The sequence below is a fragment of the Eleutherodactylus coqui genome, chromosome 2 (genome assembly GCF_035609145.1).
Source record: "Eleutherodactylus coqui strain aEleCoq1 chromosome 2, aEleCoq1.hap1, whole genome shotgun sequence".
In the NCBI taxonomy this organism is placed as follows: domain Eukaryota; kingdom Metazoa; phylum Chordata; class Amphibia; order Anura; family Eleutherodactylidae; genus Eleutherodactylus; species Eleutherodactylus coqui.
Window position 1 is genome coordinate 237,237,828 of NC_089838.1, and position 72,089 is coordinate 237,309,916.

General features: G+C 43.9%; 1 protein-coding gene across 2 annotated transcripts; it reads right to left on the reverse strand.

The window, feature by feature from the left end:
• Positions 1-1,581: 1,581 nt before the first annotated feature.
• On the reverse strand, positions 1,582-48,587 carry HDGFL3 (HDGF like 3). 2 transcript variants are annotated; one of them, XM_066592675.1, is made up of 8 exons: positions 48,141-48,587; positions 28,952-29,028; positions 27,252-27,390; positions 25,884-25,895; positions 24,145-24,303; positions 19,051-19,194; positions 12,654-12,740; positions 1,582-8,546 (listed from the first exon to the last, which is right to left on the reverse strand). In XM_066592675.1, exons 1-7 carry the CDS (start codon positions 48,222-48,224, stop codon positions 12,681-12,683), a joined length of 675 nt encoding a protein of 224 aa, XP_066448772.1. In that variant the 5' UTR covers positions 48,225-48,587; the 3' UTR covers positions 1,582-8,546; positions 12,654-12,680. The 2 variants fall into 2 exon arrangements, with proteins under 2 accessions (XP_066448772.1, XP_066448773.1); XM_066592676.1 differs by lacking the exon at positions 48,141-48,587 and adding an exon at positions 30,437-30,515.
• Between the last annotated feature and the right edge of the window lie 23,502 nt (positions 48,588-72,089).

Below are 72,089 nucleotides of genomic sequence, written 5' to 3' on the forward strand. Positions count from 1 at the left end.
AACTTGTGAGGGTCCCAAGACTTCTCTTGATCACCATGGGTAACTTTGCAATATGCAAAATAGGTTTGCTTAACAAATATCGATGTTCATCCTTTTACTGGAAATGGAACCAGGGCTGTGTAGGCATTTATTACAAGAAATAGCAGATGCAGACGGATCTAAAGGAAATAAGTGTGTGAATAAAAAATAAATTTTGCTAATTCACTATATGGAGTGGCACACAACTCCTCCCCACACCGTCGCACATGTAACTGAATAGCCTGGACAAATAACCTGTCGCTGGTCGCCAAGGTCCTCCTTCACCCCTCCCCACTCGAGGGGGTTTCACTCTCTGCCTATAGGAGAACACTAGTGCTTGAGTAATCGACCAAGCCTTGAGTAATCGCATTAAGATAAGCTGTATAAAAAAAAACTGATGTGATAGAAGAAACCTAACTGCATTTTTGAAATCAGCATGCTTCTTTTAATCTAAATCACCAGAAAAAACGGTTAACAAAAATCTTGTTTAAAATTTTTCCCTAGTGTTATCGTTTGGAATTGTTCAAATTCCCGCGCTCCCATGAAAATTTGAAAGATGATTATCGCATGTAAATGGATGCAGCAACTGAACGAGAGTTGTTCAGTCATTCAATTTCTGCATGCAGAAAAGTTCAAAGACATGCCGAACTACTGCCTACTGTGAATGGAGGAAGAACACTCCCCAGCCCGCTCTGCCTCCATGCCGGTAGCACTTTCAGCTATACTCCCTCCTGTGTACAACACAAGAGCGAGCATCACTGGGATGAGCTGTTGGGCATGAAAACACATTGATTAAAGAGATGGTCCATTTGCAAACTATTGATTGCGTATTCTCAGGACTGGTCATCAATAGTAGATCAGTGGGGTTCCGTCATCCAGACACCCCACCGATCAGCTGTTCAACAGGCCTGTGCACTCATTTACTGACGTAATTTCTGCACAAAGCAGACAGATCTGTTCCCAATGCAGTGGCCAAGCTCAGTATTGCAGGCTAAGTTCCCATTGAAAGGAATGGGTACTTGGTCTGCAAATACCAAGCCTGGCCACTGCAGTAAGACTGGAGCTGTCTGCTTACTGCAGAAATCAGCTTAGTAAATGAATGACCAAGCCCAGTGAACAGCTGATCGTAGGAGGTTCTGGGCAACGGACCACCGCTGATCTGCTATTGATGACCAGTCTTAAGAATAGGCCATTAACAGTTTACAACTGGACAGCCCCTTTAATCACAGCTGTTCTATCCAAAGGATAGGCCAAAAATTAAGTCCCAGAACACCTTTTTAAAGCTAGACTTACATTCTCCAGAATTCTTTGCATACATAAAAAAACCCTATATGTGCCAATCACATTAATGTAAACTACCAGAGAGAAATAACGACTATTGCATATTATGTCAGTAATAAGTAACTGGTTCCAGTATCATACAACATAAAACCTTTGACAAGTTAGTAACTTTTTTTTAGTCTTTATTACTGAACCATAATGGACCTTCTCCTGCTGTTAACATTTCCATCAATATAATATGCTTCAATAACAATTATCTGTAAATATAAGCAACGCCAAATGTTTACATAAGTTTTTTCTTTTAATAACTGTGTTACATATACATATTGTAAATTAACTTGTGTGACCTGTTACCATCTTTACACTCTGTAACCATAATTTCTGACCTACATCAGGAGTGTTCATTTTGTAAAAACAGCAATACAACGGTATACAAGATGTGTTCTCAACTACAAACACTGGAAATGCCAAAGATGCGTTAGAGAAGAACAAATGTAAAGAAAATGTTTTCACAAAAAATTGCAATAAAATAAATAAAATCTATTATCACAATAGCAACATTATTGTTCACAAGAAAATACATTCTGGAATGGCTAATTATTAGTAAATATAACTGTTAGCTTGGTAGAAAATAATTCTGTCTTCTACTGTAACGTCTAGATTGCCAGGTAAGTGGAATATGTAATGAGGCGTACTCCTCTAGTAAGGCTATACCTTCCAGTATAGCCTTAAATCCGCATCACACAAACGCCTTGTGGAATCCTTAGCTTATGAGAGGACTGGTAAGAGCAGGAACAGAAAGGACAGCATTCTGAGTTAATGAAATAACGTGAAGCAAACTGAGCGGCTGTCAGAAATCCCAATATGTTCTAATATAGTAGACCAGACAGAGCACAGGACTTATTAGAGCCATCATTAACATCTTAAAAGGGTTGTCCCAAGTTAACAACCTTTTATTAGCCTTTATTGCAGGGAGGGGACATAATGAAAACAATACATTGTATCATACTCACTAAAAGCTATGGCTGTATATTACAGTCAGGTAGAGCAAGGTTTGTTAAATCTAATCCTCAAGTACTCCCAACAGTTCTGTATTAAGAATTTCCCATAGAGAACATTCCAATGCACTGACAGTAATGTAAGGGGTAGTGCAAAAAGAAATCCTGACCTCTAGCGGGTACTCGAGAGATATAGTTGATAAATAATGCTAAAAAGGCGGAGAGGGATGCAGCTTTCAGGGGCCATTCACATCTCGTTATTTACTATGTCCGGGGTTCCGTCAGGATTTACTTCTAAATCCCTAAAAACAGAACCTCCTGGACAGAAACCAGGCTATTTGTTTAAATGAAAACCGATAGGTCTCCATATCATCATGCTTCTGGCATTTTATACCAGAAAGAATAGCATGGTCGGAGACGTTATTCTTTACGGCACATTGGTCCCCATTTCAGCATATTTCAACAATGGGAGACAATACTTCATCCAGTTTCTGCCCAGGGGTTCCATTTTCCAGAAGTTAGATGTAAACTGTGACAAATACAATTGAATATAATAAAGAGAAGTGAACGGCCCCTCATCTTTACACATAAAATAGAGTTCTAGCCTTAAAGTGCATTTGAAAAGGTGCTGATGCCGAAGAGCTCGTTTAGAGTTACGAAACATCCAGATTATGCAGATTTTTGCATCTCTAGATACAATATTTTTTTTTAAGTAATCTTTTTGAAAGTCACGGGTTTGGTCTAAGAATGTGTAGTACTTGCTTTTGCTTTTAATGTTTTTTTTTAGGCACAAAAACTCATCTCATTCATATATGAATATCACTGGTCTACAAAACAGAACTTTATCTTTCACAAGAATAGTTAATGGTGATTCTAGTAGTATTTAACCTCCTGAATTCAAATCTGTTTTTGAAGTTTTCCATCAGGCAGGTTTTTTGTGCCACACATTTCAGGATTTATAAAATTAGTAGTTATGTAAGTCAACATTATGTCAAATACAGTTTACCTAGAATGTTTCTGGTGATGGTTGATGGGAATATTTGGCTTTTGAGATGTCTACATGGTCCAGCAATAGTCTGCCAGCATACTGGGACTCCACTTGCCTCGGTATCTCTGGTCCATCCTAGAAATCTGCGGATGGAAATGCTCGCCATGCTGGTCACTGACAGCCCCAAGATCTTCTGGGAAGAAGTCCAGGTGAAAGAAGTGAAGTTTTAAGGACATATTGCATCCTGTAGCTTAGTATGATTTCACAAGATCGCTCACTTGATCACTCTAGTTCTCTGATTTATGATTTCCAAGAAAAGAGGAGGCATTTGTGAATGACGACCAGGCAGCTTTTTGCAATGGATTTAACAGTTTCCTGAAATGTTTCCTCATCCATCACTGATCTTATTTGTGGTCCTATAAAAAGTCCTCTTTCAGTTTCACATCACTAACTTTGGGAAATTTCGATTTCAAATGCATAATTGCTGCAGAATTTCTATCAATTGCTTTTACAAATTTTTCCATCGGTCCCAGTTTATATGCAGGGGAGGCAAATACACTTTTACAGGATTCACTAAAGGTACATTTTTTGTCCAGTAATAAGAGATGCCATTGTTCTTGAATATAATGAGCCTTTCTATTCCTGCTGTCTGTTACGTTAAGCTGCTGGGATCTGTAGTACTAAGGTTCCTAGCAGCACATCTTCCCAGGTGGTGAGTAATTGAGCTGGCTGCACGTGGTATTCCCCAGCAGCCAATTTCTTTTAGTCTGCAGCACATATAAACCCAGCTCCTGTCAGTAGTTGATGCTGGTGTTTGTACTGTTTGGATATCTCTATTTTTGTTTCCACTCAGAGCTGTTTGCAAGTAGGTCTGTTGTGTCTCTCTGCTTCTCAAAGACAGTTTGGACACCTGTAGTCCTTGTGTGTATCTATGCAGAACCCCTTTTCCCTTCCCCTGGCAGGTGCGGCCTCCAAACATCTTATGTCCCGTCTGTGTGTCAGTTGGTGGATCCCTGACACAGTACCCTATGTCAGCATGGTGGCTGACTGTCTATTCTCCTGGTATGAGGACACTTTTAGACTTGCTGTGAGTTTCATCTGTGTGCATGTGAGCTCTGGGTGGTGTCCGTGTGGTTCGCACTAAATGTTGTAGTCTGCTGTAAACCAGTGCCTGTAAGTATCCTGTTGTCTGTCCTGTACAGCTTGTTGAGTGACCTGTATCCTGTTGTCTGTCCTGTACAGTTGGCAGTGTGACCTGTGTCCTGTTGTTTGTTCTGCTGCAGCTTGCTGTGTGACTTGTCCTGTTGTCTGCCCTGTTGCAGCTTGTGGTGTGAACTGTGTCCGTTGCCACTGGACTTCTTGTTAGTGTAGGGACTAGCGGTATAGCCAAGAGCCGTGAAGTGGCCCGCTAGTTTTCACGTTTTGATCAAAATGTCAACTACCTGGTATTTATATTCAGCTTTAATATCTGCTATTAGTGTTTGCATTTTGGCTGCCTTATGCTGTGTTTTCTGGCTCTGTGTGTCTTCTTGTTCTGTCCAGTTGTCCCTGTCATGTGTATGTATCCTGTTCTGGTGCGTGGTTCCTAAGATCAGCTAGGGCCCAGATATAAAGACCGCTGGGCCGCCCTTTATCAGGGCGATGTCCCCGCTCAGGTAGGGCCATGTCATCCTCCCTGTAGTTGAGGGCCAGTTGTCTGAAAACCTGTGTGTATCCTTTGGTCACGATCGTGTGGGCCCCGTGCTTAGTTTGCCCACACGATCGTAACACTGTCTCTTTCACATAAGAATCAGCAGAATTTAGTGTACTCAAGTTGCATTCCAAGCAATAACGCAATGACCTTCAAATCTCCAGATATTCCAGTTATAATTTTCATACTGGATTTTTTCTCTAACAGTTTCATATTTTCCTAGGGTCTCTTTCATATTAGCAGCCTATGCTACAGGTATTTATGGGAAGGAGTTACCATAATGCAAAAGCACAGCCTTCAAACTAACAATTACCAATCATCTGCGTGGTGTTGATTTCCAGGGGCCTCCATAACAGAGGAAACATTATTACAAAAAAACTACACCTTTTTTCTTTAAAAAAATACTGTTTATATCAGTCTTGCAGCTACAATATCTGTACACGTTTGTGGAGTGGATTCCATCCTTTGAGCCTGGAACTTAGAAGTTCTGTCTGTTTAGAAAAGGTGAAATCCTGCATAAGATCATTAAGATCTTCTTGAGATAAGGTGGGAGGTTGTGATGAACAACTAACTCCAAATCTAGGATCACTTCTCGAATTGCTGTATGTTTCCTCTTCAATGTGAGTAAGCTCAAAGTCAGCGCTGTCACATATTTTGGACACTTTGGTACTGGATACTCTTCACTATGTACGACAGGCCTCATTGCAGATTGAAAATTGGGATACGTAACTGTATATTTTGCTTTCAGATGTGGTTTCTCTAAATGTTAAGCAGAAATAACACCTTTTTAAATGGTTCTTCGGTTCCCTCCAAATCATCAAAATGGCAAATGGCATATTATGTGAATCGCTTTTCCAACCAGTCAGACACCTAACACATGGTAAACAGCATATATGTGGGGTCCAGTTCTTATCAGGATCACCAACTTTACACAAGCAAAATATTTCCGTCAACCATCATCTAAAACTTTCTAGGTAACCTGTGTTTCACATAAGGTTGACTTACATAAATACTAATTTTATAAAACTTTAAAATTTTGTCACAAAAAACCTGCCTGATGGAAAACTTCTAATAACATATCTGAATTCAGGTGGTGAAACGCTACTAGAATCACCATTCCATATTCTTGTGAATAGAATCCTGTTGACCAGTGTAATGAATGAAGAGGCCGACGCTAGTGTATTGGACATTTAAATGAACTCTGAACGGCATTCATTCAATCATAGTATATTGTACATGATCGTTTCACGTACGTCTACATTATATATTTTTTTAATTAGCTATTCATACACAGGCTGGATAACCTGGATGATATCTGTGCCACTTTAAAACTGAAGCGAAAGGAAAATACCAGCGATATACACAAGTGTCATAGGGACCCATAGCAAAGACGTAAATAACCCCCACACAGTGTCCATTTAGCCATCCAGTACAGGAGGGCTATGCGCTTCTTTCCCATTTCATACCCTTTAAAAGGTCTCTTAGGTCAATTCTAAAAACCTCCTCGCTTTGTAGACACTGCAGTTCCTATGTGTGTAAGGGGAGGTGGTGGGTGACCTGCACATGTTCTCACTAACCAGTATCAAAAAGGACACTACAATCAGAGTTGAGGTCCCCCTTTCTCAAGCTGCCCCATAACTATGACATGGTCTGCCTCTGTATGTAGATACTAGTCTGATCCTCTGGTGACGCTGCAGTAGCAATGAAACATGTCAGAGGGGGGCTGTGTAGATGACATTGTAATAGCAGCTATAGCGCCACATTATGACCCATCTGCAGTATTAGCCTGTATAGCTTAGTAATTGTCCATGGACAATTGTTATATGGAATAGATAGGTGCACTAGCTTTGTTTTTAATAGTCTGTGGAATATTTAATCCCATGTGAAGACATCCTTACATTGATGCATTTTGGATGTAGCAATCAGAAAGCACAGAAGCTGCCTCTCACATTGCATTCTCACCCATATTTTTTTTTTACTTGGGATTTTTTAAACAAACTTTTATTAAATTTTTTATTTTTTACCATTTTTTGCCCACAAGGGGACATGTACATACATTCATCCAGTCACTTACATAGTCACTGTACTACTAATTTAGTGCAGTGTACTATGCCTGTGACAACTAACTTATTACACCCTGTTTTTGTTAGGCCTCCAGTAGCCATGGCAACATATCAGCAAACTGCCATTGCATCAAGAGGGGAGTGTGGGGTTGGTGGAAGGAAGGGGGCAATATATGGTCTGGGGAGCTCCTTCTCTCTGAGACCACTTAGATGCCACAGTAACTACTGACCTCGACATTAAAGCGTTAATGAGCTGGAATTGGTCGGTTCTCCGATTCTGGCAATTAAAGCAGGAGACTGCCTAAAGTCCTTTAGAGACTACTGCAGAAACACATATCAGTGGTCACTTATGAATAGATAGTGGACGGTGTCACACGGGCGTAAGCACATTTATGCGCGCATTTGGCATTGCTTATCTGCGCATGCATGTGCATCTTTTACTGTACTTTTAGCGCACATAGCCATGCTTCTATTCATTAAAATGGGCAATTAATGTAATTCTTTTTAATATGTGCACTTTCCCAGTGCAAATGTGCAGGAAAATAGAGCGTGTCGCATATTTTTTGTGCGAACAAATACGTACGCTAAATCCGGTTATATGAGCGAACCCATTGAAATCAATGGGTTATATTCATCGCATATCGCACACCTAGATTTTTGTGCGTAATATGCTTTGTGTGAATTCGGCCTGACAGTACAACGTTACAATGAACAGGTCTGGCAATCCCTTGAAGACAGTTGTTTGCGTTTGCTTCAGTTTACTGCGCAGCCTCAGAATGCTTCTGGATTTCATTAACACAATGACATAGCTAGCACGTTGTTTTCTTCTACGTAGTGCTGACTGAATATCAAAACATTCGGTTTATTTAAATTCCCTTTATCAGCTTTTACCTTTTCGTCTTGAATATAAAGGCTTTTTTATACAGTTAATGTGAATAGTTCTTCTGTCAACGATGCCTAAAGCTGCCATAATATCAGTACTACGAACATACAAAGAGGTTTCACATGGGACTTTAAATGGCATCTAACATTTATAGTGGTGAACAAGGATACATCGATCTACCCATTATGCCTTGGCAAAACTACTACTACCTGCAGGCCTCACCCTTAGACTTGCCTAGAATGAATGACAAATTATTAACTACAACTATCTTATTGGAATCTGGAGATTTATCAATGTGGTTTTCCTCGCTGTATTGTAATACATCTAAGTCAATTCACATTTTTCTTTTAATTAGAAATGATTACACGTTAAAATCTGTGAAAAGATCATTTTAGCTAGTTTAAAGGGCAACATCATGCAACAAATAATGGAAAATGAAAAGCTGCCCCCTGGAGGAGAAACACTTCTGATGCCAGCAAACACAACAAACAGGAACGTGATATTATGCATACAAACTGACAAATTCTTGGCGGCAACAATTAAATGTGTTGAGCCATATCAAATCCAAGAATACTAATCTGCGAAATATGGACCTCTTCTCACAGTATGCTGCACTTAATTAAGTCTGCAAAAAATAAAAATAAACATGTCAATCTCATGCAGTTTACAACCAAAAACTATTTAGAGGTTTCTTAAATTCCCAAGGAACAAATAAAAGATCTTCCATAACTAGATAGAAGTGGTACAGCATTTTCTCTCCTACATACTGAAGCATTTGTAGCGGTTTATGGGCCTGTTAACACCTAGTGTCTTCTATTACATGTTTCCATTTCGATCACTGAAAACGACATCCAAAAGAAAAGCTGGACGGAATCATTGGCTTCCATTGCTCACATAGAGACCAAATAAGGTCTTGGTTTGAGCAGGGTTCTGTTAGTTTTTGTCACTTGTGCCAGAGGGAATATTGTAATCGGCCACAATATTCTCTCCGGTAAATGCTGGAAAGGAGCGGAGACCTGATCAAACCTTACTAGTCTTGGTGTGAGCAATGGAAGTATATGGTTCCCCCCGAGTTTACATCTGGATGCTGTTTTTGGCGATCCCAGTGCCAGAACCCGGGATCGGAAGAAGAAACAAGGTGTGAACAGAACAGAAATGAACAATAATGCTCTGTAGGTAAACTTATGAACAGTTTGAAAGTTTGTTAGGAATATAAATAATATAAACACTATTAATATGATATAAAACAGGTTTCCAAGCTTTCTCTAGTTTAAATGGTCACTGTACTTTGAGACAACTTGTGTTAATTTGATAGTTAAACTGATAACTAGCAAATGTGCAAATTACTTGATTTACCTTAAAGGGGTTGTCTCGCGAAAGCAAGTGGGGTTAAGTACTTCTGTATGGCCATATTAATGCACTTTGTAATATACATCGTGCATTAAATATGAGCCATACAGAAGTTATTCACTTACCTGCTCCGTTGCTAGCGTCCCCGTCGCCATGGCGCCGTCTAATTTTGGTGTCTTCTTGCTTTTTTAGACGCGCTTGCGCAGATGGGTCTTCTCCCTTCGTCTCGAAGGCAGCGGCGTTTTGGCTCCGCCCCCTTGCACGCGTCATCGCGTAGCTCCGCCCCCGTCACATGTGCCGATTCCAGCCAATCAGGAGGCTGGAATTGGCACATGTGACGGGGGCGGAGCTACGTGATGACGCGTGCAAGGGAGTGGAGCCAAAACGCCGCTGCCTTCGAGACGAAGGGAGAAGACCCATCTGCGCAAGCGCGTCTAAAAAAGCAAGAAAACACCAAAATTAGACGGAGCCATGGCGACGGGGACGCTAGCAACGGAGCAGGTAAGTGAATAACTTCTATATGGCTCATATTTAATGCACGATGTATATTACAAAGTGCATTAATATGGCCATACAGAAGTGCTTAACCCCACTTGCTTTCGCGAGACAACCCCTTTAAATGTTTTTGTGCTGAAAAATCCCTCCAAAGTTCTGACCACTAGGGATCTCCCTTCTTTCTAATGTGATGTCTACTGCCTGTTGTTAACGAGAGCCTGTCATCTGCCTAATGCACTAGAAACTAACTTATGCTGCTATAAGGGCAGGCGACAGGAAGCCGATGCTTTACCACGGTGCCTGCCTGTAAAGTCCGTGCGCCAGCCGAAAATACAACTCTTTTTAGAGTCCTGTGTGTGCGCTCTCTCATAGACTTGTGTAGGACTATGAAAAGGGTCAGATTTTTGACTGGCACACAGACTTTACAAGTGGGGATTAGGAAGTGGGCGAGTATAAGAAATACAGCACCTGGCTCCCTGTCATCTGCCTAACAGCACCATACGTTAGTTTATGGTGCTTTATGTAGCTGACAGGTTCCCTTTAAGTGAACTCAGTTTTAAGTAAAACAGACACAGAGCCTGAGATGGGTTACAGAAAATGGGAGTGGGGGTGTTGTCTCAGGCGTCCCACAGAAGTCTATGGAGAGGAGAGTAAGAAGCTACTACAAAGAAGAGAAGCTCACACTGACGTGGCTGCTGCTTATAGTAAGTGATGTATTGTGTTAGAGCTACTGAAATTACATCTACACTGCTCAATACTATCCTCCATGTTGCTGTTATTTATGTGTGCCACAGAGAGTTACTGAGAAGAATATACTGTTTTCTCCATGTGCGATGTATCATAGTAGCTAGAGGTAACTGAATATCAGAGATACAGCTTTCCAGGAATACTGTTATTCCTCATGTACACACACAGCAGCTTATTCTTAAAGCAGGTGAAAATTGACAGTACACATTTAGGTCCCGTTCCATTTTTTTGGACATTGATTTCGCAAGAGAAGTCTATAGTTGTGCAAATTGGAATTCCATGTTGACAACTAATTACTAATAAATACAGTGGCACTGATAGTGTGCTGGTACTGTCTAGTAAAACAATGCTGCCTCAAGTGCAAAGTGCTTATTATAGAATATAGTGGCACAGTAACAAAGTGCCAGAAAAATGGATTCTGGGTGCCAATATTTAGTAATACTATGACTGATAGATATCACTGATGCACAATAATATTTTTAAGTACCCACTCTTGGGGAGCAATGTTCACGGACTAATGAGTAATACCTGACTGCCAACCCACTGGTTGGGATTACGGCATTAGGAGCAGACAAACATCTTATGCCACAAGTAATGTAGCTACCCAATAACTGTATAGAAGTCCCAGTTAGTAAAAGTAGAAGTAAAGCACGAGGCACAGCAAATATATAAGATATTGTAAATTGGTTAATTGTCTTTCTTAGGCCTTAGTCAGACGGGCGTTTTGTCGCGCGATTTGCGGATCGCATGACGGATGCGCATCCGCAAATCGCGTGACCGGTGCGCGCAAGTCGCCCGCAAATCTGCTCCTAGCCGCGTTTCATTAGAAACGGGCCGGAGCTGTCCAGCGCATTGCATTCAATGGAGACGGCAATACAGCCGTCTCCATTGAAAGCAATGCGCTGCGGGCGAGCCCGGGATGAATTGTCGGTAAGGGCTTAAATATATAAGCCCTTCCCTGCAATTCATCCTAAAATGTGTTAAAATAAAAAAAAATTGTATACTCACCTTCTGCCGGCAGCCGGAGCTCCGCGCGGTCGTCCTGCAGTGGGTGTGAAGGGGGTGTGAGTCAGACCTGCCCCCTGATTGGCTCAGCGCTGAGCCAATCAGAGGCATGCCTCACTCACACCCATTCATGAATTCATGAATGGATGTGAGTCAGACCTGCCCCTGATTGGCTCAGCGCTGAGAGGCAGCAGTCACTCACCCATTCATGAATGGGTGTGTGAGTGTTTTCAGCCTCTGATTGGTCAGGGCTGTGACCAATCAGAGACAGATCATTCAGCAGGCGGGGATTTTAAAGCCCCGCCGGCTGAATAGTGCCAAGAAGCAGTTCGGGAGAACTGACAGTGGCCGCGGCTGGACTCCGGCTGCAGCGGAAAGGTGAGTATACAATTTTTTTATTTTAACACATTTTAGGATGAATTGGAGGGAAGGGCTTATATATTTAACCCCTTCCCGACAATTCACCCCGCGCACGCCGGCAGCCCATTGCTTTCAATGGAGCGGCTGTATTGCCGCTCCATTGAATTCAATGGGCAAACATCGTTCTTCTCTGCCACAGCTGCTACAGCTGTGGCAGAGAAGAATGATTTGTCTTCTATATGTTCTCAATGGGGTCGGTGCTGCTGCCGCCGGCCCCATTGAGCGCATATACAGAAGAGAACAGGAATCGCAGATCGCAGATAGGTGCGATCTGCGATTTTTTGTTCTATAATTTATCGGACGAGCGCATAAAAAGCGCTCATGTGTCCGATACCATTGCAAAGCAATGGTTTTAAAAAATCGCCGGACGCATGCGCAAATCGCCCGTCTGACTAAGGCCTCACAGACTAATCTCCAAATATAAATACTTGATGCACAGACTGTGGAAATATTAAATGCACACATGTATATTCAAGTCAAAGGATATTTACTTGTAATACATCTAAATCATGATAATTAACATACCTACAGTAAAATACAGTAACTGGTGTCACAAATAATATAGGGATAGATCGAAAAATTTAAAAAAATTTCTTTTTTTTTTTAGAGCTAGATAATGCAGGGTATAGGCTTGCTTACAAGATTACAACATTATATAGATGAATGTGTGCAATGCCTCACTTCATGCCACACGAGTATTTGACTGTATGCTCACCAAATCTTGCCTGTGTGCCACTAAGATTTATAATTTCTCTTTAGCATCTGTGCATTTCTTACGGGACCCAACTCTTGCATATACATTCTGCAGGAAAATCACAGAACACCTTGTGTTAAACCTTTTGTTCAGGCAGATGTTTTGGTGTACTTTTCATGCTGCATAGAGTATGAAGCTGGACAGTAAGTACCGCATCACGATCATACACTGCCGAAAACACATTACATGTACACTGAGTAAAAACCTAAGCAGCCAGGTTCACACAGCAAGGTTTCAGTACGATTCTTACTTCTTAATTTGTGTTTTATTTTCTTAATGTACAATACTGTGCAAAACGTTTAGGCAGGTGTGGAAAAAATACTGCAAATAAAGAATGCTTTTCATAGAAGTGTTAATAGTTTATTTTTGTTAATTAACAAAATGCAAAGTGACTGAACAAAAGAGAAATCTAAATCAATATTTGGTGTGACCGTCCTTTGCCTTCTAAACAGCATCAATTCTTCTAGGTATAGCTGCACATATTTTTTGAAATAAGTCAACAGTAAGGTTGTTCCAAACATCATGGAGAACTAACTGCAGATCTTCTATGGATGTAGCTTGCTCTAATCCTTCTGTCTCAGACACACTCGACGATGTTGAGATCAGGGCTCTGTGGGAGCCATATCATCGCTTCCAGGCCCCTTAGTTCTTCTTTAGGGCTCACACCCACTGGCCTTCTTTTTTCTTCTTGCGCTGCGAGAGCGAGTGAAAACACTCGCCTCGCAGCTCAAGAAAAATGCTGCGATATCGCCAATGCTTTCAATGGGGCCAGCGGCAGCAGCGCTAGCCCCATTGAAAACATAGGGAGAATACCGCGGACTTCTGCCACAGCTGTGGCAAGAGTTCCCTTTATCCCCATGGGCACCGCTGTGGCAGAAGTCCAGGATGCTATGATCACTGCTTTCAATGGGGTCAGCGCTGCTGCCGCCCAATTGAAAGCAGTGGTTTTGTGGCAACCCCCGCAGCATAATTTTCAGGGAAGGGCTTGAAATATAAGCCCTTCCCTGATAATCATTCCTAGCTGGTTAAAAAAACAAACAAAAAAATCTTTACTCCTCTCTCTGCTGCTCAGACGCTTCCTCCGGCTGGCTCCCCTGCACTGCTGTCCAGCACTTTCAGCAGACAGGGACTTAAAAATTCCTGCCTCCTGAAAGGGCTGTGCTGATTGGCTGAGCGCTCATCATCACCTGCTTGGTATAATCAGTTAATCATACACCTGACTATAATCCTACAAAATCTCTGACTTTGTGCAAGAAGAATTGATTCTGTTTTGAAGACAACGGGTAGTCACACCAAATATTGATTTGAGATTTCTCCACTTTGTTAATTGACAAAAATTAATACTTCTATTTTTGAAAGCATTCTTATTTTGCAGAATTCTTTCCATACGGGCAAAAACTTTTACACAGTATTGTACGGTTCATAGAAAGAGAAAGCAGACGCGACAGATCTCATATACAGAAGTTTTGTGAACAAGTTTATAGATCCATTTTTGTTATTACCTTGAAAATAAAAGCATGTAAATAATTCAAGAAAACATTTTGTTACTAGCCATAAAAATGACCTCGGACCCCCCCACCCCACAAAACAAATGGTCTGGTATGTTAAACTCCATTACTCCTGCTCCTTCATTTCGCTGACTACTGCTTCTGACAACGGGCCCTATGCACATTAGATTATAGGCATGTCCCTCCTAAAATTGGCAGGATCCGTTGACATCGGGCAAGAACATTGTCCCGATCATTGAGCTATGTAAAAGTGCAAACAATAAGCTGACAAACTCGTTAATGCTAGCATAAATATGCTCATTATCTGTTTGTACAGCTCGCTGTGTAAACTGGGGGGCGTTCAGCCAACCAATGACAGTTCTGTGAGCATTAACAATCGTAGTAATGATTGTTTATTCCCTAACAGAGTTTGAATCGGCCTGTGTAAACGGCCCAGTAAATGAGTGCCAACCTTATTGATCACTGCTCATCTACCAAAGCGAATTGCTCCATAAAAAAGGGCCCTTAGTTTTATAAAAGATTGCTGGAACTAGCTGGTTGCTAAAAAACTAAATTGGAGGCAGTTTGTAAAGATTTCCTTGATGCAACATAACAGTATGTTGTGGCTTTCTAGAATGTGATGCAAGACCTAAATGATGCATTTGCTTGCCATAAGTCTTGTAAAGTAGTAAAAAGTCTTTCGTTTTCAATAACTGCATACAATTGTAGCATAATTTTGACATATCAGTGTTCTGTTTATATAGCTGAACATTTCACAGGCACTTCTGAAAAATACTTCAGAATTAGTTGGCTGGTGTTTTCCATAAATAATGCAGCCCCAGGTAATCATGTCAAGAAAATGAAGTGTGTGCTAGTAAATGATGGTGCATGAAAATAGTTATGTATGATAGAGAATTAGAATGTTTAAAAAAAAGATTGTAGAATGCAGAACTAATATTACGAGTGCAAAGCTGATTACACTGTAAACACTTGCTGAGGCACGGCTCGTTACTCTGTATCGTGTTTACAGTCAACGATTATTAACCAAAATCTTACATTATACGGAAAATAAGACTACAAAACTTGTTCCTTAGTTAATAGACTAAACATTGCTGCCTAAATGTTCAGCGCTGAATTCCTGATGAACAATGACTTCATTTTTGTTTAATGTAGCGGTCACCGGGCATCCAGCAAGTACTGGTTTCATACATAGCGCACTGGCTTATGTGTAGGTATAACCGAACACATGTAATACTTGGGGATGGAGAAAATACCCTGGAGACATTGGGCTTTAGAGCAGTCATGGCTTCCCATTATCTCACACTACAGTTAGTGCTCACACGGGACTAAGTACCTTGTTCACCAAATAGAGCGGATTTAGAGGAATAAAAATGGTGAAACTTTGTTGGAACAATTTCCTGCAATACAAGTGAAGACAAAGCCGACCGCTTTACACTTTTCAGGTGTGAAAGATGCCTTTAATCTGAGCACTGCTGTTATCAGAGACGTCTGAAATTTGTAAGTAGTTGACTTTGTCTTCAGATGTATTGCAAGAAATCGTTCCAATCAAGTTTCCCTATTTTTATTACTCTGGATACCACATCCTCGTTGTTTGTTCATCTATGGCGAAGGCTGGTCTACTTCCATGCATCCATTGTGTTCTGGGGAGCTGGTGTACAATACTATCATACGTACACCAAATAACAACAATATTGTTGGGAAAATATCACTAGTTGTCCCCAGTGTTTCCTTTTCTTGCACTCTTACTTAACCCCTTACCGCTGCAGCCCTTTTTGGTTTTTTTCATTTTTTCTTCCCTACTTTCAATTTTTTTAATTTTTTGGGTGACATAGCTACATGTAGGCTTGTTTATTGTGGGACGAGTTGTATCTTTCAGTGGTACCTTTTAATGTACCATATAATGTACTGAAAAACATGTAAAAATTCCTAAGTGATGTGAAATTGACGTTATCATCATTCTGTGGGTAAGTACAATTACAGAAACACCAAATTTATATAGTATTTTATGTAGTACTACGTAGAAAAAAACCTTTAAAAAATTGCTTTCGGTCACCATTTTGACACCTATGACTTTTTACATTTTTTGTTGACGGAGATGTGTGAGGGCTGTGTGAGCTATATACAACTTTTCGATCACTTTTTATTCATTTTCTTTCTTGGAGACCAGTAACCAGAAAAGCAAAATTCTGGCATTGCTTTTTTTCAGATGGCATTCAACATGTGAAATTAATAATGTGATAATTTAATAAGTTGGACTTTTATGGATACAGTGATACCAATTTTTAATTAAATTTTTTTGATGCAACAACTAGGAAAAGATAGGGTTTAAAACTTTTAACATTTTTCATACTAATTAATTAATACAACTTTATTTCACTTAAATTTCCATTTTTTTCAATTCCCAATAGGGGATTTAAACTTGGGATCGTTTGATTGCCCATACAATATAATGAAACACTGTAGTACTGCAACATACAGTATTTTGACAGCCATTTTTTTAATATGTGCCATAGGCATGCTGCATCCCCTTTTAAGTTTTTCCCGCACGGCAGCACTCCCTGACGTATCCCAATGATGTGCCACGGACAGGACATAGAAGATATGAAAGTTGGGATACTCAAAGGCAATTTCAAGTCACAAAGCCATAAAATTTGGGAATATAAATTTATAACAACTTTTGACACTTTTTAATAGAAGGCTAAATTCTTCACGAGGATTCTTGCGTGAATGAGAAGTATGAGAAATCTATAGCACAGATAACACTGCTGGTCTGGTGACCCCCACAACACTAATTCAGGGACCATTAAACCTTCCCTCCCTTATCAGTGACTAGTTAAAGCTGTTTGTATTTCTGTTGTAGTATTCTTTTAAGTGCAAATTATTCACATCCATGTCTGTACCGTATTATAAGTACCTGTGCTTGACAAAGACAACACATGTAGTCGAAACGTCACATGTTCTGTCAGTGGAAATAAAAGATGCAGCTTTGATGCTGAGAAGTTCTATTAAAGATTCCTGTGTGCTGCTCTTTCCATCTTTATTCTATCGTGAATCTGTGGATTTGGGAAGCTGAGATACATTTAAAAGCATGTACATCTACGGCTCCCCTGAGTGATTGGGTTATTGGTTGTGCAGTACAATGAGAGCAATAACGAACTTATATAGTTTTTTATGTAGTACTATGTAAAAGAAATCTTCAACAAAAAATGTAAAAGGTTATAGGGGTCAAAAATGGTGACAGAAAGCAAATTTTTTAACAGGGAAAGGAAAAAAAAGAAAGAAAACCAAAATAAGAAGGGTATTACCAAGACGACTGCAATAATGCCAATGCTAATCCCCTTTGGTTTTCACCACGATACGTTAGAGTATCGTTTTTCTATATACGTTTCTATATCTATGTACTTACATTCTACTGAAAATGTTGGTGGAACATTACTGTTGAAGGTTATACTATTGTTTTTCAAGAAAAAATGTGCTTAAACAGCAGACATTCTAATTAAATGTAGCAATTTATACAAAAAAACGATGTCCTTTGAAACACAGGGTTAGCGAAATGAAACTTCCCCTACTCAGAAGCTTCTGTAGGCTTCTGCTGCTCCACATGAGAGGAGATTTGGACAACTGCTAATTCGGATGATGCGCTTGCCCTTTATGAAAAGTCACTGATAGATGGTGCTGTAGCGGACCAGGTCTATCATGACAGACCTGCATCAGGGTCAGATCAGAGCTTTTGTTGGCATGTTGTAGTGATTAAAGCTGACTCACTACATGCAGCGGTGGAAAACATGGTTTTGCTAATGGAGAGCGCTGTTGAAAACTAAGGGGGACTCGCTGAACATTTGGTAGCTTGCTTTGGATAGCTACACTGCCACCTATTGGTGACTGTTTTACTAAAAAAAAAAATCATAATGGCAAGTGAATCATCTGACGTGTCCGTTGTCTGCATTTCGTCTCATTTGGAGCAGCAGAACATCCGCCAGAGGCCTCTGACTTGGGGAAGTTTAATTTTGCTAACAGCACGTATTCAGAAATCTACAAGGCTGATTGCATTTTTCTACCTGTGATTGCACAAAAGTTGGTTAGGTAAGCAAAATGTGTGGTAGAGATCAGTTTGCTTTAAAATTGTATGTTAGAAAGATCAACAAGAAGTACTCTAATTTATCCCTATAATGAACTAGGATATTCTACAGTCAGGCAAACTCTATATGACTTTTCAATTAATTCAAAAACATTTTATATTCAAGCCTTACCTTTATGATAATGTGAATACTAGATAAATTAAACTTTTCTGCACCTTAAAAGGTTTTTTCATTAGTACTGATGACCGATTCTCAGGATAGGTCATTAATATAGTTGATCGGCTCCAGATCCCCGCCGATCAGCTAAGTGAAATGACAGAGGCACTCTGGTGAGCACAGCTGTCAATTTAGTCCATACTAGACATGGTGTTGTGCATTGTATAGTGGCTGTGCCTGCTACTACAGCTTGGTCCCATTCACTTGAATGTGAATAGGCTGCTCTCAGGCCATGTGACTGATGTATGTAACGTCACTGGCTGGAGAAGTGGCTATGGCGCTCTCTCAAGTGCCGTGGCCTCTTCAATCAGCTGATCGGTGGGAATCCTGAATGGCAGACCCTGTTGATCAACTACTGATAACCTATCCTGAGGATAGGTCATCAATAATATAGTGTAGGAAAACCCCTTTAGCAGTAAAAAAATGTTTTATTCTAAAAAATGCAGCCCGCCACTTCCTTGTGCTTACACTTAGTATTCTTCTGAAATCATTCCTGAGATCTGCTATAATATGTTGCCATACTCTGCTGCTAAACCATAAAACATGCAGTCATACCCCTGCACTGCTTTTCTGCACTTCTGATGCATTTCTTGTGTCGTTATCCGCATCACCAGCCTCTGAACCACTCTTGTTTTCTTCATCTTTGTTATCTTTTTCTCCCTCGTCTCCTGAAGATTTCCGAGAAAGCTTTGATGGTTTCTGAAGTGTTTATAAAAAGTGAAACAAACACACATGGTTAAACAAGAGTATACTCAATATACGTATACCCACAGGTGGACTGAAGATTGGCTACACCAAGATAATGCTGGTAGGCCGGTTGGGGTGTGAGGCCAGCAGGTTAACTGAAGATCTCCACCAGTTGTAGTGGCTGGGAGGTACACGTCCATGTAAGTGATACAGTAGCCTCAGTAATATTCTTTAGTCCCTCCCAGCTCTGTGGTGCTGCGCAGGGAGAGTGACGTAGTGACATCTAGTTTGGTACTAGGCAGCCAGCAAACCAGTTTAAGGGTAGGTTCACATGTAGTGAATTTTGGCGCAGATCCGTTCCAAAATCTGTAGCGTATTTTGCACTGCGGATTTTGGTGTGTGTCTGCAGCCAATCTGCACCATTAAGTGTGGATTTTGAGATGGATAATCAGTAGATTTCCCTCTTTCAGTTGAAGGAGGTGAAGTCTACTGTGGATCAGCATCAAAATCCGCTCCCATAGTGTGGATTTTGAAGTTTTTTATGCAGATTTTGCACTGCAGAAAGTCTGCACCAATTTCACTATGTGTGAACGCACCCTAAGAGGGCAACGTACAGATCGGCTGAAAGTGGTTTTATTCCATTCGCGATCTATACACACCGGATCGCACATGCAGTACTTCTACTGAACTGTATGTAGTGCCAGCACTGTACAACAATGAGTGAGGGAGGACAGCCAGGACAGCACTGTGCCTCATACTTCTGAAGTAAGACTGCTCTTACTGTGAGCTGATAGGTCACCTATAACCATAGTACTAGTGGTATAATGTGACTTGTAGTTCTTCAACTGCATCTCAGAGGGTACAAGCTGTCCCCTTTATCATTGGTACCATTGTAGGCTACATATGACTTTTTGATCACTTGTTGTGTTTTTAAGTATGCAAATAACCCAAAAAGCAGCAGTTCTGGCATGTTATTTTTCCCCACAACATGCACCTTGCGGTGTAAATAATATATAACATATATAAAATATATTAACTTTATTATTTAGATCAATATGATTATCACAATACCAAATTTATTTTTTTTACTTATTTTTATGGCAATTTTTGCACAATTAAAACCCTTAAAAAAAAAATTTGTATTTGCATTATCACATTCAATGACCCATAACATTTATATTTTTCCACCAGCTGAGCTGAGGTCTGGCTCTACACTACACTCCTGTATACTGAGCTATACTGTCATGTCTGTTGCATCGGCACAATCCTCTTCATCTGCACTACTGTGCTCTTTTCCCTGAGCACATGTGCAGGAAACTAGAGCCTGCTGTGTATTTTTTTGCGCAAAGGAAATGTGTGCACAAAATACATGCATGTGAACGAATTTATTGAAATCAATGGGTTCTATTGACTGCGTGTTGCATGCACAAAACACTGCGCAAATGTGTTCATGTGACACAAGCCTGACTCTCAAATCCAAATGTTTCACAATCTTCTTTTTCTACAGTGACTATTTTCTTGTGATGCCCCGATACCTGGCTTATATTCTTCCAACCCATGGCACCAGTCTCTCTTGCCCAGCATAGAACCGTCTCCCTGTGTCTCTCTTCTTCTTAGATACAGATTCTTTTCAATCAGACTTGCAGCCCTTTAAATTTCTCAGCAAACTTTCTGCAATACCAAAGCCTTTTGGAAAACAGCCATCTGGTTCTTTAAATTGCATGAAGCCAAACTTCATACCCCATTTTGTGGCATAGCATACCTCTACCATATATGACAACTTGGGGAATGCTAGCTCGATGGCTCTTTCTGGGCAAGGCAGTTGGCACACGTCTGAAATGTAGTCAAACAAAATGGATTCAAGTCTAAACTGGCTGGCAGCAGCAGCAATACAGTGTAAAAGAAAACCCTGGCCATAAGGCCACTGAATCTACAGTTAGTGTTCCTTGCTAATCAGGTATACTGCCTATATTATATACATTTTTTAAAGCCCATTTACTATTGAACTAAGTTACTGCAAGGTGAATTCACCTCAGTGACTAAAAATACTCTCTGGACAATCTTTGGAGTATATTCACACCTAGCAGAAATGCAGCAGGGAGGAACATTGGTTCACCGTACCAACAATGTGGATGCGATTTAAAAAAAAATCTCATCCACTTGTTGTAGAAAAAAAATCTACAGTGTAAATTGACCTGCAGTGCAGATTTTTAAATTTATGCTGCAGATTTTTAGGGCAGCTTTAACGTCAATCTGCACCATAATGCACATGAGAATCCGCAGAGGGGAACGTAGCCTAGAGGAGTATTTTCACTGTGCTGTAAAATATTTAGTATGACCTCAGCTACCAGTATTTGTACGTTGTTACCATTAGCTACGTCCTCCAGTAGTCCAGTTTCAGGCAAGACCAGTGTTTATAGTTTTTCCCCAGTCAATATATGCAATACTCTCTTTATGTAGTTAAGCATAGTAGAGTATTGAACTTGTGATGCAGAGTAAAGCGTGCCGGTGTATGAGAAAATGTCAGTGCATGCACTACAGTCACTTGTTCTGCGACCAGCACTGTTCAGCTAGGCACATCAGTTACCAAGCATATGCTGTTTAGTTAGCCACAAGGACCACCATTGCTAAAATGTATTCCTCTATGCAGCATTGTCACTGAACTGTTAACCCTTTCCAATCCAATGTCGGGCCTGCCCCGACATCATCATTTTTCTCCACAGCTTCGATGTCGGGACAGGCCCGACACTGCAGTACAGGAGTGCATCTGCACCCGATCATCAGACACATCGGGTGAAGATACACTCCTGCACTGAACCTCATCAAGGACCCCCGAGGAGAAGGCAGAAAGGGTTTTTAACCTTTTCTGCCTTCTCCTTTACACATTACATAGCGGTCAATTAGCACTATGTAATGCAGGAGATTCTGCCTGGCGATCATGTGACCTCCAGTTGTCACCTGCCCCCAGCTGTTACATGATCGCCGGGGTTGAAATACAATATATGCGGCTGGCAGGCTGAACGGTCACATGATCGCCGGGCGGAATGTGGAAGTAATACTTCCGCATTCCGCCCAGCGATCGTGTGACCGCTGGGTGCCACCTGACCCCAGCTGTCACGTGATTGCCGAGCCGGGAGGCTCAAGGGAGAATGCGGAAGTAATACTTCCACATTCCCCCGACGGTGATGTGACCACTGGCAGCCTCCTAAACTCTGTCAGATCAGGAGGGTGAAGGAAGAATTTATTTTTTCTCATCCATTCTCCCCAGTTCCAATTTATTTGAAAGAATGGATGAGAAAAAATAAATGGATTGGAAAGGGTAAACAATATTAGAAACAAGTCAGTGTCAACTGTAGGAAGTGTGCAAGGATCACATGGGAAATGTAATTTCTCTGCTTATTGTTAGTAAATGAAAGTTGTGTTAATATTCAGAGGTTCCAATTGGTACAGACTTAAGGTACCTTATATTTACACAGGACAACTGTTGGATGCATAAGCACCTGACAGCCGTCCCAGCGATAGTCTGTCAAAGAATGGAGCCGGTGTGGCTGGACATAGCTTCCAGCTGCCTACATTCAGAGTAATTCAAAGTTTGAGTGACTCCTGTGTTACACTGAGCAAGAAGCTGCTGATCAGTCATTCCATTTCAGTGAGCTGAATCAGAATGACTAGTGACTACTGTGCAACCTGTCACTCAATGCCCTATCAGGGATCATGTTAGAAATATGCTGATTGTGTCTATTTTGCTTCTCTCAGCCACACATGAACTAACAAATTATTTTCTGTCCTAGACAGAAAGCTAAAGTTGGTATGCATGGTAGGGTAATAAAATGAAGATGTGTATGTTTTTAAGAGTAAGTTAGCAAACAATAGAGTCCTGTTATTATGAGTCTGGGAGGAGCATCAGCTGTGTGTGTTTTAGATAAAGACTGCACACATTAGGTTTGTTTTTCTGTCTCATGGCAGAAAATGATGTCATTCTGTCATGACGACTAGGAAATTTACACGTAGGCATTTTTTTGCAAAGCTAGTATGAAAGTTTTACTTTCCAGAATCAAGACAGAAGCCATTCAGACAAGTAAGGAGACACCCTACTCGTTGCTCCAATTTCTCTGTCTTGGCGCCGTTTGAAAGTGGGCTTCTCCGGCTGCTGATATACAAGTCAGATGATGCTACCTTCCAGTGATGCGATGCAAGTTGTAATCTTCGTATATAGATAACGATATGATGTGATTTGCAATCTTTCTACTTTGTGATGTGATGCAAGTTGCAACTTTTATCATTTGTATATACATAATTTACAAAATAAGGGCAGTTATTCTCACTATGCTTGTTAATCACTTAATTCAAATAAATTATTATTGTTAAATCTTCCATATCATCTTACTCTCTTTAAAGCCATATGCAAACCTTAGTCTTGTTTCTTAAAGCAAAACACGTGTCTATATGGGCCAACAGTCGTCCATAAGCGTTTGAATGATTATTCTGGTGACTATTGTTCTGTGTCAAAATTTAATAATATATGTTTGCTACTATTGTATCCAGTCAAGGAATCCCGAACAGGTGAATACTGTATATCAACACCACAAATCGCTCTGGTTTCAGCCAATGGTGGTGTGGATACAAATTGATCATCCTGAACAGCGTAGGCTGGATACAACTGTATCAACCTTTTATCTTTAATTAGATCTACATAGTTTTACACCTTTAAGCAATAAAATGCACACATAATATGCCAAGATTTGCTCAATATTATTGGATTACCTGTTCACCCTTTCAGTACCAATGATGTATGTAATACGTCCTAACTAAATTTTTGCCATGGTTAGAATATTGCCGCTAGATCTTGGTGTTAGAGCAAAGAATCTTTTGTTTCACATTTACAAAAGGTTAAACATTCAGTGCAAATCCTGGGGCTAAAAATTGGATAAAGAAAACCATCATCATATTAGAATAAATCACCTTTGAAGTGTATGACTTCTTCCTCTTGGAGCCTGCTTTCTCATTCTTCCTTTTGCCTTTTCCATCCTCTTCCACCTGATCCCCTTCTTCTTCGCTGCTGCCGTCTGCAGCATTTCCTCCTTCTCCTTCAGTTTCAGAAGAACTCTGCTGTTGCATTGCCTAAATAATGAAAACGCAATGATGATCAATAAAGAGATGATTAGGACCAGGTTCAAGCTGATGTTTTTGATGCCAAGTGACAGTGAAGGAGAGAGCAGACAGGGCTCCAGACTTTAAAAAAGTACCTGGGATCCATTGCTTCCTAAACTGGAAAATTTAGAAGTCAAAAATATTTTTTAGTCGGTAAATATAAAAAACATATGATTAAAAGGGTTGTACCTAGATTAAAAGTTATACCCTATCCACAGGATAAAAAATAACATGCTGATTGGTAGGGGTGCTCGCAACACTCCATTCCCTTTAAATGGGATTGTGGAGATAGCCCAGCGGGAACTGCTCAGGTATTTCCGGTAGCCCCACTGAAATGAATGGAACATCAACTGCCCATGCTCGCCCAGCACTTCATTCATTCTGATATCACTGCAGGGGAGAAGTGAGCCTCATAGTGACAGGCAGAGGATGACACGGGACTCCCATTCTCCAAATCGTCAAGGTTCTCAGAAGTGAGATCTCCTCCTATGGATAAGGGATAACTTGTAATCTTGGTACAGCCCCTTTAAAGAGACTTTGTCACCTACTTTTAACCCATAAGTTTAACTTATAGGGCTAAAAATAGTTTCACTTTAGGCCTCTTTCACACAGGCTACAAAATCTCGCTACAGAAGCATCGCTACAAAACGCATGTATGTGAAGCCCAGGGTTTCCAATGGGTTCTGTCACATGAGATGTTTTGTAGCCCATGTGAAATAGGCCTAAATGTTTAAATAATAAAAGAAAAAGTTACTGTGTGCAGTGTCATAGGTGTAAGGCTTATGACATTGGTCGGGAGGGTTACAGCTTCTCCTCAGTGATCAGCCCAGTGACAATTCTGCTCTACATCTAAAGCATGTTTTATTTGTATGCACAAATCCTGCAGTTTATGCCAGTTCTTTTAGGTGTGGCATTACTTCTGAAGGAGTCAATATGACCCAAAATAGAGCGGGGTCATCTATAATTCAGAAACAAAACACTGTTTTGGACAGACAATGAGGAAAAATTAGAGGAGACTGCTTTATGTAATTCTTGTATTTCTGCTTGGGGGAATTTGATACCTGTGCAGAGTAGAAAGTTGAAGGGAAGGGAAGCAATTAACCAAGGCTTGCAGTGTAGATGTATTCAATCCTGGTCTACAGGAGCCCAAAAGATAGAAGGCCATAACATGACTGCATTTCAATATCTGTATTATGGCTGCAAGATTTGGACCCATTCCTGGGTTTTTCTGATCCGTACTTAGAGTACTGTAGAGTTCAAAGATGTTCTAAGATTAGTGCTTTTGAACCGCCAAAGTTCCAAATGTTGCAGGCATAATACAGAGGTCACAAACTGTTTTCAGAGTATTTGGATACAGCCTTTCCAATGCAGTGACTGTAGATTTCAATTCTAAGAGTTGTAAGCAGACCCCCTTTCTCAGTGTGTTCCCATCTGCACCTACTTAATCTTAATGCAAAGCTTTCTAGAACTTTCTAGAACTTCCTCCACAGTAAAAGGCCTTGTCTCCATTGTAAAGTCTTGCATTGCTGCCTGTAGTTCAAGGTGCTCACCTTCAGATGCATCTGTGAAAACAGAAAAAAGGTTTCCTTTGTATACTTGTTTTTATAATTTACGATTTTGCTTTTTACTATTGTTGTACTGCAAGTAAACATAAAAGTTTTTTTTCTCATTTGCAAAGGATTCTTTTGCTCTCTTTAGGCACCGTGCAATTGCATTGTGTCCCCTCACTCGGTCAACAACTTAGTTGCTATTCTAGCTATCAACTGCAGCATCTAAGTTGATCAGAGTCATTGCTGATCGCAGCTGGAATCTGGCCATGTGTATCAGGCATGCTCCTGCCACTCATCTTGCAAGTATAGTGGCAGTGCCCGAAGATCAGCATGATGTATACATCTGTCATGTAGCACAAAGAAATGGTCCTTTGATGCTCAACAGTCATCCTGGTGATAATCGCTCCTGTACTTTTAAAATGGAGCGAGGATTGCTCAGTGAATGGAGGCAGAGCAGGCTGGGGATCACTTAGGCCGCCCTCCTCTATTCATAGTAAACGGGCAATTGTTTATAGATGAACGACTACCTGTTTACCCAGGCCGACCTTCATATGATTTTTATGCCTGTTGTTCAGTCCCTGCTGGCATTTACAGTGAACGATTACCGTTCAGATTCCTTTGATCCAGCGAGAATCTGAATGATGATTTTTTCAGTATTAAAGGGCCCTATTGTTCATGAGGGATATATATATATATATATATATATATACATAATGGAGTGCAAAGGAGTTACGTGTAAATGCACATGGGATGAATGCCCTGTAGATTTCAACTACATAATTTCACCATATAAAGCAGCCCTACATAGTATTATCTATTGCACAGGGAGATAAGAATAGATTTAATAACACTATCTAAATTTCATTTAACTATAGTAATTATCTAACCCAAGCCCCGTGGTCACCACACTAAAGGCCCATTTAGACACAACGATTATCGCTCAAAAACCATCTTTTGAGCGATAATCGTTGGGTGTAAGTAAATGTGCCCATCTTTCATTTTTCTGCCAAACGATGAATTTCATTTCGGCATGAAATCCATCGTTTGGCAGGACAGCTGATAAGACGGACCACACGCTGTGTTCTGCCCTGCGAACATTGATTACATTAACTCAGCTGTCAGCCCCATGGCTGAACAAAGGGAATTTATTCAGAGAACAGCGGGAGGTCTGTTCCCTGATTACAGCTCCCAGCAGCTCATAGGCTACTATTTGGTACTAATTAGTATTAGTGACAAGTAGTAGTTTATGCAAGGTGATCACTCAAAAGCCATCTTTTGAGAGATCCCCCGAGTGTAAATGCACCTTAAGGTCTTAGTAGTCGTTTTCACTTGCAGATGTTTCTGTAGGTTACTGTTCTGAATGTGTACCTGGTATCCAGTAAATTTGACTCCAGGATTGTTTTCTATTTCCCACAATCCTTCATTGAATCCTTTCCGTTTGTTTGACTTTCCAAACTTGTCTTTAAATTCCTTGTAAGGAAACAGATCTTTGGGTCCCAAAAATGCACTAAAATAAGTAAGAGATTAACATATTATTTAGGTAATGGTTCCACAATATAGGTTATAACATTTTGCAAATGAAGACGTTTTGTAATTGGTTTTCCTTAAAACCATGTTTGATTTCTATGCTTGCATTGTTTTCTAAGGCACTGCAGACTGGAGGATTGAAATCCTAGGCAATCCTAGTCAAAGTAAACTGCTGGCTGTTTCTCAGCCCCAACCCTCAGCTGCCTACCTGCAATAAACCAGTGTGCTATGAGGGAGGGGGGCACATTACATACTGAGGGATTTCTAACAAACTGACCAGTCAGGGGCTTCTGCGGTGACAAGAAGAAGGCAGCACAATGTCATTTGAAAGTTCAAGGGGTTGTCTCGCGGCAGCAAGTGGGGTTATACACTTCTGTATGGCCATATTAATGCACTTTGTAATATACATCGTGCATTAAATATGAGCCATACAGAAGTTATTCACTTACCTTCCCTGCGCTGGCGTCCTCGTCTCCATGGCTCCGTCTAACTCCAGCGTCTAATCGCCCGATTAGACGCGCTTGCGCAGAAGGGTCTTCTGCCTTCGGGTCTGTCCGACAGCAGCGGCGTACTGGCTCCGCCCCCTTCTACGCATCATCACGTAGCTCCGCCCCATCACATGTGCCAATTCCAGCCAATCAGGAGGCTGGAATCGGCACACGTGATGGGGCGGAGCTACGCGATGACGCGTAGAAGGGGGCTAGAGATAGCATTGTATTGTAATCAACTACACTTATCTGTACTACTATTGCATATCTGTTCCACCGCATCCAATTGTTCCCCCACTAGTAAATAAGATACATGGAGGGATAGCATCATGTAGTATTGAGCTGGTGTGCCTACACCGCTTCTGAGAGGGAAGAGGATGCTGAGCTTGTGCACATTCATGAGACACACAAAGTGATCAGTACATTATTAAAGGGGGCATTATTTCTGGAAAGTGGGCATTAGTACTGCAAAGGGGGAACATTTTCTGAAAAGTGGGCATTGCTTCTAAGACAAGGCAAACGGGGACATTATTTCTCAAATAACAATTGACAGTATGGTCAGCTGGTACACACCATAATGTCAACATTTTCTAAAAGCTTCATTTTGAGGTGTTCAAGCATCCTCCCTCTTGTCCCATCGGACTATCACCTGTTTGGTCCCCTGAAAGAAGCCCTAAGAGGATGAAGATTCACGCTCACGAAGAGATGAAGACAGCGGTGCGTTTGTGGCTCGCAGTTTAGCCTAAATTATGTTTTAATGAAAGCTTGTTGACAGATGGACAAAGTGCATTGAAAATCAGGGAGATTGATGTAAAAAAAAGATGTATTTGTCTTCACTGAAAGTTAATCAAAATAGATTTTACAGCCAGAGTGCGGATAATTTTTGACTCGCTCTTGTACTATCAAGTGAATAGCAGTTATGTACAACTACAGTCCTGGGAGGTTTGTGTTAATATACATAATCCCTGGATAGGTATGAGCATATAATCATGCTATTGTATAATTTTACAATTTATTTTACATATAAACGATCAGGAATAAGCAAAAACTTACGTTTCATGGGTGCCGAAGAAGAAGATTGGAAATTTGTTTGCAGGTGGTTTCACGGCTCCTTCTGGCAGTTCATCAATCTGTAAGCATTAATAGGGTTTATGTATTCTTGTTTTATATTTTAGATTGTTACTTTATTTGAAAAACACACTAAAAACAAAATTATGAAACAAATAAGGGTTTTACAATGGCATCATTCCAGATACCATAGTTTAAAGCTGAAGGTGTTTTTTGGGACTAAAATATTGATGGCCTATCCTTAGGATAGTTCATCAATATTAGATTACTAGTTATTAGTATTATTTATAGTACCTGTGTTTCTGGTGGCGCAATGTGCCACTTGTAATATAGTGAATGACATCATCACATGTAACTCACTGGAGGACCTATAATGACAGTTGGAGTTGGTCAAAATATTGAAGGACCTGTGATGATATCACTGTCATGTGATCAGGGGGGGAACTGAGAGCGCCACTGATACAGCTGCTCGCTGAGGTGAAATCGAGACTAGGATGAAGGACCTGTGATGACGTCACCGTCATGCTATCAAGGGCGGAACAAGTAACTCACTCACAGACAAGTGGTCGTTAAAGAACGGGGAACTGTTAAAGTCTGATCTTCACAACATGTTTGTGGAAGTGTATCATGGCACTAACACAGGATATTTCTGAGAACCTCAGAAGAGTGGTTGATGCTCATCAGGCTGGATTAGGTTACCAAACCATCTATAAAGAGTTTGGACTCCACCAATCCTCAGTCAGGCTGACTATATACAAATGGAGAAAATTCAAGGCTGTTATTACTGTCCTCAGAAGTGGACGACCAACAAAGATCACACCAAGAGTAAGGTGAATAATGGTCAGCGAGGTCACAAAGGAACCCAATGTAACATCTAATGGCCTACGTAGACAGGACAAGTGTCAAGGAAATGATGCCTGACACTCATTCCCGTGCTGTTGCATGGGAGCTAGTATCACTGGCTCGCTCACAGAGCGGCCAGCAGGGGGCGGGGAGAGGGGTGGGGGAGTGTGAGGAGAGAAATCTCTTCCAGCTGCCCCGTTGTGAGACACTCTTCTCTCCTCACACTCCCCCACCCCTCTCCCCGCCCCCCTGCTGGCCGCTCCTGTGCAGCAGAACGAGAGCGATAATGTACGGGGACGAGTGTCCAGCATTGTTTGCCCGACATTCGTCCCATTTAATTGGGTCTTAAGAACTAAAGGCCTTTAGCACATTAGCTAATGTAAATGATTCCACAATCAGGAGGACACTGAACAACAATGGTGCATAGCAGGATTGCAAGGAGTAAGTCGCTCTCCAAAAAAAAAACATTGCTATCCATTTCAGTTTGCCAAAGATCACCTGGACAAGCCAGATGGCTATGGAAAGTGTTCTGTGGACAGATGAGACCATAATAAAGCATTTTGGCTTAAATTAGAAGCTCTGTTTGGTGAAAGAAAAACACTGCATTACAGCATAAAAATCTCATACCATCTGTGAAATATGGTGGTGGTACTATGATGGTTCGGGTCTGTTATGCTACATCTGGGCCAGGACGGCTTGTCATCTTTGATGGATCAATGAATTCTGAATTATACCAGCAAATTCTAAAATGAAAATGTCAGGACATCCGTCCGTGAGCTGAATCTCAGGAGAAGGTGGGTCATGCAGGAAGACGAACCCAAGCACACAAGTCCTTCTACAAAAGAACAGCTAAAAAAAGAATAAAATTAAAGTTTTGTAATGGCTGCTACAAAGTCCTGACCTTAATGCTATAGAAATGATATGGAAGGACCCGACGTGAGCAGTTTATGGGAGAAACCCACCAACATAATAGAGATGAAGCTGTTCAATATGAAGCCGACATGCAGGACTCAACTATTATGTTTAGATGCCAGTATTGCTACATAAGAGGGTGACATCAGATACTAAAAGCTAAGGTTCACATACTTTGGCCACTTACAGATGTGATATTTGACCATTTTCCTCAAATAAACAACAAAGTCTAATATTTTTGACTCACTTGTTTGATTTGGTTCTTTTTATCTACTTTTAGCACTTGTGTGAAAATCCAAAATAGTTTCAGGTCAAATATAAGCAGAAATATGGATAATTCTGAAGAGTTCACAACATTTCATGCCATACTGTATGTGCAGCTCAGCCCAACTCAAGTCAATGGGATTGAGCTGCTTTACCAGTTATACAATATATGGCGCCGTGTCTGGTGTGCATTGTGACTGAATGTCACAGTCTCCTGAAACAGCTGATCACCCGGGTTGTCAGGATTTTACCCTCACTGAACCGATATTGATTATCTCAACATTATCTTTTAGCCCCGAAAAACCCCTTCAATGTCAAGTGTGAGACACTGGGCCTAAAAAAAGAAATAATAATCTTTATTTGTATAGCGCCAACTTATTCCGCAGCTCTTACAGGCAAGGTTCCCAGTAATAAAGTCATGTAGTTCCTTGAAAAGCAGGTAAAAGTAGAGAGGGAATAAGGGAAGACTTGTAAGACAGTCTGTGGAGTATGAGTAGCGATAAGGGAGGGGAGGTGGAACATAGCCTAGAAATGCAAAGGGAGCAAATAAGTGGGGCCATTCAATAAAACACAAGTGTAGCCTCAATAAAAGGACACAATAGTTGAAAGATGGAATGCATAAGTAACCTATGGGCCCCATATTTTCTGAACACTTTGGAAAGTAATCTATAAAGCATTAGTCCTACAGTATTGCTTCTGGTGTTTCACCTCAACAAGAATGAAGCAATGTTGCTTCTAGGAGTTGGCAAATAGTTTCCTTATTGGCTAAATAGAAACTATGCAAGCTTCTGCTTAGCTTCCTCATTGGAAGGAATCAATGGAAGGCTTATGGGGTAGATTGGGCTGGGAATAAATAATAGACCCAAAATAATAAGAAAAGGGAGGTGCAGGGACGTTGGTTTAGAAGAATTTTTAATATCCTTCCAGTGTTAGGGACTGACGGGGGCAGATGGTCAGGGAATCCCTACGCCAGCCCTCTCCTGTGTCTCTACCTACTTGCCCCCCTTGGCTGAGCCCCAGGGCGACAACTGGGCGACAGTCCCTCCGCTGCTCTAATGACCAGGACCCCAAGGAAAGAGGGACAGAGAGACCACAGGTGAGCACCGAGTAGCTGACAGGGCACAACAACAAACAAACCAGGGAGTAGTCAAGAACAAGCCAGGGTCAAACCGGGAAGAGAAGTCACATGATGCCCAGAGGGAAACATAAAGTGCACCAGCCCGAGCGCACCGTGGCCGACCAGTGGAAAGGCACACCCGGCGCGACCAACCACCAGAGCCGCCAGCCCGGGCCCCTGCCATGCCAGGATGAGCAGCCCCCACCAACCGGACCTCGGTGCCCCTAGTGGTAACCCCATCTCTAACATCCAGATTTTGAGAGAATGTTAAAGGGTTAGAGATATGATGAAGGCAAGAGAGCCACAAAAGAGCCGCTTTTAATGGTGTTTAACTACTCAGGCTCAGCCCACATGTTGTTTTAGTTCACGTTCAGCACATATATCGGGAAAGGCTTCTGAAGCCGAATACATATAGTCTCAATGTATCACAAAATAATGTGCTTTTGGCATACATTTGGGCAGTTATCACTGGTTTAAATTGCTTTTCACTGCTTAAAAAAGTATAGGAGGTTCAGCTTTTCCGTAGAGGTTGAAGCGTATAAAAATATAAACTGCACAATATACTTTTTACTCTTTAACAATAAAAACCAACTAGTGACATTTGCAACTGTGTGCCATATAGATACATATGCTGAGGCTATACATTCTGCATATACGTAAGGGAGCATTTCCCATCATATGCACCCAACATAAACAACACGTTAGAGCCATACTTAGTCTCTATTCACATTGGCATTATGGCTTCCATTTTTATGGGCGCCATGACGGATGTAACCAATTCTGCCATATCCTGTTGCCTTATAATGGATCTGTTAGATTTGTCTTTAATTACTGGAAATTCCCACTGCACGTGAACATGCCCTTGTTTCCTTTCATCTCTCCAAAAACTTTAGGCCGGCTTCACACAGGCGAGATTCATGCGTTGCGAGACGCACAAATCTCTCACAAACATGAACCCTGTTCTTTTGAATGGGGTCATACACATGAGCGATTTGTCCATGATCGTACACGGTGCGAAGCGGGAAACAAATTGCGGTATATCCTATCTTCGGTGTGCCCTCGGATGGCAGCGCCCACTGCTTCCAATGGTGCTGGTGGCAGCATCACACTGTGTGCTAGGTGCATGCGATGTGATGTTTCCCCATGAAAAACAATTGGAGAAACTTCCCCGGAGTGATGCGAGCTGGTTTAGCTACAAAAACGTCGCACATACGCTTGAAATCACATGTTGGCGAGGGTGAAACACGTGTGAAGTTAGCCTGAATTAGAAATAAAGCAGCCTAATGGTCCTTTAACCCATTCCCGCTGCAGGGCGTAAGTTTACGTCCTGGGAGCGGGGTACTTCCCGCAACAGGGCGTAAACTTACGTCCTGGAGATAACGCGGGATCACATATGATCCAGCGCTATCCCGCAGCGGGAGCCGGCTGTCAGTCACAGCCGGCGTCTCGCTGCAACAGCGGGAGGACATCGGAGATGCGCCCGCCACTGTTAACCCCTTCCCTGCCGCGATCTAAGTAGATCGCGGCAGGGAAAGAGTTCACAGCAGGAGCGCGGCTCCCTCTGTGTCTCCGGCCGGAACTCGCGATGTCATCGCGAGAGCCCGGCCTGTCACCATGGCAACAGGACGCCAGACACTGGCGTCCTGTATTGCCTATGCCTGAGATCGCTGTATGAGCGATAAGGCATGGGAGAGCAGTAGCTCTGCCATGCCTTATGACAGCGATCATCAGGGCAGTGGTTAAAGTCCCTCAGAGGGACACAAACAGTGTAAAAAAAAGATTTAAAAAATGAATTAAAAAAAATGTAAAAAAAAGAGTAAAAAACCCATTTTTTATGCTTTTTCTCAGATTAGCATAAAAAAAGGTAAAAAAAAAATAAAACCCCACATATTTGGTATTGTCGCGTCCGTAACGATGCGTACAATAAGTTGCACATGCTTTTGACTGTGCACGGAAAAAAACGCTAAAAAAAAAGCTAAAAAACTGAGGCAAAATGCTCATTTTTAGCATTTTGCCTCACTAAAAACGCAATAAAAGTGATCAAAAAAGTCGTATGTACGCCAAAATGGTACCAATAAAATCTACAGCTCGTCTCGCAAAAAATAAGCCCTCATAGAGCTCTGTACATCAAAAAATAAAAAAGTTACGTGACTTTGAATGCAGCAATTTAGAATAGAAAAAAGATTTCCAAAAAAAAAGGGTTTTTATTGCAGAAAAGTGAGAAAACCTAAAAAAAATGTTAGAATTTTGGTATCGTTGTAACCGTACCGGTCTGCAGAAAAAATGGAAAGTCTCATTTATGCTGCATGATTAACGGTGTAAAAAAAAATAAAAAAATCTATGGCAGAATTGATGCGTTTTCTCTCTCTGCTATCATTAAAAAAAAATAAAAAATTTTACAATATAGTCTATGTACCCAAAATTGGCATCGATAAAAACTAAAGTTCGCCACGCAAAAAACAAGCCCTCATACGGCCGCGTCGACGGAAAAATAAAAAAGTTATGGCTTTTGATAAACGGAGAAGAAAATCCGCCAAAAATTGTTGCGTCCTTAAGCCCAAAATAGGCCATGTCATGAAGGGGTTAACAGGGGCCAGTTGTCGGGCCGAGCGCTCTTTCACCCAACAGTTGGGCTGTGTAAAGGGACAAAACATCATTCATTGAAGGAGCAAACGCTTCTTCATCAGCTGATTGTGTCATTTCTGAGAACTTAAAAATGCTTGCTGCTCGGCTGTTCACCCCATTATGAAAAATTGTGTTAATAATTAGAGATGAGCGAACGTGTTCGGCCCCGCCCCTTTTCGCCCGAACACCGAACTTTGCGAGGAATTCTGTGCTCGGGCGAAAAAAGTTCGGGGGTCGCCGTGGCAGCACGGGGGAGTGCGGCGGGGAGTGGGGGGGAGAGGGAGAGAGAGAGGGCTCCCCCCTGTTCCCCGCTGCTGCCGCCCGCGCCGCCGCGCCTCTCCCCGCCCCCGGCGCCCCCCGAACCTTTACGCGCGGACACTGAAGTCCTCGGAAAAGCCGGTGTCCGGGTGCGTAAGTACTCTTTAAGAACACGTTCGCTCATCTCTATTAATAATCTGTTATCCCCATAGAGCATATATGTCCTTGTACACGGAGGCAACAAGTGCTGGACAACATGAAAATTCTCACAGCGGGATCCGACCCGGCCGTCTGCAGGACGCCTTAATCATGCAACATAAAAGACATAATACATTTTTTCTGCCGGTTGGTACGATTACAACAATACCAAAATTATTATTAATTTTTTAGGTTTTTTTCCTTTTCCGCAATAAAAGCCCTTTTTGGAAATTATTTTTTTTCTAAATCGCTGCATTTAAAGTCCTATAACTTTTTTATTTTTCCATCGACAGAGCTCTGTGAGGGCTTGTTTTTTGCGAGACAAGCTGTAGTTTTTATGGGTACCATTTTGGGGAACATAATGCTTTTTTGATCACTTTATGTTTTTTTGGAGGAAAAATGAAAGAAAATAAGAATTTTGCCTCAGTTGTTTGAGGTTTTTTTTACGCTTTTTGCCATACAGGATAAAATGCGTGTTCAACTTATTGTACGCGTCGTTATGGATACGATGATACCAAATATGTGGAATTTTAATTTACAAAAAATTTTTTTATGCTAATATGGGAAAAAGCACAAAAAAAGGTTTTTTTTAATATTATTTTTATCTTTTTTTTTTTTTTTTTTTTACACTTTTTATGTCCCTGTAGGGCACTTGTACAATAGCAGCTTTTATTGCTATGATAAAGCAATGCAATGCCTTATCGCTTGTATTAGCGATAATAGGAACTGGCAATGCAGGACGCCTGTAGCTGGCGTCCTGTTGCCTTAGCAACCTGTCCCCCCTCCACGTTGCAAGCACGCTCCCTCCGTGAACCATTTACATGCCGCGATGAAGAGGTTACAGCGGGGGTCGCTGTCCTGATGTACCCCCGCTGTTGCAGGGGGGAGGCCGGCTATCAGCGACAGCCAGCTCCCGGATAGCGCAAAATCTCTTCTGATCTAGTGCTATCCACAGGGCATAACTGTACGTCCTGTTACGCTAAGTACCAGGGAGCCAGGACGTACAGTTATGCCCTGTGGAGTTAAGAGCGTCAAGAGGGGTATCATCTTTCCTTAACCCCTTAGTGACGATGCGTGTTTGCGCTTTAGTGACGGAGCCAAATTTTGGAAATCTGACATGTGTCACTTTAACATAGAATAACTCTGGAATGGTTTTGCATATCCAAGTGATTCTGACACAGTTTTTTCGCCACACATTGTACTTCATTTAGGAGGTAAAAATAGACCGATAGAATTTATGTATATTTATTAAAAGCGCAAAAATTGCAAACATTTTGAAAAAAATTATCATTTTTTTTCACATTTTCAACTGTAATATCTCAATTATGTGTAAACATACTGTACAAATTTTTGATAAGCTATATATTTCAATCTGTTTACTTTATTCTGGAGGCACATTTGAAAAACTTTGTTGTTTTTTTAACCATTTAGGAGACGTACAAATTTAACATTACTTAGAAATGAATGTGGCGTCTGGGCATTTCAGTCAGCTTGGTGTGTTGCTGGGTAGCGTTTACATGTAAAGATAAGTGGACGATTGTTTGATAGGCGGGCGTGTGCGTTAGGGATGAAAAGAAAAACATTGCTATTGTGCAAGTGTGGATTGGCCTTTGAAAGTAGGCGGTGCGCATAGTTTGTGTGCAACAAAGAAAGAGGAGCTTTGTGAATTGACACTTGAAAGAATCTCTAGGTGTCGGGTTTAGGCATTCTCTGAATTGGCATTGTGAAAGAATCAGTAGCTGGTAGGTTTGGGTCAATAGAAAACAAGCGGTTTTGTTAATTGACATTTGACACGATTACTATCACGAATCTTTAGTTGGAAGAAGTGGCGAATCCATCTGGCGCCCAAAGAACCCTTGATGTAGATGCTGTGACCTTAGCATGTGAAGCAAAAGATGGTAATTATATTTTCGATGCTCTCTGTAGCTTCTGCGGTACGTCAGGAGGGTATGTAAAAATAGTTGCTTTGTTGTCCCAACAGCCAATCGCTGTGCCTTTTTGGACGCAAGCAGATACACCCAGCTAACGATAACCCCCCCCCCCCACACACACACACACACAGACACGAATCGCTAAACGATTGTCATTTAAACCAAGCGAAAAGCTAAACAACGGTTTTTATACAGACTAAAAGTCAGCGATGAATGAATGATGAATGGAAAATGCATGACTGCCCGTGTTTACACGCAAGACTTATCGCTCACTTTTGCCCATTGGAACGAATTTTGAGCGATAATCATAGAGTGTAAAAGGGCCTTAAAGGTTCCTTTACATGAAGTGATTATCACCCAAGTAATTACTTGAAACAGCAATTTGCAGCAATAGCCGGCCCATGTACACACAGCCTCCGACAGGGCCCTGAGTGAGGAATCGGTCACTGAAACAAAGAGACTAGGGTGCGACTTTTTAGCGTACACAGGAGTCGTTCCATGTTTTAAGCGACTGCCTGTTTGCAGTGAATGGAGGTAGAAGAGATGTCCTGTTCCTCTGCCTGCACTCACTGATTGACTATCGCTCCAGTATGAAAGCTCAGGAGCAATAGTTGGAGGAACGGCTTTCGAACGCATAAGAGTTGTTCCATGTAAAGGTACCTTAACACGTTTAGCAAGTTTTTCCTCCGTGACTCTCATCAGACCCTAGGCCAGGACTTGTGTGTTTTTTGGATCCCTCACTCACCAAGGCCCCTTTAGACGCAATGATTATCACTCAAAATTCATTCAAAGACTGAAAGTGAGAGATAATCGTTACGTTTAAACGTGAGCAGTCATGCACTATTTGTTTGCCACTGGTTTTTAGCCCACATAAAAACCATTGTCAAGCTGCTCAAAATTCATTCCATTTGAATGCAAATTGTTCAGTCCAGAGTGGCTTGTTGACTTGAGAGGAGCAAACAATGCACTCATTGTGTTTTCCTTGCATACATAATAAGTATATAGTTTACTCATGCCTGGAGAAGGCAATGCAATCCTGCTGCCCAGATAATCCCTCGCATAAACACACGCTCACCTCAGCAAACAACTAATACTATAGTTCTCTATTATATTTTTCATTGTATCTAACATAACATAGTATGTTAGGCTGAAAAAAAGGCAACCCCTTGTTAGGCTGGTTGTCCACAGGCGATTTGTCATAACGTGATCCGTGGCGATAAATCGCATGCGGAGCACGCATGACACCCTTTCCATAGGATAACTATGGAAAGCGCAGCCCAATGTACATAAGTTGAACATCACTCGCGTCTAGAAATTGCGGCATGCGTGATACTCCGTGATGAACCTATCATTAAGATAGGTTACTCACGGAAAATCGCGGTGACATTAGTGCTCCCCCGTGGCGGAATATTGCTCGTGATATTTCCCATCTGTGGACACTCAGCATTACAGTCACAGTCCTGGGTATAAACAGATCATGTGAGAGATCTCTGTATTGTGCCCTGATATATCTATACAAAGTTATTACTGTGCCCCCCCACCCATCCGCACTGAGGAGGAGACTGAATGGAGTACTGGTCACGTAAGTACACTGGTGCTCTATTCACTTTCAGTGCGACTGCCAGAGATAGCCGGTATTGCCATCAGCCCCATTGAAATGAATGTGCATGTTCAGCCAGCGCTCTGTTCAGTCTGACATCACAGCGCGGGGGGAAGAAGCGACCCCCAGTGACTGGCAGAGGAGGACATGGGACTCCTGTTCTTGCAATCAGAGGGGGTCTCAGCAGTCTTGACCACACCATTTAGCAAGTTATGCTGTAGTCTTAGCACAACCCCTTTAAATGGATTTATAGAGATTACCAGTAGTTTTTTTTACCAGACGGCAATTCCATATTCCATATTAGCACATACATATCCCACAGCGCTGTACGCTATGTAAATGAGTAAAATAAATATATGGACAATGTAACTAAAATGGAGTTAATTAAATTGATTTATACCTGCAGTGAACCTACACAATGTATGTAATATATCAGATTCTTGCATTGCTTTTTCTTAGTGTAGTAGTGGTGCGGTTATCCTGAATGACTTATGGAGGACCCAGAGTCTCTATTATAAAATCAAGCATTTATAAGAAATACATTTTAAAAAAGGCTTTTAAGGTATTCAGTTATAAGCGTAATATGCAGAATAATTTTATTAAAAGCCTAAAACCATAAAATACAATAATAATTGAAAAAAAGCAATGCCACATTTTGGGAGAGAAAGTGACAAGTGCGTTAACCCCAAGGGCCCTCACAGTTACACCGTTACTCCATTAGTAATAGTTCTACTAACGTGTCTCACCATTATAGATTACCATCCAGGGCTCAAACGATCTCCTGTTACCCCACTTGTTACTACCCAGAAGTCCTAAATCAAAGACTCACAAATTAAAGGGGTTGACGGTGGAAAATACTATTGATGACGTATGCTCAGAACCCCGACCGATCAGCTGAGCGGGCGCATACTGTCAGCGCCGCAAATACACAGAGGTCGGAGCAGAAGTTTCTGCGATGACCTCTGTGTAGTGGCCGGTGCTTGTAACTGCAGGCTGGGGTATCATTGAAATCAACGCAAGCTGTGCATGCAATTGCAAGCGCCGGCCACTACACAGAGGTCATCGCAGAGACTTCTGCTCCAACCTCTGTGTATTTGCGGTGCTGACAGTATGCGTCCGCTCAGCTGATTGGTCGGGGTTCTGAGCGACGGACCCCAGGCGATTAACTATTGATGACCTATCATGAGGATACATCATCAATCATATTCTCCCTGGACACTTGCCGGACACTGGTACTTACCCCTGCACCGGCTGTAAAGGCGCCATGTCAGCACTCCACACCTGTGTACTAGTATAGCGGTCTCACATGCGCTCTGGTACCGGCTGTCTGTTACCTGCTGTACTACCCGAGGGGAGCAATAATTCCACCAGGAGTCCCGGTAAGTATGTGCTGTAGCTTAAGGCCTCATGTCCACGAGGAAAATCAGGACCGCCGCGGATTCTTCGTGCAGAATCCCGTAGCGGGTCCCTCCTTTCCCGCGGACATGAGGCTAAAAAGTAAGCATTACTTACCTGTCCGGACGTTGCAGATCTGCCCTCCGTCGCGGCCGGATCTTCTTTCTTCAGCCCGGCAGATGTGCTCGGCACGCCGGCAGCGTGCCGCGCGCATGCGCCGTGCACTCCATTTTTAAAAAAACTCCTGCTCTCCCGCGCCGGAGAGCAGGAATTCAGCTGCGGTAGTGCCGCAGATCCAGGTGGCTTCCATAGGCTTCAATAGAAGTCTGCGGAAGCCGTCCCCGCGGGAGACCCGCACTAAAATGGAGCATGCTGCGAGTGTTTTCCCGCACACGCAATCCGCGCATCACGGGAAAATAACACCCGCACGTATTTAATTACCTGCGGGGTGTCCTATTCATCCCTATGGGATGCGGATCACGCGTGAGGGACACTCGGTGCGGATCTGTCCCCGTGGACATGAGACCTTAGGCTGCGTCCCCACGGGCGACTTCATTGCGATGCGACAGTGATGCAATTTGCATGTATGCTTTCCTATGGGTTCATAAAGGGCTATTCTTTTATAGCTTTTTTTTAGCCGACTTCTTCCCCGTTTTATTAGGGATAAAAAAATTTTTTTTTTAATTTATAGATGTTTATTCTTAATTACAGGAACAGGTTCCTCATTTTGTTTAGAATGTTTTAAAATCTAATTTGTATAGTTTGGGATTACAGGGTGCATATGGCGACAATCTTGGTTGGCATCAGCGGTGGGTAATTTTATTCTGTAATTTTCTTTCTCTTACTTTAGTAATTATTTTTGTACCATCTATGTCCCCCATGACGTCATATAAGACCTCTGGGGGTCAGTCGGATTGTCTTTTTTTTTTTTACTTCACACTTCTCTGTAGTAAAAGTAGTCACTAAGGCCTCCCTCACGCAGGCGTTTTTGTACAGCGTTTAGCGCTGCTTTTTCAGCACAGCGCTAAATGCTGTACATCGCTCCCATTCAATTCAATGGGGCTGCTCACACAAGGCTGAAAACGCAGCGTCTTTAATGCTGCGCTTTGACAGTGCTGCATGTCCTATTTTTGGCCATTTTCAGCTCTGTGTTGCCCATTGAAATTAATTGGCGGCGGCTTCAGCGCTGCCGAAAATGCAGTACAACTTGGTACTTGGTGCTTTTGGCAGTGCTAAACGCCCTAGCTACACTGTAAAAAAAAACAACTCACCTTGCAGGTTCCATCGGTGTTCCCGGCACATTTTCGGGACTTGTCAGCCAGCAGAAGAACTTTTTCTCCGGTGACGGGGATTTGAATTACCCGCCTCCAACAAGAGATTGCTCTGATTGGCTGAGTGCCACTGATTGACAGCCCACTCAGCCAATTAAAGCCAGCACTGGGTGCATCCAATACCAGTCATTCATTCATTGAATGGCTGTGATTGGACGCATCCATTGCTGGCTTTTGATTGGCCCAGCCAGCTGTCACTCAGCAGTGCTTAGCCAATCATTTTATCATCATTTGAAACCGGCCTAAGGGCGCCTTCACACTGCTGAGAAAAATCGTGTGAGATTTGTGAGACACACAAATATGAACCCCATTCTTTTAAATGCGGTCATTCACGAGTGATGTTTTCCTGCAGTGCACCACAATGCGATAAAATGCGGGAAACACATCACAGCATCACAGCATGTCCTATGTTTCTGCGAGATCGCCCACTGTTTTCAATGGGGCTGGTTACAGCAGCACTGGCCCCACTGAAAGCAATGGGAGAACTCTGCCATACTCTACCGCGGCTGTCACAGCCAAAGTGGGGATTCCCTTAATCCCTGCAGTGATGAGAGGCTGTTTTCACATAGAAAACACCTTGTATACATGGGGCTTTGACATGGATGTCAAGGCTTACATAGGGTTGTGATTTCCGGCCCAATATCGCCCTCGCCAATGTGAGGTAGCCCTAAAGGTACATTTGCAAATAATGTAATTAGTGTCGATTTTTTCACAACGGAAAATCTGCCCCAAAATTCGAAACAGAATTCACCCTTTCAGTTGATAGAGTGAAATGTGCTGCAGATCCGCTACTACTGCAGCAAAGTCCACACAGATTATGCTGTGGATTTCAGTATGGATCCGCACCAAAATCTGCTACCGTATGTGTAGACCTACCCTAAAAGAAAAAAACGTTTTAGTTACACACAGCAACTAATCACAACTCAGCCTTCATTCTCGTGACGCACAAATCTTGCACGATTATCTCGCTTGTATGAAAGCAGCCTAACAGAGTTGATCTGAGTCTGCTAGGATATCCGGTGATCGACGGGTCGAATAGTGTAAGTAACACTTCTGCTTACTCTCTTTAGTATATAACGCTCATTGAGCGCTATGTAGCCTGTAAAGGAGGAGACAGAAGCGGTTAAAAACTGTTCTGCCATCTTCTCCGGGTCCTCGGCTGTGACTACCCGTCGAGGACCCAACCTGCTCCTGCTAGATTGCAGGAACAGAAGCTTTATACATGTGCCATATTTTTACTATTGGCCGGGATTAAAGCCCAGAACCAAGCGCCATAAATTTTTCGGTGCTCGGTATTTAGTTCGCTTTCACACGAGTGACCAAATCGCGTGATTTTCTCTCAAGGCGACAGTGCTACAAATCGCATGTATGTAAAGCCCATGCTTTCCTGTGGGTTCCTTCGCATTAGTTGTTCTGTCTGATGTAATGTTGCAAGAAAAAAAAAAGAAAAAAGATCGCAACATTCTCTATACTACCACGATTTGCAACGTTCTATAGCCCATCTTTCCCTATTGAGTCTGCTGGTTTATTGCATCGCATCTCGTGAACTAGGGATTTTCGTGAGATGCGATACATTTCCCTACCTCTAAAATAAGCCCTAGCTGCATTCCCAGAAAAAGAAAAACTTACCTATCAAGTGCAGTCCGGGTGCTCCCGCTGCTGTCAGAAGCTCCACCGTGCATCCTGCAGTCCTTGTTCGCCCACAGAAGATCACTTTCTGGTAACAGAATTCAAAAATCCCGCCTCCAGGGAGCAATGGCTCAGATTGGTTCATCCAGCGCTACTCAGCCAATCCATGCAGCACTCAATGAACCAATGTGAGGGCTGTGATTTCTTCATCCAGCACTGCATTGATTGGTCCTTCAAACTCTGCTCAGCCAATCACGTTGTAGAGGCGGGATTTATGAATTGGCCAATCAGTGCCCCGGCTCAGCCAATTCATAAAGGAGCTACAGTGACCCTCAGTCACCCTGTACTATCCCCTGCACCGTCCCTGGGTAAGTTCAAAATATTCCTTCCCTATTTCCCTCCTCTAAAATCTAGGTACATCTTATCATCCGGCACATCTTATAGAGCAAAAAAATGGTAATAAAAATATTGTGTATAATATGCTTGTAGCTGGATACCTTGAGATCAGTTTTTTATTTTTTGCTTTATGTTTTTTTTAGTGTGTGGATAGCTATATCTGTACACTCAGTATCTAGCATTTACATCCTGAAGCTGGTAGTAGAGCTACAATGTTACTATTTATAACAATGTGACTATCAGACAGAGATCAGTCTGATGAAATTAGTGACGTCAGTGTCTGATCACAAGTTGTTGATGCTGTTCGGGTCTAAATCTGCACATTCACACACCCGCAAGAACTGCACACAATAATGACCAACCAAACATGTTATAATGCCCTGGAAATCTGCGACAGATTTGCCTGGATTAGTAGAACAGGACCCCCGAGTTTTCAAGAATGATAGGGGCCCTTGCCATTTGCAATTACAATATGATCACACGGCTACTAAAAATGTTCTGGCTTCACTGGAAAACACATTAAAATACACAATATCTCAAGAGAGTACGATGAATAGAAGCACAAAAAAAGGAAACAAATCTCTTTTTTTTTTCTAGCCCTAATTTTCTAAAATCAGATAATCACCCTGTAAAAATTGAAAACATCAATGGCCGAGATGTACTTCCATTACCAAAACTATATCAGCAACATCTGTGGATTACAAATGAGAACATATGAATGCCGCGGAGCCTTCTCCTGCCAATGATAACATGAAGGAATCTAAGACATAACGTTTCTGTTCCATAGGTCTGGAATAAACATCAGCTTCCCCATAAAACACGGCTCTGAAAAGGGCGAGTAAACATGGAGATCATTTTTCTGTCTTACAACTGTAGATGAGGCAGTCCTAGTGAATGGAGAACACAGCAGAAGCCATGGAGGTGCGGCGATCCTAGTAACTGCATGTGTGCAGACGGATTCTGCTGATTCTCCATTATCGCACACAGCTTTCCCCAAGAAGCCAGCGCTGCCAACCCTTGTCTTCTTTCAATAAAAATAAATGTCTTGAGCTGCATTAACCTCCTCCCCGCCACAGCCCGGCACAAGCCGTACCTTCTCACGTCGCTTTTTCTGCAAGGGATCCCTGAAGTGGGTGGTCTGTTACAATGTATACCAATGCTTCATTCTACTGCAGGAATGGACTTGATAGTATCATGTATACAGGGGGCAGTCAAGAAATGCAGCAGTGCCATATCTCAGCAATGGTGTCCTATATTGAAATAACAATAACGTAATTGAGTAGGAAGGTATGGATGCGCTACATGATGGTATGGAGTACGGGCCCCTGCGGAACATCAATTTCAATTTTGTAAGAGATAGAGATTAAAACCCAATTGGGAAGTTGAGGAGTAAAATGTGAGAAGCAGAAATCCGCTTTCCACGTCTCTCTAAGTCCTGTGGGACCGCTGCTATGACTAAAGTAAGGAAAACGTACTCAAAGTTGTCTCCTGCTTCAATGCATGTTGGATCTGTGTCCATTCCAAGGTCCTTCAATGCAGAGCGGTGCCTGAATCTACTGCAGATGACAATGGATGGCTTCCTGGATGATCTGCTACAATTGTAGCAAAAGGAGGCAAGTTTGAGTGTGCTTTCCTTACTTCAGTCATAGCAGCGGTCCGACGGGACTTAGAGAGGCGCAGAAAGCGGATTCCTGCTTCTCACGTGCTACTCTGCAACTTTGCAATTAGGTTTACACTCTATGTCTTACTGGGGCCACAACACAAAATTAAAATACATGTTCCAGGGCCCCAAAGGGTAAGTGCACCATACCATCGTGTGGCGCATCCAAGTATGCTATTGTTATTTCACTATAGGACACCAGTATGGAGATGTAGCGCTGGATCTGACTTTTTTTTCCTACCCCTGTATATGCTGGAGGAAATTATTAAACTTCTTAAAGGAACGGAAAAATCTGTAGTCTTCTGGCATTTTTTATTTGTATAGTAATAATGAAAGATGCTGTGATACTGGATATCTATTGCCATGGCATGTGCTGGTATAAACGTGGCACAGGGGCATCTAGAAAGCATGACGTGAAGTCAATGGGTGTCCTTGCAACGCACTTGGGATGTGAAGGGAAACAAATCATTGATGCCCACCTGCTCCTTAGTTGGCGGCCCATAGCATACATCACTACCCGGTAAGGTCAGCTTCTTGGACCCTTGGGAGTACAAGGCCGAGGAAATTAACATGGATTGGATGCGGAATTTGCATGGATTCCACATAAAATCCGTATTCCATTCTTTTGAAGGGAAATACATGCAATAGTTTATATAAACATGTCACTACTTGACACCAAATTCACCTCTTGGGCTAATCCACGTGCGGATGGACAGCATCTGTAAGAACTAATGTCTCAGGAATCCGAGGCTGCCCTGCACTCCTACCACGGATTACGTGGCAGATCTGCATGGGATTATTCCGACGTGGAAGTTCATTTTTATTACTTTTGGCCGGAAGAACAGCATTTACTGGATAAGCATCGCCTCTTTTTATAGTGCATGTCCGCACAGGATAACCCGCGCCGCAAAAATCCCATGCGTGCATACAGTAAACGGAGGCGATGCATGTCCAGTAAATGCTGTTCTTCCAGCCAAAAGTAATGGACCAATTGTTGTCACAATGCGGACATAGAAAGATTTCTGTGCATTTTTCTGTAAAAAAAAAAAATCACCGACCTGGAGACCCCAATGCGAACAAAGGCATCGTTTTGTTTTTTTATTGGAATGGCTTTTTATTACATTGTATCAGATGTTCAGTGACCGTAAGCTGTGAGCAGCAGCTGAGTAGTCGGAGTACCCATAGGACCACTTGTACCAGAGTCTGCACCATGTCATCTCCCCACAGAGACAACCCCAATTCATACGCCCTATTAGGGTACATAGAAGTGGGAATGAAGATAAAAGAACTCCTGCGCTCAGGGGAATCCAAAGGAAGCCAATAGGAAGACACCACTGGAGGACTGAAAATGGCTCAGGAACAGAGGAGGTGGGAGGTGGATGAAAAGGGGATGTGGTACTCAGGGATGAAAGAAACAGATACTTATTGGCAAACAGTACAAGGTGCAACGCGTTTCGGAGCGGTAACTGCTTTTTCAAGCACAACAGGCCAAAGCTGAGTTTCTGTCTGCTGGATGGGGGGCTCTGCTAGCATTATGGTTTTAACACTTACAGAGATACAGTAGCTTGGGGTCAGCTCTGCAGCACTGGGGGTCCTGGGTTCACATCTAACCAGACAACATCTGCACGGAGTTTGTATGTTCTCCCCATTTTTGTGTTCCCCCCCCCCACACTCCAAAAACATACTAATCAGACAATACAGATTGTGGACCCCATTGGGGACAGAGCCCACCGCACCAAGTACTATGTATACACTATTTAAATAAAGGGGATTACTTTGCTGTTGCTATGGGGACAGGACCTGCTAACTTTCCCGTATAACGGTAGGGCTGTTGGCCCATTTACATGGCCGGGTTCAGCTGACCACCTGGTTTCCGTCAGCAGCCATACTTGTGGACCTGAGAGGTTACAGCCGGCCTATGAGGACACAGGGTGTCATTCGCCCCCCGTAAGCTGATTCTTGGCTAGAGGAAAACCGCCACGTGCGTCACTCAGCACTCCGATCATCGGGCAGAGAATTGGGCCCTGTACGGTAGAGGGGCCACAGGGGGCTGCAGACCGCCAAAAACATTCCCATTTCATCATAGGAACAGAAGACCAAAAGCCCCAGCAGCCATGTGATGGAGCCCACCGCCCATACAGCGCCCGCTTCACGCTGCGCGACTGGCATTTATGACAGCACCTCTGAAGGTGGCGGTGCGCAGGGCCGGAGGGCGCAGTCTCATGGGCGCAGGCAATGCGCGTGTATGTCTGCATTCGCTGCGTTTTTCTACATCTGCGCTCAGGCTGCCTTCACACTTGCAATAAAACTGGGCGATTTTTGTGAAAGTGCAAAAAAAACAACATAGAATTATAAAGCCCACGCTTTTCAACGGCTTCATTCCAATTCGCGATATTTTCACTCCTGCGATGTTGTGACATCGCCGCCTGCCCGATCTCGCTGCGTGCTTTTTTTAATGGTCCACGTTTCTCTATGGAGCCTCTGATTTATCACAACGCGCGGCCTTCGATGTACGTGTGACGCGTTTACGTTAGAAACTCCTGTTGTCCATCGCGGGCGCCAGCTATGCCAATTACGCTCAAAGAAAAATCATCGCCGATGGTCAAAAAAAAATGGCCTGGTCACAAATGCGATGTTGCCACGGCGATATATGGCGATCGCCGGTGTGAAGGAGACCTTTTTCATGCATGCAAAAAAAAAAAAAACTTATGAAAACTTTAATGGGCGACTCGGGTTGGTGAACATGGGCGAATAGAGGAGACGCTGCCATCATTATCCTGGGGCCCCCGGGCTGATCCCACCAATGGGATTCAATGGGTCTGTCAGTAAATAAGGTGCATCCATGAGCCGGGGCCCCAACCTGCAGGCACTGACTGTCCTCACCCGGCCGGGCACACCCGTCACATCTGCACGGGGCTCCGCAGGCCTCACCTGTCACGGCGCTGCCCGCCGCCGCCTGCGTTTCCCGCCCTTTTGTGGGTGTAGCCCCTCCCCCTGCTCCCGCGGGTAACTCACCCGGGCCGGCCAGTGCGGGTAGCCCTTCATCTTTGCAAACACCAGCTCTCCAGCCTTGTAGTCCCGGGGTCTGGGCCGCGCCATCCTGTCCGCCTCCAGCCCTCGCAACGACAACACAACCCGTCCGCCCCCTCCGTCCTGCGGCAGCCGCTGCAAATGGGGGAGTGTGCGAAGTAACAAACACGGGGGGGGCACGCGAGGCCCGCAGCCGCCTCCCCTCACGAAGCCCCTCGTACAGGCAGGCCCTTCCTCCGACTGTGCGCGGCCAGCACCCCCCGCACTGTCTCCGGGCACGGACTGTGGCCGCTGAGGATGCGAGAAGCGACGGGGTGCCGCTGCGGGCGGAGACCTGACACAAACAATAGTAGTCGGAGGTAGAAGCTCCAGTGCGCCGCGCCGACCGCAGGCTCTTGTTTCTTTAGGTTCACGGACGTCTTGGCGGAACAAATGGAAGCTGGGCTGCGCAGTAGCGGCCACCCCTGTGTGTTACCTAGAGGTGGGCGCCCACCGGGGAAGCATGGCAGTCGGCTCCCACCTGAGAGTCGGCAAGGACTGGGAGAAGTGGCTGTAACCCTGCCACTGATGGAAAGGTGACCAGGGAGGACAACTAGCGGACAGGAAAGATGGCATTTTTGCCTGTGCGCGAACAGCGTATTTTACGTTTTACACCTGCACTGGTTTCTAATTTTTTTTCAACTTTCTTCTGATGTTTCTCAGCAATACGCGTAATAAATAAACATGCCGTACATACGCAATGTTCCCAACGCACCATAGAAAACCATAGGGCTGTAAAATAGAACGCGCCGCGCTATTTTTTTACACACGGGATTTATGTAAGAAATATATGCACAAGTGTGAGGGGATCAATGGAAATCAATCAATGACTCCCCGCACCGTGTAATATGTAAGCGTAATACGCAATGAGATTACGCTTGTGTGAGCCGGCCGAGAGGAAACGTTGTGGAATGTTCGCGGCTCATTCCGCATACAGAACAGAGTCAGCATCTGTACATTGGTGCGTATCCACAGCTGATTTCGGAAGACACAGCACTCCCCTCCGAAGTCTTCAGCAGCGCCGCTGGTCACTTATAGCAGCGCTCAGTACAGGCCACCGGGGGTGAAGGAAGAGTTGACAGCCGAAGACGTGGGAGGCGAGCGCCTTGTCTTCTGAGGGTACGCTCCTGGGTTATAGTCAAAATGTGCACAAATGGCGCAGACCTGGATTGTGATTTTGCCGCAGACATTGCTCAGCTACTCTGTCCCCTCCGTTATCCTACCCTAAAGGGGACCGCTCACCTGCCTGGCCTGTGTAACAGGCAGTCATTCACTTATGAATGACTGCCTGATTACTGGGAATGGAGGCGGACAGGCCAAACTCTGTCTCCATTCACTAGCAGTGATCGTTCCTGTATAAAGGAACTAGAAAGGTTTATCACTGGGAGGATCTGTCGGGCATCTGCACCCCACAGGTCCTCTAGTGTAAAAGAACCCTAGCACATATAGCAGGAAAGCAACTCACACACTGAGGGATTTCCGGCAGACGACCACTTAGAGGCCTTCTTTAGCGAGAGGAAGAACATTGTCTGTCATTTGTAGGTTCATCTGGGTCTTCCACAAAGGGAAGGGCAGTCTATGAGGAGCAGCCTGTCATTGTTTATTATATCCTGCCAAGGACCAGGACTTCATCCCCTATTAACCCAAGCATGAAAAGTGGGTGAGAAAAGTGATAAGGCTAAACCAGTAAAATTTAAGTAATTAACCAGATAACGTGAGGATAGATGAGCTATCATATGGGTGATCCGAGAAGCAAAGAGCAGGACTATGACATGGGTAATACTATATGGTGTGAAAATTCACCTATATATAAAAAAATACAAACAGAACCTTTATCCTACAGACTATCAAATTTAGTAAGATACATTACTTTGTTTTAGGTAGGGCAAGAATGAATTGGAGTTCACCAGGCCCACCGTAACAGGATATTTAAGGATTAATCCTGGCAGACAGACAGTTTCCTCAAAGTTCAACAGTAGAAGCAAAATTAGGTTCCATTTCTAAATCTTCATGACCGAGAAGAACAAGGGTCTCGAGTATTTTATGTAGAAGACATGGCGGGTTGCCACCAATCCCGAGGCAGAAGAATGGGAACTGTAACCAGAGTGGGCCAATCTGGAAGTATGATCATGGGCAACTCAAAGACCAAGAAATTTAAGGAGGTCTTCCAGAGTCTTAAATATTGCTGACGTTTTTAGCTCTAAGCTGATAGGGGATCTCTCCCGTAGAGCAGGAGTCTCAGGGCCCTGCACAGTTGAAGAGTTCGCCTGGGCAAATCAGGGAGTATAAGTGTAGTGCTGGGTCGCCTTCAGGATGGCCTCTATATCCTTGAAGAAATGAATACGACAAATAATATCTCGGATGAGATAAATCAGATGATTTTGGTCCCGGTGATCTATGTATTCTATCTACTTACAAAAAGTTTTCTTGTGGTTGTTCACAGTAGTTCTCTATGTCGTCTAAGTGGGTAACGGTATCAGAAATCTGAAGAGAATGTGCCTGAAGTGCCTCCTGGGGAACATCAAGCTGATCAAATATCTGTCCCTATGCACTCTCGGTTTGTGCCAAACAGTGGTCCAAATAGTGTATTTTGCAAAGACTCTACATCCCATTTTTGGGAAGCCTCCAAGTGGGTTAAACAAGCTGTCTATTTCTTATTTGGTTGGAGGAGCTTTAAGATGGGCCCTCCAGTCCCAATCATCATCAATTGTGGCAGATGGAGCAGGAGCTTCACTCTGTCTGGGTGGACAGGACAGTGTTCTGCTGGTGGTGGAAGGGAATGACTGTAAGACGGGTGTATGTGCCAAAGATGGCGAGGGTGTGGAGGATTTCAGGCCTCCACTTACCTCATCCGCAGGAGGAGAAGAAGCGGTTCCCTCAGCAGCTCCAGTTCTTCCATCCGAGCTGTGTGGTGAAGAGGAGAGAGGAGCATGTAATGGAACCACTATCTCCCTCTGCCACGAAAGTGGCAGTAGTAGAAACCTTCCTTCTGAGTCCCATTGCCAGGTTTGATGAAAAGAAGTGCCTTATTTGGGTTGTATTGCTGGGGAGTTCAGGAGCTCAGTGGGCCCACATCTTATCCCTCCGTAGACAAGACACTTCCCCCAAGTATACATATTTTTTTACTTAGTTTAATTTTAGCTATATCATTACATACCATTCTGGTAAATGTGTCAATACTTGTATATTGGAAAAGTGTGGGGGTTGTGATTGATCTTGGTTTTAATGTAGTGAATGAAGCTGTATCTTTAGCAGCACTATACTCATTTCTCTATAGAAGATCCTCCAGAATACTCAAAGCTTCCATATCAGTAATAGGTGGTCTCACTGTAACCCTTGATTTGGAGATATGGTATTTAAGCAAAGCTAATTTTCAGGCAATTGGACATCCATCATCCAGTCGAAGTGACTGAGTGATGGTGTTGATGTGAATGACAAGCCTCTCTTAACGACCACCCATACATCTTTTGATGGCGGCCGTTAAGAGGCTTTAATCTGCAGTGCCATAAAAAACAGAACTGTATTAGAAGCGTGGTGCGGGTCTCCCATACTGGGGAAGCGGGTGTCCGACTGTCGAATGATGGCTGGGCATTTGCGATAATAGCGGGAACTTAAGTGACCTTCGATTCCCGCTATTTAACCCTTTACACATCACGTCCGTGACATGTAAAATACAGAGGGAGGGGGCTCCCTCTGTCACCCATTGAACCCCGACGATATGATCATGGGGTACTGTCAGGGTAATAAAATTCTAAGTACAGCACCAATCGTGCCCACCCCACTTGCCCCGTTGCCGTCGGTAAGAAGAGACACCACACAGGGAGGTCTGGTATAATTCCTCACACGGGACATGGCTGCGCTTCGCCGAGCTTTATTACAGATTACATGAGATCTTATACCCTTTGTCCCATCACCAACAAGGGGTGATGGGCTCATAACCATATATGGGAAGTCCGGATTTCCGGCCTGAGACAGTGAAAACAGCCGTTATCTTGCTACGGCGCCTCTGGCTTATGTACAGAAAATCACGTATTCAATTAACTCCAGTGCAAAGAATCACCCACTCAATTCTAAGAAAGCGGCCAAGCATGCATTCTCCATATATGGGAAGTCCGGATTTCCGGCCTAAGACAGTGAAAATTATGTACATAGTGGAACATCTTGATATCTTGCTTCTGGGAAAACGGCCAAGTACACGCATCCTTCATGTCTGGTTCGGTATCATCTCTGAATTTCTAGAACATCTCTCTCAGCCTTGCAAAGCCTTGGAATATCTGATGTAAGGCGACATATAAGTTTTTTCTCATTTGGAATTGAATAAAACTTGCATATAGGTATAAAAGTATAAAGAACATATGGCAATATATATATATACCCTCACAAACCCCCCTAAAAAACTTAATATGGAGATCAAGCATCAGACTTTGCACTCTTCCTCGGTCGTCTCTCCCTTGCGTCAGGGTTTCTCCACTGCCCGTAAGTCCCTACTCCTAAAAGGGAGGGATCCCTACCTCACCTCAGAAGGAGGCCATGGGCTTATTTCCGGGCATCCATACCCTCTATCTGTACGAGTTAACGCCCCGCAGGGTGTGCCCTCGCCGGAACCTAAGGTCTTCTGCACTTTCCCTAGGCAAATGGGAAGTCCACTGACAGTCCATCTTATGAGACCGGGGCAGACACAGTACTAGTCCATCTCTCCATTCTTCTGGTAACATATTCTGGTTGGCATTATCGGAACTGGCTCTTCATCTTTTTTCAAACAAGGGAAATTTTGGTCACATTAAAGGGATAATACACAAACAGGAAATTACACACCCCACCTCCTTCTGCTAAAAATCATATCCAGGGCCACTCTATTTTGGAACGCTATGGATGCAGTGGGCCCTAACTGGTCAGCTAACCCTCGCAAAAGCATCCCTAGTGTAGTTTACAAACCTCTGCTGATTGTAATAATAATAATGTAGATTGGATGAATTATATCTAACAGTGATAAAAGCAAATAAGGACTCAAAACCTGCTTAGACATGATCTCTAGTATTAAATTAATCTGGCACCCCCCTTGACACTCCTATTGCATCTATGTATACATGTGGATCAAAGTTACCACCTGGAGCGTCAATGTTTCTCTTAGCACGATGCAGTGTTGGATTCTCACCCTCAGTGTAGTCTTCATATTGCACATTTGATTGTATTAATTTGTTCTGAAACAGGGGGCTAGTGTACAGTAGTCAAAGGTGTGTGTGGCTACTTGTGTGTGTTCGAGAAATTGTACCACATTATAGCATGTAAAGGATATACAGGATCATGAGTTTTTTTCAGTGCGAAGTGTGGATCCAAGTGGGCTTTTCTTTGAGCTTGACTGCAGTTGGGGTGGTGAGCAACATCTGGTAAGGACCTTTAAACCGGGTCTCTCTTTCAAACTTTTTCGCATAGACCCTGTCACCTGGTTTCAGATTGTGACACTCATCTGTAGGACCTGGGAGAAAAGCAGAGACTGCAGAATGCATTATTGACAATTCCTTGGAGAGGCTCATGACAAAATTAACAAGAAAATCATTCACCAAACTCTGATACTGAGGCATGTACCCTCCTGAGAAAAAGAGAAACTAATGGAAGACACTCAATTCAAGATTTACCCATTTCCTCTATTGTCTTTTGTATCTACTTTCCCACTACTCCGTGGATGGTAGGGTGTGTGAAAAGCCTGGAATATACCCAAAACAGACATGATGTGTTGCATTATTTCACCTGTGAAGTGTGTACCTTTGTTTGACTCAATCACTTCCGGTACCCCGTATCTGCGGATTACCTCATTCATGAGCTTCTGTGTGATTACCTGGAAATTACTTTTGGTAACAGAGTAGGTCTCCAACCTGAAAAACATCAACAACAACAAGCACATATTCATGCTTCCCAACAAGTAGGAGCTGAGTGTAGCCAAATTTGCAATCCCTGAAATGGGTAGAGTGGCCTAGGCAAGTGTGATGTGGCAAATTTACTTCTGCCCTGTTGCTTTACGGCAAAGATCATGCAAAATTGGACAAATGATGCAGCAGCTACAGAAAACCCAGGAGCCACCCGTCCTTGTTCAAGCGTCAACATCATTGTTGCTTTGAGAGGTGCGTCTTTCCGTGCGTCAGCTGGGCCATCATGGGGCACAGGGACTATGGTGGGCAAGTGCTGTTGACTGTTCACCATACGCCGTCCCTTTTTAGTCCATTTGTCTTTTTCTTCCTTGCTGGCTTGTAACTGTAAAGTCTTTAGCATATCAAAGTCCAAATTTTTATCAATGTCCAAGTTTTTATCAATGTCCAAGTTTTTATCAATGTCCAAGTTTTTATCAATGTCCAAGTTTTTATCAATGTCCAAGTTTTTATCGAAAGTCCAAAGTCTTTATCAAATTCTTCTTTCTTCCACGGCTTGAGGGCCGCTGCCTTTGCTGTGTGGCCTGTGATGGCGTTGCCTCTCGCTTCTCCGGTGTAGGAATTGGTGTGAGCTTTCCACCTTGTCAGGTAGAAGTAGGGCCTCCATGAGACCGCTGCATCATTCTTAATTGGCTGTCCTGCTGTGGTAAAAAAAACTGTCTGGCCTTCCATGTTGGGCCGTAATCATGAGCTATGCCAAATGCATACCGGGAGTCAGTGTAAATGTTTGCCGTCTTACCTTCCTCCACTCTACACGCCTCAGCGAGGGCTTTTAGTTCCGCTTCTTGTACTGCGACATGCGGAGGCATTCTGCTTTTAGGACATCTTGTTGTGTAACCACTGCATATCCAGTGTGGAGTCGTCAATCACCCTGGGTACCATCTATAAAAAACAACTCAAAATATGCATTATTAACAAGGGCTTTCAGTAACTTTTTTTTTTTAAACTTAAATTTTCTTGTTGCATCACTGCTAGACAATCAGGCTGGTATTTTATTTCAAAAAGATCAGAACCTTGTTGCAAAAAATTTAAAAATGGCTTGCAAAAAAATTTAAAAATGGCTGACTTGCAATACCTAGATCACCTATGCCTTCTCCTCCCCCCCTTTAAACCAGGGTACTCAATTGGAACAATAGTACCCGGTTTAAGGTAGTACAACATTGTAAAAAGATTTGATGGAAGCAGATAAGGCCTGTAAAATGTTAGCACCAATAACAGACATGAGTTACACCGGGGAAGAATAACCTACAAAACATCTATTCATATTTGAAATGTGATATCCCTTTAAGTGAATTCATTATTAGTCTGATCCTGCCTGCAATATCTTATCAAATCTGAGACAGGAGAAAAAACAAACAAAACAAAAACTTTTACTAGCTGCTCAAGCTCCTCACCCCTCCCTTGTGGACAAGAGGGATGAAACATTACTACGTACTATTACATCATCTAGCTCCACCCCTTCGATATTGGCACATTGCGTCTTTCTTCATAGCTCATTTCAGCGTAACAGCCTGACCTTGCAACATTCATTTTCAACCCCTGTATAAGTAAGAATATAACTTAGAAATTGCTATATTTCCCTGCCTACTAAGACAGTATAATTAATTAAATTCATTTCAAGCCTTCATTCCTTTACAGCAAGCAGAGATATTATCCAGGGTTGTTATTGCATTTTCTCTCGCTTCATTATCTTCTTGACCTTGAAAAGCTTACACAGACTCGCAGCTACATGTCAACAAACCCTTCTCCCCTAAAAGCAAGCTCAGTTAACTATTTGCACATACAGTATATATATATATATATATATACACACATATATATCTCTACTATCTATCTTGTATTATACACCTTTTCTTCTTTCTTTGCCAACAAATCACATGCATTGTAACTTTCTTCTCGACTTGCTTGTTCCTTCAGCACTTTCTCCCTACCTAACTGCCAATATAACCTTCAATAGACACTCTCCTGACGCCCTCTTGATCACTTACTGTACTTTTCAACATTTCACTTACGGACACTTTCTTAAACAAATAATGTGTACATACTTAACTTTCTCTGACTGTCTCTCTCTCCTCCTCCTCCAGCACTGTCTAGCAAACCTTGATCTTCCAAGGCACCTCTCGGTCCTAAAGACCTCCCTCCCAGACACCATTTTGTAATCTACCGTGCGGGTCGATGTCACACATTTTCATAAGTTTTGTTACATTTTACAGATTCATCCGCACGGCGGCAGCCCTTGAGGGGCTCTGTCTTCTTTAATAAGATCTTACGCATATTACAACAACAATAATAATAACACGCTCCATAGAATGTATCCTTCTTAATTCCAAATTGTCAGGCCCTTATATACTGGCAAGACAACCGAAGGTCTCTTCTCCTATGGAACCAACTTCACAGAATGCATCCCTCTGAAATCAAATCGTTAGCCCCATATATAAGGCAAACCGACCGAGGGTCCCTTCTCCTATGAAGCCTATCTCACAAAATGCATCCCTCTCTGCTAAACCATTAACAACTAACTAAACTAAACTGAGGGTCCCTTCTCTTGTGAGACTAAATGAAAAGTAAGAGGAAAAAAAAAATTCTGCAGATACAACAAACAACCTTCACTATTGCTAAAACACTACGGACTTCAACAACAAATAGACTACAGACTAGTTTCCGGGTGACTGATTGGTGCGCATATCACGGTCAGGGGTCCATGACGGCAAACCCGGAACCCACACGAGTTACCGTGTGGAACTCTTAACCCAACCCATCCGGTCACAAACCACAGATAGTCAGTCCCGCTGCAAGACTCGCAGTGTAAAACACAACATAAATATATGCTGGCCTTACCTGGAGTTCTGTGAGTTGATCAGGCTCGGTTTGCAGCAGGACGGCTTCCCCGTGGCGTGGATCCGGGTGAATTGCGCTGTAAGCTCCTGGTTTTACCGCCCCAGTTGGTTGCGCCATTTGTCAGGGTAATAAAATTCTAAGTACAGCACCAATCGGGCCCACCCCACTTGCCCCGTTGCCGGCGGTAAGAAGAGACACCACACAGGGAGGTCTGGTATAATTCCTCACACGGGACATGGCTGCGCTTCGCCGAGCTTTATTACAGATTACATGAGATCTTATACCCTTTGTCCCATCACCAACAAGGGGTGATGGGCTCATAACCATATATGGGAAGTCCAGATTTCCGGCCTGAGACAGTGAAAACAGCCGTTATCTTGCTACGGCGCCTCTGGCTTATGTACAGAAAATCACGTATTCAATTAACTCCAGTGCAAAGAATCACCCACTCAATTCTAAGAAAGCGGCCAAGCATGCATTCTCCATATATGGGAAGTCCGGATTTCCGGCCTAAGACAGTGAAAAGTATGTACATAGTGGAACATCTTGATATCTTGCTTCTGGGAAAACGGCCAAGTACACGCGTCCTTCATGTCTGGTTCGGTATCATCTCTGAATTTCTAGAACATCTCTCTCAGCCTTGCAAAGCCTTGGAATATCTGATGTAAGGCGACATATAAGTTTTTTCTCATTTGGAATTGAATAAAACTTGCATATAGGTATAAAAGTATAAAGAACATATGGCAATATATATATATACCCTCACAGTACCGATGGGTTGCTATGGCATCAGAGGCTTGACTATAGCCTCTGAGTCTGTCAGATACGGTGGCCTGTGAGGCTAAGCCTCTGGTTGACCTCATAGGATTTCTAATGCACTACTATACTACTGCTGTATAGTAGTGTATTAGAAGAATGAGAAAAGATGTGCAGATATTTAAGTCGCCTAATGGGACAAAAATGAAAAGTTAAGTATAAAAAAACAGTAAAAATAAAAACTACAAACTTCCCCCACCTTTCCTCCTTTGCTATAAAAAAAAACCCCAAACACACACCTGGTTTCCCTGCATTCGTAATGACCCAGAGAAAAGACTTACTACGTTATTTAACCCGCACAGTGCTTACTATGAAAAAAAATACAAAAAACTTGGTGAAAATAGCTAATTTTCCGCTAATCTTGCCTTACAAAAGATAGATTAGAAAATGATCAAAACGTCGCATGGATCAACAAATGGTGCTATTAAAAAGTACAACTCGTCCTGCAAAACCCCCCCAAAAAAACTCACATAACACTGTTGTCAAAAAAGAAAAATGTTAGGGCTCTTTGAATGCAGCAATAAACAATAAATACATTTTTATTAAAAAAGTGAGAAAATTTGCAAGAAAAAAAAACCTTTATAAATTTTGCATTGGTGTAATTATACTGGCCGGCAGAATTAATTTAACATAGTATTTAATAGTATTTATACTGCATGGCGAAAGCCGTTAAAAATAAAAAAAATCATGCTAGAAATGCAGTTACATTTGTCCTAAAAAAAATGGAATAAAAAGCAATCAAAATGTTAGATGTTCCCAAAAATTGGATAAATGAAGACCAGAGTTCATCCCACAAAAAACAAGCCCCCATAGAGCTCCATCGATGGAAAAATAAAAAATTCTGAGTGGCAGAGATTCAAGTATTGACAATGCTGGCGCCCACATTCATAGACATGGGTGTATTTGTTCCGGGTGTACTTCCTAGGATGTTGTCCCAGTCACTAGTACTGATGAGGTGTGAAGGGATACCTGTGTTTTTCCTGTTATAAATCAGATCAGTGTCAAAATCCCCATAGGGCTAAAATGGAAAACCGAGAAACATAAGAAACAGAGGCAGGCCAAGAAAATTGTAAGATGTATGGGAACATACAACAGTTATTCTGACCAGGTCTTGAGGACTATGAGATGATACTGGCCAATTTTTGGGGGGCAGATCCTGACCTGGAGCCAGTCATTCCAGCATACCCCAGTGTCACATACAGGAGGGTAACCAAACATAAGGACATCCTGGTACACAGCCATCCAATTAACATCAGTGATAGTGGGGGGATGGGTTACGGGACATGGGTATGAAATGTTGTCCATGTGGTAACTGCTAAAGCTGTACAATAGTTGCTAGATCCAAAATCTTTGTCAACCCTAAGGACTGCAGGAAATACCATATTAAACAATTTATTATTTGGAGAACTATGGACATTATATACATGGCATAGTGTCTATGTCCAAAACTTTACATGGGAAAGACACGTCAAGAGTTTAGAAAACTTATATCTAAACATCTCAGTTGTGTGAGAACAAATAGTGACACCTTTGTAGCAAGACATGTCAATGTGACCATGGTAGTGATGGCAACTGCCTCAGATTCTGGGGATTATGCCAATTAAAATTGGGACCATGTAGAGGAAACCTGGATAGGCTTCAAACTATGAGTTTGAATGGCCTTATCAAAGGCTTTTCATATTCAACCTTCTTATAACTGCATACCTTTAGGACAAAAGTAATGATATACATCTATATACCCTTTTACCATCACTATGAACAATAGGGTATACATAACTACAGTTAGACTTCACCGATCGCCCCCATATACCTATAGGGTCGTATGGATGATTATATCACCTCAGTAGGGAGCCTTTAGCTATATTATAAAGAATGGGAACTAGATGTGATGGTGTAACAGCCCTTATATTCTCAGTATGCAAGTACCACAAATTTGGGAATGTATTATATATGATACAAACTTTACATTGAGAATGCTCCTTCTCAACATCTCCAAACTCACTGGATTGACTATATCTACCTGGTCTATATAATACCACTTCTAAGTACTAATTCTGTGCTAACATGTCAGTACTAACTAATAGTTGAATGATTTTTCCTAAGTCCGATATTGGAAGTAATGGACATGTGCCAGAATGCATATCCAAATGGGAGAAGTTATCTCAACTATCTAGCTGCAAGCACGTGATTTCTATGGCTGCGCTCGCAGTGACAGTGTGATGATACGAACGTCCAACTATATCTGGTGCCCGCTATCAGAGCGCTGTGTTTGACACATTGACCTGCCCATTAGAAGCGAACACTCAGTGACGATTGGCGTTCACTGCAGTGGCGCTCGGATAGGTACATGAATTCATCCTTCATGGTCTTTAATGATTATTATTTGTGGAGCATCTGGGGGAATTCTGATCTTTAATTTAGATTGGCTGATCATACACCATGGGTACCTCCCCATGTCTATTTAATTATCAGGAGTAATCGGCTTGTGAGCATATGGCCTCTTTTTTCCTGAGGACGCTACGTTTGTAATGAAACATGGGGGTAGCGGGGAGAGCTGTGTTGATCTATTAACTGCAGGTATTGCTGAGAGTTGTAGTACATACTAGTTAAGTGTCTCTTGTGCTACAGACTAGAGCCACTCTCATATATTCCTAGTTTGGGACACTAGTATCATACTCACCATACATATGAATACATTACAGAATCTAACCATTCTACATGGAACGTGTTAGACACTTGAACTCCCAGCATCCTTGGGCTTTTAAAACACATGTATCCCAACAGGGATGGTTATACTGAACATAACCATTTTGGTCACTTCTTCAAAGCATGCTAAAACGGCACACAGATCTTTGATCTACAGCCACTCCACAGGCGTCAAGTGACCAACTTCCCTACAGCATCTGGTACTCCATACTCAGATCCATCACATAGGCCGGGCAAGGTATGTATACAAGATTGCCAAAGCGAAGGGCTGCCAACAGGTTGGCCCCATTGTTGCACATGACCTTTCCTGGCTTCAGATTGTGCAGGATCAGCCTGGGCCTGCAGAGTTGTCAACAGCTCTTTGGCCATGTGGCTGTGCTCCCCTAGACATATGAGTTTTAGGACAGCATGTTGGCGTTTACCATGTGCAGTGCTGTATGGTAGCCGGGTTTTGTCACATACAAATCTGTGCTGATGTGGTGGGTGTTGAAAAGTGGTATGAAGAGGTGGAGGAAGAGAAGGAGGAGAGGAGTGACAAGGGGACAGACATGAATAAATGTCCCACAAGTCTTGGGGTACCATGAAACTTGGACCACCACTTTCAGCTTCATACTCCACCTGCATTAACCCAGTGGGCTGTTAAGGATAAGTAACACCACTGGCCATGTTTGCTGGACCACATGTCTGTGGTCAGGTGCACGCTGCTACTGACAGCATTTTACAGTGCCAGGGACATGTTAACACTCACATGGTGGTGCAGGGCTGGCTTTTTGGACAAAGAAATGGTGTCTGGGTATCTGTTGCTGTGGTTTAGCACAGAGCAACAGGTTGCAGATGGCGTCCGTGTCTACTAGCCTGAAGGGCAGCATTTCCACTGCAAGCAGCTGTGCAATACTTGTGTTCAGGCTGTGTGCTCCTGGATGGTTGGGGTGGTATTTTTTTACGTTACCATAGCTGGGGATTGAGGGCTAGCTGACCTGGGACATGCTGGAATATGGGGTAGATCTCACGGTCGGTGGTGATGCTGATGGTGGTGGCTCAACGTTTTGCACTCATTGTTCTGAAGTCTGCAGCCCAGTTGTCAATTGTGGAGCAGAGGCTTGATGTAGCGGTGCTGCTGCGCCTACACAATACTGCCTCTCTGTGCTCAGAGGCTCCTGCATGAACAGGGAGAGAGAGATAGAGAAAGAGGCAGCTACAGCAAAGGAAGAGGAAGCAGGAGCTCAGGCTGCACAAGTCCTGTTAACAGACCTAGATGTGGGCCTGATGTTGCTGCTGCTGCAACTAGTAGTAGCTGTTAGTGGTGGTATGACCTTTTGTTTTTTTGCGACACTCTACTACGTAACTTGCCGGGGTGCTGTCCCGAAACATCCACCTCTTCTTTCTGTGACCTGCTATGATGACTCTTCTTGCCTCTCTCTGTTAGGTCAAATACCCCATCCTCTTCCACCTCCTCTCATCATCCTTCTCTTCCTGTGTAGACTCCATGTTGCAGTGAGCATCAGGAGCTGGCACCTCCATTTTTGCATCCCCTGAGTGCTCATTGCCTCTGAAAGGATGACACTGCACAATGACCAACCTATGGTTGGGCATCAGTCCATTCAATGTCTTGGTCTTCTCCTTCTAGTTGTTTGGACTGCCCTGTTGACATCCATGACACTGAATGATCAAACAGCTCCTCAGACTAATCTATGTGGACTGCCTCGGAGTGTGCAAGGGAATTAGCACAGAGTGAAGTACAAGGGGGTTGCTCATGGCCGACTGGTGCAGACTGACAGCTGTTTGCCTGTGACTGGGAGTAAGAAATGGTGGTGGGATTTAATGCATGCGGTGTCTTCCACTCTGTGCCCTGTTCTGCGTGCTGCAGATGCAATGTATGGGCAGAACTGCTTATAAGGAATGGCGGCTGACTTGCCTCGCTTCCTGCAGAATGTGGAGCCATTGCTTCAGTGGGAGCTGTACGAAGTGCCAACTTCACTTGTCCTCTTATCACCACGACTACCGACATGTCCCCTAGCCCTTGCTTTCTTCATGTTTTTGTCCTTTTTTCTTTTAATTTTTGGTTAATTTGTAGTTTAGTTTTGCTTAACTTTTCAGCTAACTTTGTAGTTTGCATAAACCCACTGGCAGCTGTGTCATGTATGCTAGTAATTTGTATCGGCCAGACTTGCAACTTTGAACAATGCCTGAGGCCACAAGCAAAGTACTGCAAATTTCCCCATGCAACAGCGCAGTTTGTGTTTGCTGCTATATATAGTGACAGCAACAGAAATATATGCTCTGTGGATGATCTCTAGAGATGAGCGAACACCAAAATGCTCGGGTGTTCGTTATTCGAAATGAACTTCCCGCGATGTTCGAGGGTTCGTTTCGAATAACGAACCCCATTGAAGTCAATGGGCGACCGGAGCATTTTTGTATTTCGCCGATGCTCGCTAAGGTTTTCATGTGTGAAAATCTGGGCAATTCAAGAAAGTGATGGGAACGACACAGCAACGGATAGGGCAGGCGAGGGGCTACATGTTGGGCTGCATCTCAAGTTCACAGGTCCCACTATTAAGCCACAATAGTGGCAAGAGTGGGCCCCCCCCCCCTCCCAACAACTTTTACTTCTGAAAAGCCCTCATTAGCAATGGATACCTTAGCTAAGCACCACACTACCTCCAACAAAGCACAATCACTGCCTGCATGACACTCCGCTGCCACTTCTCCTGGGTTACATGCTGCCCAACCCCCCCGCACGACCCAGTGTCCACAGCGCACACCAAGTTGTCCCTGCGCAGCCTTCAGCTGCCCTCATGCCACGCCACACTCATGTCTATTTATAAGTGCGTCTGCCATGAGGAGGAACCGCAGGCACACACTGCAGAGGGTTGGCACGGCTAGGCAGCGACCCTCTTTAAAAGGGGCCGGGCGATAGCCCACAATGCTGTACAGAAGCAATGAGAAATATAATCCTGTGCCACCGCCATCAGGAGCTGCACACGTGGGCATAGCAATGGGGAACCTATGTGCCACACACTATTCATTCTGTCAAGGTGTCTGCATGCCCCAGTCAGACCGGGCTTTTTAATTCATAGACACAGGCAGGTACAACCCCCTATTGTGAAGTCCCTGTGGACCGACAGCATGGGTGGCTCCCTGGAACCCACCGGCGGTACATAAAAATATCCCATTGCATTGCCCAACACAGCTGAGGTAGTAATGTCGTGCTTAATGCAGGTGGGCTTTGGCCCACACTGCATGCCCCAGTCAGACTGGGGTTCTTTAGAAGTGGAAACAGATGCATTTACAAGTCCCTGTGGACCCACAGCATGGGTGGGTGCCAGGAAGCCACCGGCGGTACATAAAAATATCCCAATGCATTGCCCAACACAGCTGAGGTAGTAATGTCGTGCTTAATGCAGGTGGGCTTCGGCCCACACTGCATGCCCCAGTCAGACAGGGGTTCTTTACAAGTGGACACATGTAGGTTACACTCCGTGTGCACCTACAGCATGGGTGGCTCCCTGGAACCCACCGGCGGTACATAAAAATATCCCATTGCATTGCCCAACACAGCTGAGGTAGTAATGTCGTGCGTAATACAGGTGGGCTTCGGCCCACACTGCATGCCCCAGTCAGACTGGGGTTCTTTACAAGTGGAAACAGATGCATTTATAATTCCCTGTGGACCCACTGCCTGGGTGGGTGCCAGGAAGCCACCGGCTGTACATAAATATATCCCATTGCATTGCCCAACACAGCTGAGGTAACGTCAGCTGTAATGCAGGTGGGCTAAAAATTAATTTGATTACACTGTAGGCGAGGGCCCACAAAAATTGCTGTATCAACAGTACTAATGTACATCCAAAAAATTGGCCATGGCCAGCCAAGAGGGCAGGTGAAACCCATTAATCGCTTTGGTTAATGTGGCTTAAGTGGTAACTAGGCCTGGAGGCAGCCCAGTGTAACGAAAAATTGGTTCAAGTTAAAGTTCCAACGCTTTTAAGCGCATTGAAACTTTTAAAAATTGCTCAGAAAATTATTTGAGTGAGCCTTGTGGCCCTAAGAAAAATTGCCCGTTCAGCGTGATTACGTGAGGTTTCAGGAGGAGGAGCAGGAGGAGGAGGAGGAATATTAGACACAGATTGATGAAGCAGAAATGTCCCCGTTTTGGATGGTGAGAGAGAACGTAGCTTCCATCCGCGGGTGCAGCCTACGTATTGCTTACGTATCCTTGCTGTCCGCTGGTGGAGAAGAGAAGTCTGGGGAAATCCAGGCTTTGTTCATCTTGATGAGTGTTAGCCTGTCGGCACTGTCGGTTGACAAGCGGGTACGCTTATCTGTGATGATTCCCCCAGCCGCACTAAACACCCTCTCCGACAAGACGCTAGCCGCAGGACAAGCAAGCACCTCCAGGGCATACAGCGCTAGTTCAGACCACGTGTCCAGCTTCGACACCCAGTAGTTGTAGGTGGCAGAGGCGTCACGGAGGACGGTCGTGCGATCGGCTACGTACTCCCTCACCATCCTTTTACAGTGCTCCCGCCGACTCAGCCTTGACTGGGGAGCGGTGACACAGTCTTGGTGGGGAGCCATAAAGCTGTCCAGGCCCTTAAAGACTGTTGCACTGCCTGGGATGTACATGCTGCTCGATCTCCGCACCTCCCCTGCTACCTTGCCCTCGGTACTGCGCCTTCTGCCACTAGCGCTGTCGGCTGGGAATTTTACCATCAGCTTGTCCGCAAGGGTCCTGTGGTATAGCATCACTCTCGAACCCCTTTCCTCTTCGGGAATGAGAGTGGGCAGGTTCTCCTTATAGCGTGGGTCGAGCAGTGTGTACACCCAGTAATCCGTTGTGGCCAGAATGCGTGCAACGCGAAGGTCACGAGAAAGGCATCCTAACATGAAGTCAGCCATGTGTGCCAGGGTACCTGTACGCAACACATGGCTGTCTTCACTAGGAAGATCACTTGCAGGATCCTCCTCCTCCTCCTCCTCCTCCTCAGGCCATACACGCTGAAAGGATGACAGGCAATCAGCCGGTGTACCGTCAGCAGCGGGCCAAGCTGTCTCTTCCCCCTCCTCCTCATCCTCCTCATGCTCCTCCTCCTCCTCCTGTACGCGCTGAGAAATAGACAGGAGGGTGCCCTGACTATCCAGCGGCATACTGTCTTCCACCGCCCCCGTTTCCGAGCGCAAAGCAGCTGCCTTTATGCTTTGCAGGGAATTTCTCAAGATGCATAGCAGAGGAATGGTGACGCTAATGATTGCAGCATCGCCGCTCACCACCTGGGTAGACTCCTCAAAATTACCAAGGACATGGCAGATGTCTGCCAACCAGGCCCACTCTTCTGAAAAGAATTGAGGAGGCTGACTCCCACTGCGCCGCCCATGTTGGAGTTGGTATTCGACTATAGCTCTACGCTGTTCATAGAGCCTGGCCAACATGTGGAGCGTAGAGTTCCACCGTGTGGGCACGTCGCACAGCAGTCGGTGCACTGGCAGCTTAAAGCGATGTTGCAGGGTGCGCAGGGTGGCAGCGTCCGTGTGGGACTTGCGGAAATGTGCGCAGAGCCGGCGCGCCTTTACGAGCAGGTCTGACAAGCGTGGGTAGCTTTTCAGAAAGCGCTGAACCACCAAATTAAAGACGTGGGCCAGGCATGGCACGTGCGTGAGGCTGCCGAGCTGCAGAGCCGCCACCAGGTTACGGCCGTTGTCACACACGACCATGCCCGGTTGGAGGCTCAGCGGCGCAAGCCAGCGGTCGGTCTGCTGTTTCAGACCCTGCAGCAGTTCGTGGGCCGTGTGCCTCTTATCTCCTAAGCTGAGTAGTTTCAGCATGGCCTGCTGACGCTTGCCCACCGCTGTGCTGCCACACCGCGCGACACCGACTGCTGGCGACATGCTGCTGCTAACACATCTTGATTGCGAGACAGAGGTTGCGGAGGAGGAGGAGGGTGCTTTAGTGGAGGAAGCATACACCTCCGCAGATACCACCACCGAGCTGTGGCCCGCAATTCTGGGGGTGGGTAGGACGTGAGCGGTCCCAGGCTCTGACTCTGTCCCAGCCTCCACTAAATTCACCCAATGTGCCGTCAGGGAGATGTAGTGGCCCTGCCCGCCTGTGCTTGTCCACGTGTCCGTAGTTAAGTGGACCTTGCCACTAACCGCATTGGTGAGGGCGCGTACAATGTTGCGGGAGACGTGGTCGTGCAGGGCTGGGACGGCACATCGGGAAAAGTAGTGGCGACTGGGAACTGAGTAGCGTGGGGCCGCCGCCGCCATCATAGCTTTGAAGGACTCCGTTTCCACAACCCTATACGGCAGCATCTCAAGGCTGATGAATTTTGCTATGCGGACGGTTAACGTTTGAGCGTGCGGGTGCGTGGCGGCGTACTTGCGCTTGCGCTCCAACAGTTGCGCAAGCGACGGCTGGACGGTGCGCTGAACTACACTGGTGGATGGGGCCGAGGACAGCGGAGGTGAGGGTGTGGGTGCAGGCCATGAGGCGGTAGTGCCCGTGTCCTGAGAGGGGGGTTGGATCTCAGTGGCAGGTTGGGGCACAGGGGGAGAGGCAGGGGTGCAAACCGGAGGCGGTGAACGGCCTTCGTCCCACCTTGTGGGGTGCTTGGCCATCATATGTCTGCGCATGCTGGTGGTGGTGAGGCTGTTGGTGTTGGCTCCCCGGCTGAGCTTTGCGCGACAAAGGTTGCACACCACTGTTCGTCGGTCCTCAGGCGTCTCTGTGAAAAACTGCCAGACCTTAGAGCACCTCGGCCTCTGCAGGGTGGCATGGCGCGAGGGGGCGCTTTGGGAAACAGTTGGTGGATTATTCGGTCTGGCCCTGCCTCTACCCCTGGCCACCGCACTGCCTCTTGCAACCTGCCCTGCTGCTGCCCGTGCCTCCCCCTCTGAAGACCTGTCCTGTGTAGGCGTTGCACACCAGGTGGGGTCAGTCACCTCATCGTCCTGCTGCTCTTCCTCCGAATCCTCTGTGCGCTGCTCCCTCGGACTTACTGCCCTTACTACTACCTCACTGCAAGACAACTGTGTCTCATCGTCATCGTCCTCCTCACACACAGAAAGTTCTTGAGACAGTTGGCGGAAGTCCCCAGCCTCTTCCCCCGGACCCCGGGAACTTTCGAATGGTTGGGCATCAGTGACGATAAACTCCTCTGGTGGGAGAGGAACCACTGCTGCCCAATCTGAGCAGGGGCCCGAGAACAGTTCCTGGGAGTGTTCCCGCTCCTGAGCATGTGTCATTGTAGTGGAGTGAGGAGGCTGGGAGGAAGGAGGAGCAGCAGACAGAGGATTCGGATTTGCAGCAGTGGACGGCGCAGAACTGTGGGTGGACGATAGGTTGCTCGAAGCACTTTCTGCCATCCACGACAGGACCTGCTCACACTGCTCATTTTCTAATAACCGTCTCCCGCGTGGACCCATGAATTGTGCGATGACTGTCGGGATGCCAGAAACGTGCCTGTCTACTAATCGCGCAGCAGACGGCTGCGATACACCTAGAACAGGAGTTCGGCCTGTGCCCACACCCTGACTTGGCCCTCCGCGTCCTCGGCCGCGTCCACGTCCTCTAGGCCTACCCCTACCCCTCAGCATGCTGTATTACCAGTGATTTGATTTCACAGGCAGGAAATAAATTGGCGCAAGACTGCAGGCCAAATATAATTTTTTCCCTTTTTTGAAAACGAAACGCCCCACTGCCTCTAGTGAATGAATAATCTAAGTTTAATAACTGTGCTGTGGCCCTGCTAATGTGTCACAGAACTTGAGGGTAGCAGAGTTATTAACTCTGGCAGAGCAGGTATTTTTTTCCCAATTAAGGAAAGCAAATGGCGAAGCCAGCAGTAAACCGTAGCTGGGTGCGTCTGATTTTTTAACGTTGTACACGCAGCTCACACGTGTCCACAGCCCTTAGGACGGACAGAGGCAGGACAAATAGATTTCTTTTCCCTTTTTTTACACCAAAAGGACCCACTGCGTATATTCAATGAGCATGAGAAGTTTAATAACTGTGCTGTGGCCCTGCTAATGTGTCACAGAACTTGAGGGTAGCAGAGTTATTAACTCTGGCAGAGCAGGGTTTTTTTTCCCAATTAAGGAAAGCAAATGGCGAAGCCAGCAGTAAACCGTAGCTGGGTGCGTCTGATTTTTTAACGTTGTACACGCAGCTCACACGTGTCCACAGCCCTTAGGACGGACAGAGGCAGGACAAATAGATTTCTTTTCCCTTTTTTTACACCAAAAGGACCCACTGCGTATATTCAATGAATAATAACTGTGTTGTGGCCCTGCCTACACAATTCTTTCCCTGTAGTATCAATGGAGGGTGCAATGCTCTGCAGAGGCGATTTTGAGGAAAAAAAAAAAATGCAGCACAGCTAACAGCAGCCAGCACAGTACTGCACACGGTTAAATATGGCCCTAGAAAGGACCGTTGAGGTTCTTGAAGGCTACACTCACTCCTAACACTCTCCCTGCCTATCCAACACTTCTGTCCCTAATGCCGGGTGCAACGCTCTGCAGAGGCGATTTTGAGAAGAAAAAAAAAAAGTCACTGCTAACAGCAGCCAACACACAGGTATTACTGGCCCTAATAAGGACCTTTGGGGTTCTTGAAGCCTACACTAACTGCTATTTCTCTCCCTACAGCAGCTCCGGTACCAGCAGCACTGTCCCTCATCTAACTCACAAGGCATCTGAGGCGAGGGGCCGACTTTTATACTCGGGTGACATCTGATCTTCCCAGCCACTCACAGCAGGGGGGTGGTATAGGGCTTGAACCTCGCAGGGGGAAGTTGTAATGCCTTCCCTGTCTTTCAATTGGCCAGAAAAGCGCGCTAACGTCTCAGGGAAGGAAGTGAAAGTAACCCGAATACCGCATGGTGTTCGTTACGAATAACGAACATCCCGAACACCCTAATATTCGCACGAATATCAAGCTCGGACGAGTACGTTCGCTCATCTCTAATGATCTCCCTAAAGTACAGAGCACATTTTGTATAGACATATAACATTCATGCAGCTTCTCTAGTCCCTCCCAATACAACCCATTTTATCTTCTGTGCTGATATATACAATTTTTCACGCCAGCAGCAATATATCCTTTGCAAAAGTGAAAATCAGGTTGTGGGCACCCAATTCGAAAAATTACGTCAATTCTATCACCTGGCCGATCAAGACGAGCAACACTAGCCCCAGTTACATGGGAAATTTGCCCTGTTGAGTGACAGTTATCACTAAGGGCGCCCACCCACTGGCGTTTTTTTTCCCTGCGAAATTCGCAGCATTTTTTTCTCTGCAGGGGATCTATGGGACTTGTAATGTTAAAATCGCGATCGCGCAAAATCGCAATTTACCGCGAAATCGCGATTTTGCGCGATCGCGATTTTAACATTACAAGTCCCATAGACCCCTGCAGAGAAAAAAATGCTGCGAATTTCGCAGGGAAAAAAAACGCCAGTGGGTGGGCGCCCTAAGGCAGACTCCTGCTACCAGCATGCCAGTGATCATGTAACTACAAGAACAGTAGATATAGAGACAGGTATATGTATGTGAGAACAGAGAAGACACAATTTTGCTTCTGTCTTCTCTTTATGGTTCCTAACCGTCTCTGAGGCACTCAACATTTGGCTACTCGATCAGCCAGCTTAAACCCTGTAAATCTATATTGCCACATGTTTACGGTTTAGGACTGCACACTATTAACTCCTTCACGCCCCAGGGTGTTCAGTTATGTCCTGGGCACGCAGGATTTGTATGGAGTGGGATTGGAACCCGATCCCGTTCCATAGACGTGGGTGCTGGTTGTCTTTGATGGCTGACACCCACCGGCAATAGCCGTTATCAGCATTCCCACTGATCGCAATTGTTAACCTTTTAAATACAGCTGTCGATTCTAACAGCAGCATTTAAATGCCTTGAACGGTGTTTGAGAATCCCAAACGGCCCCCATGCAATGAGATTATGAAGTGCTGTTCAGTTGCTGTGGCAGCCTGCGGTATTTTGAAGGCCCCCAGGGCTGCTATGACTGATTGCCTTTCATGCCTGTGGCACATCTTGACAGATTACCTGTCAGAACGCAATATAATGCAATACTATGGTATTACATTATACTATATGAGTGATCAAATGATCACAAGTTCAAGTCCCTATGGTGACTAAATAAATGTAAAAATACGTTAAAAAAACGTTTTATTAAGTATTAGAAAAAAATAAAAGGTAATAAAAGTCCCCCTATCCTTTTTACATGTTTATAATAAAACAACCCCCCCAAAACATATTTGGTATCTCTGCATCTGTAAAAGTCCAATCTATCAAAGTATTTATCCCGCACGGTGAATATTGTCAGATAAAAAAAATGAACACAACACCAGAATTGTGTTTTTTTTTAGTCTTCTGTCTCCAAGAAAAATTACCGCCTCCCCCCTCCATAATTAACCCTCACACAATTTTATCGACGGAAAAATAAAGTTCTGGCAGCAGAAAATAATTTAATTTCTTTCCAAAGATATTAAATTTTTTTGTCGCATAGAAAAAAGAAAAAACTATATAAATTTGGTATCATCGCAGCCGTACCGGCCCACAGAACAAAACTATGTTATTTTTGTTGTATTGTATACACCATAAAAACAAGAACCTTCATCCCCCCAAAAGATGGCGGAATTGCTTTTTTTCCCATTTCACTCTACTTAGAAAGTTTTACAGTAATTCTATAATAATATGATAGTACATTAAATAATACAATTGAAAAATTCAACTCATCCTGCAAAAAAACACACTTAAAGTGTGTAGTGCTACTAGTCTACCAACAGATGGTGCTATTTTACCACTTTTTGAATAATCAGCATTAAATGTACTTGAATCCAAATATTTTCTGTTGCTTACATAGCAGCAACATATTCCACAGCACTGTCCAAAGATTATCATCACTCACATGTCTCTGCTCTAATTTCTTTGTCTCTCAAAACATGGATATAGAATTCCAATTTGAACTGTCCCTCCAACCCAATCTGACATTGCGTGTGTAGAGACAGCACAGACGCAGATGTAGAACACTTAGGCCTCATGTCCACGGGCAAAAGAAGAATTAAAATCCGCAGCGGATTTTAACTCTTCTCCCGCGCGCGGATCCGCACCCCATAGGGATGCATTGACCACCCGCGGGGTAGATAAATACCCGCGGATGGTCAATAAAAGTGATTTTAAAAAAAATGGAGCATGAAAAAATCTGGACCATGCTCCATTTTCATGCGGGTCTCCCGCGGGGACGGCTCCCGCGGGCTTCTATTGAAGCCTATGGAAGCCGTCCGGATCCGCGGAAGACCTAAAATAGGAATTTAAAAGAATTTACCCATCCGGAGCGGACCGGGAAGGTCTTCTCTTCCTCACGGCCGCATCTTTCTTGCTTCGGCTCGGTGGATGTGCCCGGCGCATGCGCGCGGCACGTCGGCGACGTGCCGCAGCCGTGACGAGTTCATCCGCCGGCCGAAAAAGAAGATCCGGCCGTGAGGAAGAGAAGACTTTCCCCGCCCGCTCCGGATGGGTAAATTCTTTTAAATTCCTATTTTCAGCGCTCATGTCCGCGGGGCAGGAGGGACCCGCTGCAGAT

Coding starts and splice junctions, on each gene's coding strand:
- HDGFL3 (XM_066592675.1), bottom strand. CDS start 48,224: ATGGCGCGGCCCAGACCCCGGGACTACAAGGCTGGAGAGCTGGTGTTT. Junction 27,391..28,951: donor TTCTTCGGCACCCATGAAAC/GTAAGTTTTTGC, acceptor TACTTATTTTAG/TGCATTTTTGGGACCCAAAG. Junction 19,195..24,144: donor AGAAGTCATACACTTCAAAG/GTGATTTATTCT, acceptor TAAACACTTCAG/AAACCATCAAAGCTTTCTCG.